The sequence below is a fragment of the Macaca nemestrina genome, chromosome 15 (genome assembly GCF_043159975.1).
Source record: "Macaca nemestrina isolate mMacNem1 chromosome 15, mMacNem.hap1, whole genome shotgun sequence".
Classification (NCBI taxonomy): domain Eukaryota; kingdom Metazoa; phylum Chordata; class Mammalia; order Primates; family Cercopithecidae; genus Macaca; species Macaca nemestrina.
The window spans coordinates 68,811,991-68,884,079 of NC_092139.1; the positions used below are offsets into that span (position 1 = coordinate 68,811,991).

The 72,089-nt window shown below is 41.1% G+C and overlaps 1 long non-coding RNA gene across 5 annotated transcripts; it reads left to right on the forward strand.

Annotated features, from left to right (window-relative positions):
* The first annotated feature begins 3,957 nt into the window (after window positions 1-3,957).
* Window positions 3,958-58,591, forward strand: LOC139358627 (uncharacterized). 5 transcript variants are annotated; one of them, XR_011613810.1, is made up of 5 exons: window positions 38,631-39,252; window positions 43,645-43,748; window positions 45,920-46,029; window positions 56,100-56,232; window positions 57,484-58,591. It is a non-coding gene; the product is annotated as an uncharacterized lncRNA (long non-coding RNA). The 5 variants fall into 5 exon arrangements; XR_011613813.1 differs by lacking the exon at window positions 38,631-39,252 and adding an exon at window positions 3,958-4,220 and having other exon boundaries at window positions 56,100-58,591; XR_011613811.1 differs by lacking the exon at window positions 38,631-39,252 and adding an exon at window positions 6,283-6,413 and having other exon boundaries at window positions 56,100-58,591.
* Window positions 58,592-72,089: the final 13,498 nt, after the last annotated feature.

Consider the following 72,089-nt stretch of genomic DNA (forward strand, 5'->3'; position numbering starts at 1 on the left):
AATTAATGAGCTGAAATCTAATAGAAAATAAAATCAAACATACTTAAATTAGACAAGTACGCATTTCTGCTTGCCTTAACCATCCATTTGTACCACAATAAATTTAATATTGTGAATATAAAGAAGGCCATAAAAACTCAACAAATAGACAAACAGGCAATTGGTTACTGTGTGAACACAATTAAGATTTTTTTAACCCTAAGTTATAAACCAAGATTTGCTTTTACTGTCATGCAATTACAAAACCTCTACGTAAGATTCAAAAGGAACCACAGGTAGTCATGAAAAAATACACTGGGAACAGATTACGTTCTATTTCATTTCTGATTACCCAATTGCACATTCATTTCTCAATTATTTTTTCTTGAAATACCTTGTTTGGTGCAGTAATACCTTGCCGTTTATTTACTGTACTTAATGAAATACAACTAGAGTAGATAAACTCAGAACCAAATGTAAAAATGAGTACTCAGATATGAAATAGAATATTGTCAAATATTGTTTTAGTAAGACTCATATACAACCATTTCAAAACTGATTATACCTAAAAATTTTAAATGAAATTGTTGAAGATAACTCTTGGTTGGTAGAGTCGATATGTTAATATTCTAGAGTGCAGATCACATCCTTAGTTTAATTATTGACACCAACTCACAGGAGATGCATTTTTATCTAATGAGGGTGTTATTCTTGTTGGATATATTTTATTTACAAAAAATTAAAATTTAATCTCACCATAATAGGATGTTTGCCTAGACATGCTAGGCTTGACAGAGATTATTTATGATTCTGAAAATGTAACTAAATTGCACAAAGCCCTTGAGGAACCTAAAAGCAGAATGTGTTAGAGAAATGAGGGATACATTGTGAAGCAAGAAAGCTCAAGAGCAGTTCCAGTTCTGTTCTTAATTAACAGTATGGTTTAAATAATAATAATAAAATAATCATAATCATAAGCCACATTGTAAAGCAGTTTTCATATCACATATTGTTGAATCCTCACAACAATGAGACAATAAGCGTTCCTTTACTATTAGTTTTGTAGCAACCACAAAACAGGTTCAGAGACACAAAATAACTTTGCCAAGTGCAAACAGCTAGTACATGCCACAGATGGAACGTTCAGCCAGACTACTGGGATTCGGCTTGCTCATTGAAAAACAATATTCTGTGAATCCTATTTAGGATTTTAGTTTCCTATTCAGGTGAATCATAATAGGTTTACTTTATTACAGAACCAATTAGTATTTTAAAATTACTTAATCTGTATTTGTTTTGTTAGGATTTAACATATATAAAAAATGATACATAAAAATATATGTGCCTGGAAAAAATAAGGTACAACAAAGAGCCATGGCTATAACTATAATCAGTATTCAAGAAGCCTCCACCAATTCATCTGTAAATATGAAACCTCTCTGCAGCTGACCTGGGTGTAAACTTTACACTAAAATTTATGATAATTATCTCCTTTTTTTTTTTTTTTTTTTTTTTTTTTTGAGACAGAGTCTCGCTCTGTTACCCAGGCTGGAGTGCAATGATGTGATCTCGGCTCACTGCAACATCTGTCTCCCAGGTTCAAGCAATTCTCCCTCAGCCTCCTGAGTAGCTGGAATTACAGGCGCCCACCACCACACCCGGCTAACTTTTTGTATTTTTTGTAGAGACAGGGCTTCACTATTCTGGCCAGGCTGGTCTCGAACTCCTGACCTCGTGATCCACCCACCTCAGCCTCCCAATATCGCCTTTTCAACAAACGTTATACACCTTTGTATTCATCCTTAAAGTTAATTTTGTTTTGTCTGTTATGCTTATTAATGGTAATATATGTTTTTATTTGACATCTTGTTTCAGTCAAAAGGTTTGTGAAAATTGTCTTAGATAATTTTAGATATTAGAGATGCCATTTATTTTTATTGCTCTATGGTAATTCATTGTATCAATAAGAAATATTTATTTTGTAATTGATAGACATAGGATTTTCTTCTAGTTTAAGTCTATTATGATAAAATCCAGTGGGATTTCTGTGTGACAAGTTATGTACATCTTCCAAATTAGTATACAATTATATCCTAATTACCAAAATGATTGTACCAACTTATTCTCTTATCCACACTTCACAATGAAATTTTTTGTTTCATTTTTTGCCACTCTCATGGTGGTTTTAATTTGTTTCGCTTTTATGCTTACAAGGTTGAACACACCTTTTCATAGAATTATAGAATACATAATCCACTTTTGTACTCATTTAAAAATACTATGCTATGTATTTCTCTTACCCATTTATAGCAATTCTAAACATATTTGGAATGCAGATTGTTTCCAAGCAAAGTAAAGAATAAAGCGTGTTCTGGGGAAAATAGAAACGAATATAGGCTGGGTGCAGTGGCTCACGCCTGTGATCACAGCACTTTGGGAGGCCGAGGCAGGTGGACCTCCTGAGGTCAGGAGTTCGAGACAGTCTGGTCAACATGGTGAAACCTTGTCTATACTAAAAATATAAAAATTAGCCTGGGGTGGTGGCGCATGCCTGTAATCCCAGCTACTCGGGAGACTGAGGCAGGCGAATCGCTTCAACCCTGGAGGCAGAGGTTGCAGTGACCCGAGATTGCGCCATTGCAATGTGGTCTGGGCGACGAGTGAAATTCCGCCCCAAAAATAAATAAATACATAAATACATAAATACATAAATAATGCAAGAAGCTAAGGGGCAAGGGAATGGGTACCGGAAAGATGGCAATTCACTGTAAGATGATCACCACGGCAATGACAAAGTATTTAGTAAAAACCTCACCATAATACATACACGCATGTATGTGTGTGCATGCAAGTATAATGCCAGGTTCATAAGGAACAACAGGTAGCAATGTAGGAACAGCTGGCAACAGGTTACATTCTATTTCATTCTGATTGCCCATGTCCACGTTCATATCTGAGTTATTTCTTCTTGAAATATCTTGTTTGATGTAGTAATAGCTTGCAGTTTACTGTACTTAATGAAATATCACTAAAGTAGATGAACTCAGAGACAAATGTACAAGTGAATAATCAGAAATGAAATAGAATATTGTCAAAAAGCTCAGAGACCTAAAAAATTTTCAACCACAATATAATATGAAATATTATTAAGATGTACTTTGATAACAAGGGAGGATCAAAGTCGACCTTTCTATAAGGATCAATTCAAGGGTATTAACAATCTTTCTATTGTTAATACTTTTGAATGGATTATGGTAGAGCTCAACAGATTTTTTCAATTGGAATAAAAATGATTCAGGAAATGATACGAAAGGTGCACATTGACCTCAAAGTCTGATAGTCTCATGGTTTCTGCAAGTAAGTTGAGAAAGAAAAAGAAGTTTTGGAGCACAAAAAAGTAGAGGAATGTTGCAAGACATTTGTTTTTAAACAAACAAAAAAACAAAAACTGAAATGAATGTTTATTGGCACATAAAACTAAGTAAAATAGAATAAAATAAACCTACCATGTATATAGAGAGGAAAGCTACCATTATAACCAGAACTCTGGATATAAATATCTCCATTTCTATAACATTGTTTGAGTTAACGGTCTACAAATAGGAGGTAAACAACAAACGCCTAAGCTCTTAAGGAGGGCACATTGTTCACTTCAGATATGACAAAGAAAGTAGTGGAAAAAGAAGATCCTTCCCTTCCCTCCTCTACTTTTCTCCCCTCTCTTCCCCTTGCCTCCCCTCCCCTCTCCTCTTCTCCCCTCTCATCCCCTCCCCTGCCTTCCCCTTCTTTCCCCTCCTCTTCCCTTATATAGAAATAAAGACCATAGAGAACAGTAGATTTAGGAATTTATCCCAGAGAGAAGATCTGGATCTCTAACAAAGAGTATGACCCAAACACTATCATAAAATAGGTCACCTTTAATTCCGACTAGAGTTACAGAATTGCTATTAACCATAAATTCTTTTATTCTCTCATTAATCTTCTTTTTGAAAGAGTATTTCAGTTTCATTGTCCGGATTCCTCCAATTCTACTTGGTGTATGTGGGGATAATTTCTTTCCCCATTCACTTCCATGTCTTTGGCTCTAGGGTTGGGACACTATCACTGGATAAAACATTTACAGTATATTTTGCCTGGATGAAGAATCCTAACCATAATATCTAGTGAACAGACAGACCAACTGTGATAAGGATCCAAGTTGTTCAACCAATCTTTCCAGTTTTATTCTTTGCAGAAACATGGTAGGCATTTTTGAAGTTTTCTTTATTAAGGAAGTTTTGTGATGTTTTCTGTCTCCATATGACTTGCTTTAGCCAATGTGGTATAATCGGGAGTGATATGGCTCACTTTGGGCCCAAATCATTAAAAGCCAGTTAATAATTCACCGCTTGCACTTCCCACAGTTCTGGTGATCACACATGCTCATGTCAACAAGCCTCCATTATCTCACATCCCTGAGTAACTCTTTGGGCAGATTGATCTAATAATCTACATAGGACATGTACTTGAAATGCAAACTTTCCATTTGTCAAACAAGCAAAATTTTGAAGTTGTTTTATACTGCAGAATTACTGACCCCACTGTGACTGTCAGAATAACAACATGTGTTTTCATTTGTTTCTGTAATAACTGTGCTACCCTATCTGATATCTTCTGAATAAAAGGATATCTAAACACCTGGACTCTGTCATCATCTTTCCTTCCAAATGTCATGTTATTGTTTCTGTATTTTAAATCTCTCTCTTTTAAATATACTGTTTTTAATAGTCAAGGCTTATTAACCATTACCCATCTGTCCCACTCTTATTTTTATTCTCTAATCTACCTCAGAACTTTTATTGGAAATTTCTTTCCACCTGCCCAAATATTGAATACTAAGTTTGGATTTGTAGGTGGTAGGTATGGCGTAGACTAGACTATCTTTACATAAAGTGAAATTAAGCCTGGATTAAGTTTTATGATATATTCAGGTTGCTTCTATTGAGCATCAAAAATAATTATTTGATTCTGTCACTAAAGAAAAGAAAAAATGTGTCCAAACATTTTGTCTTACCTCGTACAAACCAACAATTTATTAGTTTATTTATTCTTTCTAAAATTTGGTTTACAGAAAGATAAATACAGTTTCAGGAAAATATTTGAAAGGGTTAGAGAATAATTTTTACTTATTACTTTCACTAGGGATGTAAGACCACTTTGAATCAAGCAGGGACTTGCAAAATGTGTTCTGAAGGTTAGACCAATCCGGTTGAGAAGGACGTTTTGATTTATTAATCAAATATGAATCAAATAGCTGGCTGATTGTGGATTAATGATTTAAAGTAATACTTCTTTTAATTATGATCATAAATGACCTTAAAGAAGTTCTACGGGGCCAATTATTACCACATATTATGAGGAAGTAAACAAATTTGCCGCTAAATTTTTCTCCAGTGAAGTGAGTTGTACCGTAGTTTATCTTATTATTTGATATTTACAACCCAACTGTTGATGGTTACCAATGAACTTTTACTACTTCTGTGTTTTATGGTTACTGAAAGAAATACAATTTAATGATTGAATGAAATGTGTAGCCAGTAGTTAAATCACAGTCACACATTTAAATAGTTATTTATAAAGATACACATTTAGGATGCAAATGAATTCCAAAGTTTACTCATTTTCTAAAGAATTTATCTTTTTTTACTGGTTGCGGGTGAAGATTAGTGTATTAATAATTTTCTACCTATTTTTTTTCCTCTAGAAGTTACAATGTATCTTCAAAATTTTTCAAGTTTATCTTGCTTATATTCTCAGGATCAACTCTAAGTCACTTTTTCCTATCATCATTTCCAAAGTTTCCATTATGTTTTTAAAGTACATCATCTTTTCCTTATACTCTCTGGGATAATTTTGACTTTCCTAATTGATTCAAGTATAACATAATAACACATGTAAAACACTGGACTGTAATGTAAATGAAATAATGTATAGAAAGAAAATGAAAATTTCTGTTTTGAAATTCTCAATAGTTGACTTTTTTTTTTCCAGTGGATAAATTAAAATTTACTTATGAGGACGAATCACATTATCTTTTTATTAGAGGGTAAAACCTATTAAGCTCAAAAACTAGTAAAGGATTTCTGTGTTTATGCAAACATAAAATGGAAATCATAGACTAGAATATGAATGGAGAACTTCCATGAGAGGCCAAGCTGTCCAGATGAATAATGTGAGAATTGTCTGTTTGTGATGTTAGTTGCATTTTTACAGATTCTCTTAAATTTAACAAAAGTTGAACCTACAAGCAGAGATGAACAAATAAAATTCTTATTTTGTTCTCTTCTCTTTGGTCCAATGCCTGTCACTGGAAAGGCTGAATTCCAAATTAAGGGGAATAATCAATACAACTATCTCTGGAAGAAAACAGGTTGGCGGTTCTAACAAGGTAGCAGGTAAGGAAGTAAGCAAAGTTGCCCACATTAGAAGATCTCTGGTGGAGTGTCAATTAAGAATTTCCGGCCGGGCGCGGTGGCTCAAGCCTGTAATCCCAGCACTTTGGGAGGCCGAGATGGGCGGATCACGAGGTCAGGAGATCGAGACCATCCTGGCTAACACGGTGAAACCCCGTCTCTATTAAAAAATACAAAAAAACTAGCCGGGCGAGGTGGCGGCGCCTGTAGTCCCAGCTACTCGGGAGGCTGAGGCAGGAGAATGGCGGGAACCCGGGAGGCGGAGCTTGCAGTGAGCTGAGATCCGGCCACTGCACTCCAGCACGGGCGGCAGAGCGAGACTCCGTCTCAAAAAAAAAAAAAAAAAAAAGAATTTCCAGTATTGGCCGGGCGCGGTGGCTCACGCCTGTAATCCCAGCACTTTGGGAGGCCGAGACGGGCGGATCACGAGGTCAGGAGATCGAGACCATCCTGGCTAACACGGTGAAACCCCGTCTCTACTAAAAAATACAAAAAACTAGCCGGGCGAGGTGGCGGTTGCCTATAGTCCCAGCTACTCGGGAGGCTGAGGCAGGAGAATGGCGTGAACCCGGGAGGCGGAGCTTGCAGTGAGCTGAGATCCGGCCACCGCACTCCAGCCTGGGTGACAGAGCGAGACTCCGTCTCAAAAAAAAAAAAAAAAAGAATTTCCAGTATTATTTAATATGCCATATAAAAATTTCAGTGTCTGAATTGTGCTTTGCATATGTTGACCAGAGATCTTTATTACATTTTGTTAAACGCCATAACTTTAATTTTTGTGTACTTTAAGTTACCGAAATACACATTTGCTTCAAAATGGCATAGTTTACCATAGGAGAGGGAGAAACTAGTTAATAAATGACCAAGAGATATTTGCAGAAACTTAAAAATTATTTGGGATTTGTCAGAAATGTTGGCAAATTATACACATAATTAAAAGTCAAGATATTGTTGTGGGACATTACTTAGTGTCTTCTGAATGCTAGGAAATTTGGAAACACTTTATGTAATGAGTGATCTATTTTCAAACACTAATACCCTGACTAATTTGTAACATCTTAGGCAAACTCCTCCTTTGCTTACCATTCCCACTGATTTATTTATCATCCTTCACACGAAAACTTCTACAAACAGTTGTCCCCATGTACCCCGAACTTCCTCTTTGCCTCATTCCCTCATGGCCTACTTCAATCTGGCAGCATTTTACTAAATTTTTAAATCAACTCATTAATAACATCTGAGGCTGAAATTATTGGACACTTTCCTGCCTCATTCTATTTGAATACTCTTAACATTCACTCGTTACTATTCCTTTCCTCTCCACAAACTTCTCTCCATTTTCCTACCTATTTTCTACTCTGTTTTCATAAAAATTCAGAGCTGTGGGCCTCAATCTACTATGGAAAACTTTCCATTATCCAATTTTTACATAATGAATACCTCAGACTTTTTCTTCCTTTATCCTACTATATACTGTCTCCCTAGTTAATTTGATTTTATATCATTAGTTTGCCCTTATAATCATTGCATTCCCCTCCAATAACATATCTAATAATTCAATATTCCTGTTTTTACTACATACTAAATATTCCTGAAGTCTTTTCTTTATCTAAACAGCCACTTACTTAACTCAGCTTGAGTCCCTATAACTATCTATTCTTCCAGAAAGGAAGGCTTCCCACAATTACTCCACCTCCAGACCAATTGAATTTCTATGCACACCCAAAGTGTTCTTAAAAAGACTCAGATCATGTCACTTCTAAACTTGAAACCCTGCAGCAATTTTCTGTTTTAAGCCTCAAGTCTAAAATCATTAACCTGTTCTGTAAGGTGCTAACTGCCTCATGTCAACTTCTCAGCTTTTTCTGTTTCATTCTCAGAATTCTGAAAGAGGCTGCTGTCACAATGGTATATTTCTATCCCCTCAAATGTACCAGGCTCTTTTCTTTCTGCTTCAGGTCTTTCATGCTTGCTCTTTCCTTAGCCAGGGATACTTTTTGATTCTGAGTCCACTTTAAATATGTTATTTCAACCAATATATCCTGGGCCTATTTCCGTATTCTTTTCTAGAGAAAATGTCAGAATTATACCCAAATTTATCTAAATAATTTTATGTTGCTGTCAATCTTCTTCATTAAATTGAAAAGTCATAAAAGCAAGGATCATTTCTCACTTTTTCACCACGCTAACACCACACTTTGCAGATAGTTGACTTAAAATTCATATTTCATTAAGTGAATGAATTTATGAATAGTAGAACAAAAATCACAAATATAAGGCAGATAGTGAAGTACATTTTGAATGTTTAACATTTAGTTCATGCTAAGAAACATTCATGCTAAGAAAAATATTAATAATTTTAAAGGTAATAACGGCTTACATTGATTGTACAGTCATTAAGAGTCAGGCAATCTTCCGATAACACAGCATATTTTAAATCACTCAATTTATTGGTAACTTTCTAGCTCAATTCTCCAAAATTCACCACATTTTTCACCCTTATTTCCCTAACTACATTTTCACTTTCCTTTTACCTCTGTAAGGCATGACTGTGTTAATTTTCTCAGTAAGTGTCATCTAATACAAATAGATAAACAATGTATTAGAGCTCCATTTTCTCTGTCACATGAAAGAGTGTGATGGATATTTCTTTTAGTTAAAATCCGTAAGTGTTTGTAATAGTGCTGTGAATACAGTGGATGCTCAGTAAATAGCAGGCTGGTAAAAAGAATGAGGAGGTATTCCTCATTAAAATAACTAGAATTCAATCAGCATTGTTTAACATCCCCAACAATTTGTTTCTGGAAGCTTAAAATAAGAGTGTAACTGTGATTACAAAAACAAAAACTTATTTTAGTCAAGACATTATTCACTTTTGAGTAGTTTAAATTTGATATTAGAAATCAATGAAAATGGCTACTGAGAAAAAGATATGGGTCAGACTGTTACAGTAAAACATCTTGGTATATTAAAAATGTATGATGTCAGTAGGGCTTCTATTTCAAGGCTGTGGGAAAGCATTTACCAAATCTAAAAGTAAGAATGAAGGGGCCTTTTGGAAAGGCTTAAGAAAATAACAATGTATAGTCTGAAAACTGGATCTTCTAAGAAGATTCTCTGATGGAACAATAGAAAGCTAGAAAGAAGGTTTGCAAATCATTTCTTGGCTCCATGTCTCAGGCTATCTGTGACAAACTCAATGATCGCAGTCTGATTGTGTGGCAAGTGAACATTTGGTATGATTATAGAATGGTTTTAACGAAGGAAAACTAGTGTGTAAAGTGTGAAGAGGTTTAGCACTTCAGGTCCCTTTGGTCTAATAAAATATATAATGTAATTTAAAATGCATTGTTCCTAGAATTAATTGCACAGTAATACTTGGAGTCAAGAAACATGTAACATTCTTGGAAATATGACCTAGGTTATGACTCAATAAATAGTTTAGATGATTGTGCTCTCTGTTGCATGAATGAAGCCATAAAATCTCAACTTTAAATATAATTATGATAACAATCATTTTGTTAATATACTGTAGTTGATTACCTAGTGAATTACATTCATTGTAGATCAAAATACATGCTCAGCATAGGAATGTCTTCTAGCTGAAATAATGACATTTTAACAAAAAGACTTCAGAAATGGTCAACTGAAAGGCTTTATATATATATATATGTATGTAATATATAGATACACATATATTAAATATATAAAATGTATGTGTACATATACATATATATATTTGGGAGATGGTCTGGCTCTGTAGCCCAGGCTGGAGTGCAGTGGCATGATCTTGACTCACTACAACCTCTGCCTCCGGGGTTTGAGTCATCCTATCACCTCAGCCTCCAAAGTAGCGGGGACTACAGTTGTACATGTGCAGCTAGTTTTTGTATTTTTTGCACAGACAGGGATTCTCCATGTTGTCTAGGTTGTTCTCTAATTCCTGAGCTCAAAGTATTTGCCTGCCTTGGCCTCCCAAAGTGCTGCGACTATACGAGTGAGCCACTAGGCCCAGACAAAAGGCTTTATATGTTTTACATAAAGGCTGTCAGATTTAAAATACATCATTTCACACTATGCACACTTGGAAGCATTTGGAAGAATTCTCAAAATTGGTCTTCTTAGTTTTCCTGTTTCCTTAGATAATCTGTGTCGGACTATCTGAAAGGACTTACTTTAAAGACTCTTAAAAGTATTCCTTATTTGAATGAAAGTTAACAACAAATATTTGCCTATTTTATGCCATAGTAATAACAAATCTTTCCAACTTACATATATACCAATATCAGACAGGTTAAAATACATATGATTATTTAAAGTATTTATTTCAATATAATTTATTTTATTAAAGTGTGGTTTATTATGTATAATGGATAATAATTATATTTGAATACATAAGTTGGCTTAGAAAATTACCAAAATCCAAAACAGTCAAACTTTTTTTACATTGGGGTACCTGATTTAGGTAAAAACAAAACTAAAACAAAATCTGCTGTGCCATTTAAGGTAGTTAGAAAACATTCTGTGCCATTTAGGGCACAGCCAAAACTATATCCCCAAAGTCTTCAATCTCTGTTACACTGCCTATATTCAAACCAGGGAATTTAAAATTATCTTGGGTTCCACTAAGACGTATTCACTTTCTATTGTTTTGTAGCAAATTGCTGAAAATTAAGTGGCTTAAATAATTTTTGTAGGTTAGAAGTCCTTGTAGGCTCAACTAGGTTCTCTGTGAGAGTCTCACAAGAGCAAAATCAAGGTGTTGGCTCAGCTGAACTCTTAATGTTGAGACTCTGGGGGAAGAACTCACTTCCAGCTCATTTAGGTTGTCTGTATAATCTATTTCCTGCAGCTGGAAAACTTCAGTCTCTTTTGCTAGTTAACTATCTGCAGACATCTCTGTCAGCCTCTAATGCCATTCTCAAGTTTTCATATACCATAAAAGAAAAATTACATGACTAGTGAAAAATACAAGAGTGAATTTATTCAGGACTATTGGAACAGTGGAAAGAGATTATTAAACTATGCGAGAAGGATTGAATTTAACTCTACTGAAGCAAAAGGCAGGAAGATTTTTAAATGCTGGAGTGAGTTAATGGAAAACTACTGGAAGATGTTATTGGAGATGTTGGTTAATGTGATTAGGCAATCTGTGTTTGCCTATTGTCACTTACTGAAGTTGGGCTCCTACCCTCCCACAAGGACTTGGAGGAAAGGATGCTATCTCTTTCTCCTTATACGAGTAAATGTCAAAGGAATGACTTCCAGATCATTGATAAAGATACTCTTGTGTTATAGAAGATTCACATTTCAATAGAGCAGATAAATCTCTGTTACACACCCTATATTCAAATTTTCTAAAATAAATGCTTTAAGAAAATGGAAGTCAGGGGTCTATAGTCAGAAGGAAACTTTATATACGGTCAAGTTGAGGGGAACATTTTTAAGGTCTACGTTGCCCCCTCCACTTTCAAAGCCAGCAATTGTGCTTTGAATCATTCTCATGCTTTGAATATCTCTGCCACCATCTGGAGAAAACTCTACTCATGAAGGGCTCCTGTGATTAGGTTAACCCCACCTAGATAAGCTCTCTTTGCCACATAATGTACCACACTCACAGGAATGACATTCATATTTAGAGGGTCCACCTGCAATCGAAGGGGTTGAGAATCAAAGGTGAATTATCGGAATCATTTTGAGAATTCTTCCTACTAAATGAAGCATACAGTTTCTTCTTACATTATAATCTCTAGAAGCCAAGTTCAATTACTATTCAAAGTGTCACATTTTGAAGAAGAAAGTAAAAGAAGGGCTCTACTGTTCACAGGGCAGTTATTTCTTTATGAGTAGGGACATACAGTGGATTCAGTGTGCTCAGTGATGAGTAATTGTAAAGACATCCCAACTAGTTTCCTTTTTGTCTTTCCTTTTCATCTTTCTGTTTTCAGAGCCATGTGAAGAACAAGTGGGCTTGAAAACAGAGAGATGAGAAGAAAAGACAAAAAGGAATGTTTTATTTTTAAATCCTGAGTTATAATTTGTGCTACTCCAATAACTTTTTCTGGAATCACAAGCAATCTGACACTTCTTTTGGATACCAGGAATTATCAAAGAAGTCAGCCCATCTGCATAAATTCACAAAGATCCTATGACTGATAGTTACAATATTCTGTCTCTGATTACAAAAAAAGTAAAAGGTGCAGGGTGTATGATATGAATCAGCCTGTCCATTTCAAAATGTTTGACATCAAAAAAGAAAAATAAATAAACGCATATTCAGAATACATTATTCAATCTCTTCATTGGCATTTTTCAGAGTTTTCACTTGTTTGCCAAATGTGTTGCCATTGTAAATGGTATTCATTTTAAAGTCAAAGTCTTCAACAAGCACCTGTGTGCATGTCTAAGTAACATAACAGATATCTTGAGAAGCATTATTAGGTGTAAGTGAAAAGCAGAGAATATTTGGCAGGGCTGTTACTGTAGTGGTGCTCTTTAGGCAGAAGGCTGCAGTATTAGATCATGCTCAACACCTCCAGAGATTGCACTTAACTCCAGTGGATTAGTAACTAACTGAACATTTTACCACATACTTTTTTAAATTTTTATTAATTTTTTATTATACTTTAAGTTCTAGGGTACATGTGCACAACGTGCAGGTTTGTTACATATGTATACATGTGCCATGTTGGTGTGCTGCACCCATTAACTCATCATTTACATTAGGTATATCTCCTAATGCTATCCCTCTCCCCACCCCACCCCACGACAGGTCCGGTGTGTGATGTTCCCCTTCCTGTGTCCGAGTGATCTCATTGTTTAATTCCCACCTATGAGTGAGAACATGAGGTGTTTGGTTTTCTGTTCTTACAATAGTTTGCTGAGAATGATTACACACTCCAAGCATCTCAGTTGCTTTTGCTTTTGCTTTTTTGAAAAAAAAAAAAGGGGGGGATTGTTTCAAATATGTTCCAACATAAAAAGTAGTGAGAGCAATAGTTTGAGTCAGCTCACAGCACAGGAGAAAAAAAAGGAAAAAAAAATCTGATTATATATTAAACTTATGTTAGGAACTGGTAAAGTCCTCAATTCTCTGTGGTACCATTAAACAAATATATTCTCGTAAAACATAAGTTATTGAGAGATCAGTTCCCTGAGCGGTTAACAAACCTATAAGAAAGGATAGCACACAGCATTTCTCATAGTGGGATGTAGTATATATTTATCAATATAATCACTTTTGAGTCATATTCATACTTTCTTTAAATAAAAAAATCAGACAATAGCTTTATGTGGAAATTGCATAGTTTTATCTTGAAACTGTAGAATCACTATGTTACAGTACAGTTTTGTAAAAGATATATGTCGTGGTAATAATATTTATACAACATGTTCTCAACATTAACAAAGACAAATCTTTATTTTGGCCCTTCAATACGCACACCTGTGACTTTTGTAATTTCAGACTATCAGTGAATTAGACTTAAATCTCAGGCCATTCTTTCCCACCCTCCCTCCCTCCCTGCTTCTCTTTCCTTCCTTCCTTCCTTCCTTCCTTCCTTCCTTCCTTCCTTCCTTCCTTCCTTCCTTCCTCTCTTTCTTTTCCTTCCTTCCTTCCTTTCTTCCTTCCTTCCTCTTTTCCTTCCTTCCTACTTTCTTTTCTCTCCTTTCTTTCTTCCTTCATCTTTCTCTTTTTTCTTTCCTTCCTTCCTCCCTCCCTCCCTCCTTTCTTTCTTTCTCTTTCTTTCTTTCTTTCTTTCTTTGTTTTCTTTTCTTTTCCTTTCTTTTCTTTTCTTTTCTTCTTTCCTTCTTTCTCTTTCTTTCTTTCTGTTTCTTTCTTTCCCCTTCCTTTCTTGCTTTTTCTTTTTAGTATGTTTCTCACTAAAATGTAAACTGATAAAATTTTAGTTGAATTCCAGAAAAAATGTTTAATATCCATACAGTAAATTTTGTGTTTTATCTAACCCAGATATTTTAGGTGATTTGATGTTTTATAACCTGGTTTAGGGAGAAAGTAAACTACTCTGGATAGAAGAAATGAAAAAATATAAGCTAAATATTTTATCACAAATATCCAGGATAACCTATACTGTTATTTCAGGTAGTACTAAAGGAATTCTGACCAGAAAAATGAAAATAAAACAGGAATACCTGCAAGTATATATCATGTGGAGGTACTTTCAAACTCTTAATAAATGGCTTACTAATTAGGAGTATCATGGACAAAGGAAAAGGAAGCTGTACCAACCTCACGTTACTTCTGTCTCTTCATTCTAAGCATTATCTCTGATTCTGGGTCCCAAAGCAACTCTATTATCGCATCCAACTTCCTTCTTCTGTTAGATAGGGTTGGTGATATAGTCCATGGTGGTGAGTTTTTATGGATCACGTGCTCCCTACTTTACTTGCGTATGAAAAGAAAATCCAGGCAGTCAATAAAGATTCAAATTTTCCTCTGAGAATTGCTCCATAACCTCCCCTTATCCTCACTTATTACTGAGGACTCAATTCCAAGTAACATGATATTAAACTCAAACTAGCTTAAGTAGAAATATAAACTTATTGGTTAACAGAAAAAAAAAAAAAGAAGTCAATAGAAAAGTCAAACTTTAAAAGAGTTGGGTCAAAATACTTGAAAACCATCATCAGAAATCTCTTTTTCTTCAATTATTTTATTGCATTTTAGAGATATTCTTGCTATGTTGCCCAAGTTGAATTCAAACTAGGCTCAAGGCCTTCCTCCTCAGCCACCTGAGTAGCTAGCTGGGACTACAGAATTTTTATTCAACTCTTAATACCTGTTTTTTCTGAGTTTGCTTTATTTTCAGGCATTTTCTTTCCAAGTGGAGAGAAAGTTGCAACTAGCATGTTCAGGTTTTTGTTCTATCTTCAAGACTGCATCTAATAGATTCACTTGGAATTGACCCATCTTGAATCATTCATTTTTAGAAGGAGCCTCAATTTGGATTATGCCTATCCAGGGCGAAGGGATGCCTAATCTGATGTATGTAGACCTAGAGTGGGCAGAAATAGTTCCCCACAGATAAATCAATGTACTTTTAGTAAAACAACAAAAAATAGATGCTGGGAGGCACATTAAGTGATGATCTCAACACACAAGGGTCTCAGAAAGCACAGCTTACATACAAAAACCGAGAAGATTCATCCCTGCTGCTGCTGATGGTTTGTCTGCCCAGATGCTTCTCTCCTCCTGGGAGCCACACCACCTGTGTTTTGGGAATGGCTCTTCCCTAAATCAGGGGTGTTAATTTACTGGGTACAGTAATCAATGGTACGCTACACTTATGATCATAAAATACACTGAGTAAAGCCATTTCTAGGACTTGTTTTGAAAACTAGGAGGTTGGGGGGTGGATAATCAATCTATTATGGGTAAAAAACCTGGTATTTGTCAGTGGCTCTGTCAACATGGATGATTAGGAGTTTCTAAGAGTTAATTCATGTAATAAAAATAGAGATAAGATTTAGTAAGGAATCCTAAAAGTACTGGAGATATTTATTTCAGTACCTCTATGCTCTTCATAGGAATTCAATTATCAATTATACATCTCGTCTTTTTTATGTTTTCAAAGTAAGCATATAATATGCTTCTTAAATGGAAACTACACATGTTATATAAGTGTGATGGTTAATAATAGGTGTCAACTTGATTGGATTGAATGATGCCTAGGTAAAGTATTGTTTCTGGGTGGATCTGTAAGGGTGTTGCCAGAGGAGACTGACATTTGAGTCAGTGGACTGGAAGAGGAAGACCCATCAAATGGTCTGCCAGTGTGGCTAGAACAAAGCAGGTGGAAGAAGGTGGGATAAGCTCACTCACTATCTTCTGGTTTTCCCCTTTTTCCCATGCTGGATGCTTCTTTCCATTCCTTCTGCCCTTAGACATCAGACTCCAGGTTCTTCTGCCTTTGAACACTTGGGCTTACACCAGCGGTTGCCAGGGACTCTCAGGCCCTTGGTCACAGACTGAAGGCTGCACTTTCGGCTTCCCTACTTTTGAGGCTTTTGAACTTGGACTGAGTCACCACTAGTTTCTTCCTTCCTCAGCTTGCAGATGGCCTAATTGTGGGACTTTGCCTTATGATCATGTGAGCCAATCTCCCTAATAAACTCCCTTTCTTATACACATATATCTGATCAGTTCTGTCCCTCTGGAGAATTCTAATACAATAAAATACCATTCTCTTCACAGATCTTGTCAAAAGTAGTTACATTTCTCATATGTCTGCAGCATCAGAAATGAAGAGTTATTTATCAGTGTTTGTTTACTTCTAAAATATTACAGTAACTGGAAATTTGATTCTTATTGTTACTAATTATATCTTCTTATTAAAGCAGAGTTTACCAAAAAGGAAAATAAAACCTTCTTGAGGACAGCAGTTGCTGACAAGCATACAGATGGCACTTTTACAAGGCTGTTATAGTGATCCATAGAAACTATGGGTAGCCATTAAGCATGCTTATGTGGAAAAAACACATTTGCAGTAACTTATGATGTTATAAAATGGTGTGGGTTAGTAGCTGACCACACTGAATAGGGCAGAAGTAAAACATATTAATATTATATAGCCAACCCTTTCCTCCAGGTGTCTCCAGATCAGCTACTTCCATCTTTATACTTCTGCCTTCTTCCTCTTGCAATTTGTCTTTGTACTAGTCATGCAAAAGCTAACTTGTATGGGCACACTAAGTATCCATTTTCCTCAACACGGAGTTCAGTGCAAGCTGTGAGAATTAGCCATTTCTCCAATAGGTCCTTCTGTTGTTGGTGTCTCCAATCTTAACCATATTATTCTCACTTTTGTCATCCAAAGGGAAGAAATAGTAGAGAATACTGTGTTACAAAATGTAAAAGCTGAACCTGGAAAGTGATGTGCATTTCTTTCACCCATATTTCACTAGGCAGAACTCAGATGCTTGGCCCCAAATTAACTATTCAAGGTATAAGTTTATGTTTTCTCGTAATTAAAAAAAGCTAGGTTCCTAAGGGAAAAAAGGAGTAAATGACTGTGTCCAATACAGTTATGTTCCTCCTCAATTTTACAATATATGTTATTTTCATCCTTGGTTATACCTTTTACCAAGCAATGCTTTTGTAGTCTACACATTGTTATCCACAAAGGTATGAAAAACACCATAAATTATGAATGATTTCATATATGTTTGCCATGATATTGAACAAATTTAGCGAGAACTCAAAAAAAAGCAATCTTTTTAAGACTGTTTATAATGCCCCTACCATTATTACAATATTAAAACAAATAAATAAATATGTAGGTAAATGAATTAAGGCCTAATAAATGTAACTCTATTAGAGAAGGAAGGCAGAAACTTCAGATTAGAAACCAACCACCTGCACTTCATATAGTACATTGCTACTGAAATAAATATCCGTATGTAATTTTTTCAAAGTGTTCTAGAAGGAAGCACAGCAACCATAAAACCAATTGATTTAACTATATCGGAAGTGGCAGAAATTAATGAAAGTCTTGTTTTGGAAGAATTATTATTGTTTTTCATTCCTGAGCAGAAAGGGGAGCTGCAGTGGCAAGATTATGATCTATTTAAGAGAAATCATCTGCTTATATTGGAATGGGGCCAAATACTGATGTCAACTAGAATGCATCAATGTGGAATGATCAAATACCCTTCACTTGCCATGGTGCGTGCAAATTAGTTCTGATGACACGTGCCTATAAAGGAATGATAAGGGTGTAAAAAGAAGTTACAAAGTCTCAAACATCATTTTCCCAGATTTAAATAATTTTACCCAAATTAAGAAATCATCAAGGGTACCCTTTCTCATAATTCAACAGAAAGCCTAAACAACACCATACATAAAGACCAAAAAAAAAAAAAAAAAAAAAAAAGAAAAGAAAAGAAAAGAAAAAGGGGGAAAAAATGGTGAAAAAACCTACCAAGGTTGTTTTCTGAGTAATAGTAAACATTTTAGTGGCCCAAAATTTTGCACCTCTTTTTATGACATCAAACTGTTTGGTGATACTATGATACTGCAAACACAAATAAAATAAATGAGAGGATATTTTCCCTGTGCTAAAAAATGCTTGAATAAAACCTGATGACAGAAAGGTAGACTTCACAAGATTTTTAATTGTGATGGAATTCATGCTTCTTTTGAGTAGCTACCCTAAGGGACAGTCTCCAAAGAAAATGCATAAAACGTTGAATTTTCTACAAACGATGGACTGGGCTGATTCTGGGTGGAAATACCAGTGAATATTTAATATGCTGTATAATTACTACGATAGTCACAAGCTCAGCTGAAGCCCTGATTATGAGGCTGTCAAAGATTTAATTACTCTGCCATATCATTTTTCCTCCTATAACTTCTGATATTTTTAGTGCATGAATTGGCAGAATTCATGAGTTTGTGTTTTTCTAAATCAACACATATATTAGATCTCAGCAAAAATACTAGGCAGTATTTGAGGACTCCAAGATGATAACACATCTGGTTAAAAAAGATATGCTGTCAGTGGGAGAAGACATATGTCTATAGTAGCAGAGTCAGTAGAGGATAGAAGGGGGCTTGGATCTGGGTAATTGCAAAATATAAGCATACTTACTTAAAAATGGAAGTAAGATGCAAAAATAAACCCAAGAGGCAGACTGGAAATAAAGGAAGTCCATTCCAATTTAAAAAAAATGTATTACGAAGGCTTTGAATTGCCCTAAAACTTAATGATTTTAATTGAACAATCTGTTAAGAAACAAAGCAAAACAAATATCCAAAGGCAAGTAAGACTATGCAAAGCAACACACACAAAAGATAGTATGAAAATGTATTCCATGAGATATAAAGCCAATGAGACAAATGTTAGTAACTGATGAATCTAGGTGAAAGGTAGAAATTTATTAATTGACTGTTTTTGTAACTTTTCTATAGATTTTAGTTGGGGAAATTTAGTTAAATGATTTGTTAGACAGAAGCTAATGTAGAAATATCTACAAATAAAGATATCAGATACTGCCACAATTTAAGACTACAGTTGTTTGGTGAGTAATAACCAATATGCCTATTTATTTTAAGAGATGTTAGGCTCATAATAAACAGACCACAGAGAAGACAGAGTGAGAAACATTTATGTAAACAGGGGCATTATTGAGAAATCTACATATAGAAAAACAATTGTGCTAATCAGCCCCACATTCTTGTTTCTTCACTCTTAGAGCACAGATAAAAGGGGTGTTCCATTACCCAAAAAATGCATTCCCACTAGGTAAAATGAACTAGGAATTTAGGTGAAAGCTAAAACTTATTTAGAGGAAACTGACAGCTGGGGGAAAATTTTGTTTTAAGTTTGGCATTATGTCTTCTGCCTTCCAACCAGCTTTCTATAAACCTGATTTACATAGAGTCCTCAGAAAAAAATGCTCAGAAAAGAACTTGAATGAAATACCTAGTAGGAAAGTCAACGGATTCTTGAAATCATAAAGGTAATTCATATCTTATAGACAATCAAAGGTGTAAGTGAATCAAGAGAAAAAGCATAAAGTTGAGCAGCTGTTTAGAAAGTGTTGGGTCACAGAAAAAGACAAAAATATAGAATCACTGATATGGTTTGGCTGTGTGTCCCCACTGAAACTCATCTTAAATTGTAATTGCCATAATTCCCACATGTCAAGGGAGAGACCTGCTGGGAGGTGACTGGATCATGGGGACGGTTTCCCTCCTGCTGTTCTTGTGATAGTGACTTCTCATGAGATCTAATGGTTTTATAAGTGTTTGACAGTTCCTCCTTCACACTTGCTCTCCCTTGCCTGTTACCACGTAAGATGTGCCTGCTTCCCATTCTGCCATGATTGTAAGTTTCCTGAGGCCTCCGCAGTCATATGGAACTGTGAGTCAATTAAATCTCTTTCCTTTATAAATTACCCAGTCTTAGGAAAGTTCTTTATAGCAGTGTGAGAACAAACTAATACAGTCAGGCTCCCTTCAAGTACAAAATCCATTTAGATAGAAAATATTGAGCATTAAAGAGCTTTAGAAATGCAGAATCAGTGATCCCGCCCACAGAAAGGAACCATTAGAAAATAATACATCAACAAAATTATGAATTAGAAAAGGAAAAATTTGAATCAGTGAATCTGCATCATTTTATAATGGTGTAAGCATGCCATTATACATTTGTCAATACCCACAGCCCATACAAAACAAAGAGTAAACACTAATGTGAACTTCGATTAATAATATTTCAATACTGACTCATAAATTGTAACAAAGGTATCACATTCATTTCTTCTAATATTAGAAGTAACTGGTAAATGGGTTTGAAAGTGAAAGGGCATATGAGAACTCCACATTTTCCACTCAATTTGGTTGGTAGAGATTTGAATCCTAAAGGTGCTTCTGGTGAGGTCTCAGAAAGATATGAAGAACATGTCACTGGTCAATGGAGAAAAGATGACCCTTGTCATAAAGTGGAGAGAACTTGACTGAGTTACATTCTACCGTTGGGAGGAAAGTAGAATTTGTTAACAAAGAACTGATATTTCCAAGCACAGTGTGGAACAAACTCTCTGGTTTCTCCTTCTTACTTACAACAGTTTAATACAAGAGAAAATAGATAAAATGAGGAAGAAATCATTAAGCGAAAAGAAACCAACACTTGAGGATTTGGAAAATTCTCTGCTTAGCCAGGCAGCAGCAAAAAATGAGAAAAAAAAGATGTTCTGGAGAGAACATTAAAGCTATGGCTGGACAACCATGATTTAAGATTGCTAAAGAGATTAGACATGTGATTTATGGATTTCATCAAACATCTAATGAGAAACCAAGAATAAAATTTGGGCTATTCAGAAAGGATCTGGGGAGAACTTTTATGTCTAGTGGCTTAGAATCCCATGAATTGCATGGAAGACTGATAAGGCTTATGAGAACTTTATGTCAGCAGATACCATAAACTGGGACTGATAGGATTGGAGATAGCAAGAAATAAGGGAAAAATTATACTGAGGGAAGAGTCATAGTTGCAGAGGCCAGAAAGGACAGAGCAGTGGGCCCAGAGTTTGGGCAGCCCAATGGGGGCTCCAGAGCTCAGCGATGGGATCATTGCCTTGTAGGACCCAGGGAGTGAAGCATCAGGTCACAGAGAATTAGTATGTGGCCTTAAAACCTAATCGAATTTGCTTAAGTAGGTTTTGGGGTTGCTTGGGACCCAAGACCCATTTTATGTTTCCGATTTCTCCCTTTTAGAATGTGAGTGCTATCTTATTTCTGTCTTATCACACCATAAAGTGTTTTTTTGGTTTTTGGTTTTGTTTTGTTTTTGGTTTTGTTTTTTTTTTTAAGTTGAGTCATACGAAGTATGTTAATGGAGTAAAACACAACAAAATTAGAAATCAAACATGGGCAGAAAAAAAAAATTCAGAAATATGTGGAAATTTAAAAATGTACTGCTAAATAACTAATGGGTCAAAGAAGAAATCATAACAGTAATGACAAATCATTGGATTTCGTGGAAAATGAAAACAAAACATAAATTGAATGGAATACAGCTAAATCAATGCTCAGAGGAAAATTTATAGCTGCAATATGCTTTTATTAAAAATAGAAAGGTCTCATCCTGGCTAACACGGTGAAACCCCGTCTCTAGTAAAAAATACAAAAAAAAACTAGCCGGGCGAGGTGGCGGGCGCCTGTAGTCCCAGCTACCAGGGAGGCTGAGGCAGGAGAATGGCGTAAACCCGGGAGGCGGAGCTTGCAGTGAGCTGAGATCCGGCCACTGCACTCCAGGCTGGGTGACAGAGCGAGACTCCGTCTCAAAAAAAAAAAAAAAAAGAAAGGTCTCAAATAATGACCAAATCTTCTACCTTAAGAAATTAGAAAGAACATTAAGAACAAACTAAACCCAATAGAAGCAAGAAAAAGGAAATTTTAAAGATTAGAGAAAAATAAATAAAATGGAGAATAGAAAAAAGACAGAGAATATCAGTAACCAAAAACTGTGTATTTTAAAATAAGTGACAATATTATTCAACATTTTAGCTCCTTACAAGATTGTAAAAGTTATGCAATCAATGATTCCTGGTGCCTTCACTTTGTTAAATAGGGAAAAATGAATATATATTGAAGTATTGTGAGGATAAAATTAAATGGCAAGTGCTTAGTAAATATCCCCATGCCACGCCAGGTCCTTGGCATTTGAATGAAGTTTGGACCTTGTACATTTGAATATAGTTATGCATACATATATTTAAATGTGTGTATAAAGCACCTGTTTTTTTCTGTAATTTATATTCTGTAACAATACTTTTGATATCTACTGCTTAAAATTTTACTATAAATTTAGATATGATTCTGAATTCTATTTAAATCTTAAAGTTTAGATATTAAAGAAAATATTTATATATTTTGATTGTCTTTGATTTCTTACATTTTGGTCATTTATTGAGATAATTTGATATTTCAATTAAAAATTAAAAGTTAGACAATTTAATCACCATTTTATACTTTATTAAGTAACCATAGGTTGATTTATTTTACCATCACAATTTAGTTGAGGATAAAAAAGTGTGTATCACTCTCAAATAAATAACTATTTAAGGTTAATTAGTTGATGCCAATAATCGTTTTAAACTGAATAAAATTAGTTTATTGACAAAAATTATATTACAATTTTAATCAGTTAAGTAATCTTAGTTTATATCTGAAAATGTTGACAATTTTGAAGTCTAAAAATATCCATTTTAAAATATTAATTAAGAATCATTTGGCCGGGCGCGGTGGCTCAAGCCTGTAATCCCAGCACTTTGGGAGGCCGAGATGGGCGGATCACGAGGTCAGGAGATCGAGACCATCCTGGCTAACGCAGTGAAACCCCGTCTCTACCAAAAAATATTTTTAAAAAACTAGCCGGGCGAGGTGGCGGGCGCCTGTAGTCCCAGCTACTCGGGAGGCTGAGGCAGGAGAATGGCGTAAACTCGGGAGGCGGAGCTTGCAGTGAGCCGAGATCGCGCCACTGCACTCCAGCCTGGGCAACAGCGTGAGACTCCGTCTCAAAAAAAAAAAAAAAAAAAAAAAAAAGAATCATTTTATCTTGAATTTTTTAAAGTAATATTTATTAGTCCACAGTGAATCCTGTGAAAAGTAAGTGAAGCAGATTTATTTCCCAAGAGACAGTGGATCACACAGTGTTGGAGCCAACAAACACAAATAAACTGACAGTGTATTTACATTTGCCTCAGGGGAGGTGGTACTTCCGAATTTTATGACAAAGTCTAATACTTTGAGGGAAATTTGATCTTTCTGACAGTTCTACCAAGTTATCATCCCAAAAGCAGAAATAATTTTGTCACATTTAGAAAGTCAAGGCAATTTATTATTGGAAGATAAGAAAACATGATTTTTTTTTTGCACAATATTTAGTGCAATGTCTTTAACGCTAGAATTTTAAAGGCATTTAATTTGGGTAATATTGTTCCATATTAAACAGTCATATTTTTTCAGTTGTGCTATTTAGTTATTATTATCTGGCTTTTTTCCATGGTTGAGAGAAGAACAGAAAAAGGAAGGGAGAGAGAGAGAGAGGAGAGAGATCATCCATAATCACTTAAAATAATGGCAAAACAATTTATGTGATTAGGATATTTATCAATTAGAAAAAAATTTAACATCTATCATTTTTTATTTTCTTCTTAGGTTGTAAAATTTATAAATAAAATAATACTTATTTTGAATAGCATATTATCAAATATCAAAACTAAATGTAATTTCTGAAATGAAAAATTTTTAAAATACACAGTCACAGATACACACACACACTTTATTAGGTACTGATTATTTTATAAGTTTCTTGTTTGTCTGCTTTCAGCGTGTTGGAGAGTAAGAAGATTGTGTGGTTGAATTTCTTATGGAAAAAATAAATTTCAACGGTTAAGTCACAGGTTTTTCTAAATCCAAGATATGTAAGGGTTGGGACAGTGACTGAAGCCATGTTTCATGGGATTGTAAAACCAAATACAGGGCTGTGTAGAGCTTAAAGATGTGACAAATCAAGGCTGCAAAATATCACTCAAAATAAAATTAAAATTGGATTCTGGAATTATCCACAGGATATACTGAAATAAGGCAATCTATGTGTGACACCAGACTAAACAAATCTCTTGAAAAGATTGTTATCTGGAAAAAACAGAGTCTCACTAATAGAAAAGATTATATCATCAATAAGTTCCTTAAAAAAATTAGATGCTCCTTGCACACAACTTAATGATTATATGTCATAGTGTTTGCCAAGGAAGGAAGTGTAGAATAATGTCAAACATTTTATCCTTAGATGACCTTACTCAGATGATTTGTCCTTTTATTTATATATATATATATATTTATTTATTAGTTATTTTTACTTAGGTTTTATTGAAGTATGATTTTCATGTAATTTTATTAATGAGTTTTACACAAATAGCTTGATACATTTTTTAAATGTTTGCTCTTATTTAATCACTACCACAATTATGATATAGAACATTTTCATCACTCAAACAGTTTCCTCATGCCCCTTTGCAACCAGTCTCTTCCCCATATCCTCTGGCTATTGGCAATCAATAAACTGCTTCCTAACACTACATTAAGTAAAATTGTATAATTTGTAATCTTTGGGGACTGGCTTTCTTTATATACCTTTGAGAATTATCTGTGCTAATGTATATATCAGAAGTCAATTCATTTTTAGTATTCATTTGCATTCCATTGTATGAATACACAATTTATCAAATATTTAGATAGAACAAAGTTGCTATAAATGTCTGAGGTCTTGCCTTGGAGGTGCACATGTTTTAACTTATTTTGGTAGTTACACTGAAGTGAAATTGTTGATTCCATAATAATCATAGGCTTACCTTTCTAGGAAACTCAAATCGTTTTTGAGAGTGGCTAGCCCATTTGTCACTGAACTGCAGGGAAGTTCCTCACCAGTCTTTGGTAATGGCTATTCTTTTTAAATTCAATCATTTTGGTAGGGGTTTAAAGGCATCTTATTATGGTTTTAAATTGCATTTCCTAATAACTAATAACCCTGAGAACCTTGCTTTGTGCTTAATTATCATCCAATATTTTGTTTGGCGAAGTATATCTTCAAATATGCTGGCAATTTTTATCAAATTATTTTTATTAATACATTATAAGAAGTCTTTATATACACTGGATACAAATCCTTTATCAGAAATATGATTTTTCATATATTTGCCTTCATTTTTTCACTGTTTAGTATAATGTTAGCTACAGTTATTTTGTAGTATCCCTTTATTGGGATGAGAAGTTTCCTTTCTACTCCTGGTTTGCTGAGATGTTTATCATAAATCATCGTAGAATTTTATTAAATTCATGAGATTGTAGTAACATGAAAAAATTGGTTACTGGCAAAGAATAATGCCCTTATCACCTTACAATTGATAGTATTGGATAACCAAATAGTAGATAAGGGAAAGCATCTCTTTATAAAATTATTCCAATCAATAAATTAAAATAAATGACATAATTAGAATATCACAATTTTGCAAGCCCTAATGAATTAAAAAGAAAAATAAAATATTTTATTTTTTACTTCATTTACTCTTTCTCTAAGACTTCTTTTTTTAATATACATCAGAGTTTCTGAGCTGTATCTTTTTCCTTCTCTCTGAAGACCTTACTTTGACATTTCTTGCAAGGCAGGTCTCTTGGTGATAAATTCCCTCTCAATTTTTAGTTTTCTGAAAGAGTCTACTTCTTCACTTTTGAAGGATAATTTCACTGCTTACTGAAGTCTAGGTTGGTGATTTTTGTTTTCTTTCAACATTTTGTGTATTTTACTTCACTCTCTTCTTGCTTGCACAGTTTCTGAGGAACAGTGTGGTTTAATTCATATCCATGTTCTTCTGTGGGATTTTTTTGTTCATTTGTTTTTTTTGTATTCCTCTTTATGTCCCCTTAATATTTTAACTCACAAACTACTCCACACCGACCCTCCGGCAATCCATCAATTACAGATTAAAGTGCTTCTACCAACAGTGTTTCCAGCTTCTGGCTTCTGCTCCTGGGACTTTTTTACCTGGACTTCTTTACCCACAAACTTGTGAGTCTCTGTATCTCTCTGTCCATCTCCCACCATTTTCAGGGCAAAAGTTTTTTTCTATTACTCATTTATTTCTTGGACCTAAATGTTGTTGATTGTCAGTTAGTCAAGCTTTGTTCTTGTTGTGATGATTAAAGTGAGAATCTCCAATATCTTTGCATGTCAGATCAGAAACACACACAAAACTCAAAACTATAAAACTTCTAGAAGAAAACAAGGGAAATATAGGTGATTATGAGTTTCCCAATGAAATGTTACATACAACATCAAAAATATGATTCATGAGAAAAAACAAATTTTATATTAAACTATATTAAAAGCAAAAATTTCTGCTCTATGAAAAACACTATTAAGAAAATGAAAACACAGACCACCGACTGGAACCACATATTTATAAAAGACAAACCTGATAAAGGAGGTGTATCTGGAATATACAAATAAGTCTTAAGACTCCACAATAAGAAAACAAATAATCCAATTAGAAAATAGACAAAAGATCTGAACAGACACTTCAGCAAAGATACATGAATGCCAAATAAGCATATGCAAATATGCTTATCATAAGACATTAGGGAATTGTAGATTAAGACAACAAAATACCATTACATACCTGTTAGAGTGGCTAAAATTCAAAACCATGACAACATCAGATTGTGAGGCAGTCAAGCAAAAGTGCTTTAATTTGTTGCTGATCTAAATTTAAAATGGTAGAATGACTTTGAAAGATGGTTTGGAAGTTTCTTACAAAGCTACATATAGTCTTACATATAATATGACAATTGAAATCCTATTTACCAAAAATAGTTGTAAACATGTCACAAAGCATGCACATAAAAGTTTATAGCAGTTTTATTCATAATTCCCCAAACTGGAAACAACCAAGATATTCCTCAATAAGTATATTTACAAATGAAATGTGTTATATTCATACAATGGAATACTTTTCAGCAGTACAAAGAAATGTGCTATCAAGCTATGAAAAGACATGGAGACATCTTAACTGTATGTTACTAAGTTAAATCAGGCAATCTGAAAGACTACACACTGTATCATTCCAATTATATGACATTCTGGAAAAGGCAAAACGAAAGGTTGTGGAAAGATTAGTTTTTTCCAGGGGTTGATGGGAGGGAAGGAAGGCTAAGAAGATGGAGCACAGAGAATGTTTAGGGTAGTGAAACTATTCTGTATGAAAATGTAATGGTGGATACATGACATGAGGCAATTGACAAAACCAATATAATTTTTTATAACAGAGAGTGACTTTAATGTAAACTATGAGCTTCAGTTATTAATAGTATGCCAATATCAATTGCAATAAATGTAACTATGCTAATTCAAAATATTAATAATAAATTAAACATAGTGGGAGTAGCATAGGTGAGCTCTATTTGAATTCAATTTCTCCATAAATCTAAAACTGCTCTAAGAAATAAAGTATATTAATTACATGGAAAAGAGAAGTCCTGGGACTACCTATATTGAGGAAATACTTCTCATCATGTTGCTTTATCTTGGATCTATTGACCAGAGAGGTGTACCATGGAAAGGTTTTAGGGTACTGAGAAACTCCTCAATCTGTGTGAAAACTTCCTATCCTTGTATTTTACAGTTTGTATGAAATTCTTGTTGTAGACGTTGATCTGAAAGCTTTAAAACCCACATTGAAGTGTTAATATTAATCCTGAAGTCTATTGCTATTTTTGCAAATCTTAATACATATTTCTTAAGCAACTTAACTCAGATAAAATATTTTTCACAGATAATTCTTTTTTCCAAATCTTGACACTGTAATTTAGTTATGGAAAATTTCCTGAAACATTAAGTAACCAATATATTAAAAACTTTTATCCAAAATTGTATGTGCTCATTCATTTAGCTTTGTTCCTGTCTTTTTAAACACCATTGTCAGTTTACATGGCACTTTTGGCTTCTCCAGTACACAGATTTTTGTTATTATTTTTCAGAGCTCAGAAAGAATGACCAGTCCCATGTGATTTTTGGTAGACGATATATTTCTATCTAAATCTTAGTGTCCATGTCTTGAAGAAGCCTGGCAGCAGCAGCATTTTGATTAAACTGATAACTAAGGTTTCATGCCAGTTGGATGCACAGAAGTCTTGACTTCACATTTGTTGTGACTGCACTGCAATGAAGATAAATAGTTCAAATTATTCTGATTAAAAGTTCTGATCACAGTTGCATAATGGTTTGGCCACTCTGAATATGAAATAGGCTAAATGAATTATAGCACATGAACTTAATCAACTTCATCTTGTTTATATCGAGGCTCCTCTCCAACTCATCAAGGTCATTTTGAATTTTAATACAGCTTTTAAATGTGCTAATTGTCCTACCAAATTGGTGTCATCAGCAAATTTACTAAAGATACACTCTGGTTTATCACCCCAATCATTAATTTTTAAAATGTTTAATAGTAGCATACTAAGTATGACCCCAACAAAAAATATAGTTAGCACTTAAAATTTCAAAGGATGATACTTTATCAATTGCCTGACAACTCAATATTTTCCATCGGTTAAAAAAATAGATTTGTTTATTTTATTAAAGTACGAAGTTGTGTTTATCTGTGTGCAAATGCTAGTGTCAGGCATTTTGATCTTAGAACTAGAAAGTAGGGAATATGTCTATGTTATTCCTTGGTGATATTTTGATACACTATCACTTTTATTTGATTTGCCTGCCATTAAAATATCCCACCTGTCATCCCTTCTTCTTTCTGTCTTATGTGACCTCACTTTTACAGCAACCAATACTTGAAATATTTGGGGCCTGTACTTCACCACTGTGCCTGGTTCAATCACCTTAACATCCCATTACCCTGACCTTCCAAAGCCCTATACACATTTTTACTCCATTCTTCCTTAGGCAGAAACACATGCTCATACCTCAGAACTTGTCACAAAGATATGACATTTCAAAAATGTGGATGTCAAGCATCCTTCCACAACCATCCTCAGTTGTTGTTCCACCTTTATTTTAATATCCTTCTCTAATAATAATTTTACCTAATTTCAACACAGAATTTGTCAGCCCTATCACATTTCAAGATTCACATTTTCCTTCATATGCTGTTTCTTCTTTGCTCAGACAAGAAAATCTATGGAATAGTATTATTATTCTTCAGCAAACCCAGCTTCGTACTCTTTGGCCTCTTGCCTATGTGCTTGACTTATTATACTAATTTCCTAGGGCTGCCATAAAACATACTACAAACTTGGTGGCTTAAAGCAACAAAGATATATTCTGTCACATTTCTGGATAATTTAAGTCTGAAATCAAGGTGTTGGCAGGGCCGTGTTCTCTCTGAAGGCTCTAGGGAAGAAGCTTCCCTTGCCTCTTCCTCATTTATTTTGGTTGATGGCAATCCTTAGCATTTCTTGAATTCACTACAATTCTGCCTCACTATAATTTCTGTACTTATCTTCACATGACCTTATTCCCTTGAGGTGGGTCTTTCTATCCAAATCTCCCTCTCCTTATAAGAATACCAGTCATTATTATTAGAGCCCCCCCTATCCACATAAATTTATCTTAATTTGATAACCTCCGCAAAGATTCTATTTCAAAATGAAGTCACATTCTGAGGTTCTGGGTGGACATAAATTTTGAGGGGATATTATTCACATAGTACATGACAAGCTGTAATCCTTGTTAGACTCACAAAATTTCTATTGGATTTTTCAAACTGGATTTCATAGTATATCTGCAGAAAATAACATGTGAACTGGCCACTTAGAAATCATGACAACAAATCAGTAATACCCCTTACTATCCAAAATTCTTCCTATTCCTTAGAAATGAAAGTCCACCTTCTTAGGGGGTTATTTTACTTTTTCTTTAATTATCTAAAAAGTACATTTTAAGAAAGGAGATGACAACTCACATAACTAGCCACTGCCAATTTACTATAACCAGGACTGATATTCGGGGTCAATATTTATCCCATCGCCTTCCACTTACTGGAGAATTAGACCCCCAAAAGAGTTGCCCATTTTTTTCTCACTGTACTATTTTTTCTATTTTCACTTTTTTTTTTTTTTTTCCAGATGGAGACTCACTGTCACCCAGGCTGGAGTGCAGTGGCGCAATGTCGGCTCACTGCAACCTCTGCCTCCCAGGTTCAAGTGATTCTCCTGCCTCAGCCTCCTGAGTAGCTGGGATTACAGGTGCCTGCCCCTATGCCCAGCTAATATTTGTTTTTTTTTGTTTTTTTTTGTTTTTGAGACAGAGTCTCGCTCTGTCGCCCAGGCTGGAGTGCAGTGGCAGGATCTCAGCTCACTGCAAGCTCCGCCTCCCGGGTTTACGCCATTCTCCTGCCTCAGCCTCCCGAGTACTTGGGACTACAGGTGCCCGCCACCTCGCCCGGCTAGTTTTTTGTATTTTTTTTTAGTAGAGGCGGGGTTTCACCGTGTTAGCCAGGATGGTCTCGATCTCCTGACCTCGTAGTCCGCCCGTCTCGGCCTCCCAACGTGCTGGGATTACAGGCATGAGCCACCGTGCCTGGCCTATTTTCACTATTTTCATTACCATGCAACTACTGACTCATGTTCTGGTTGTTAGAAAACAACCTCCACTTATTCTATACTCATTTCTATTTCATCCTGCTATTTTTGGGAGTACTCTAGCCAACACTTCACTAAAATTATTTTATTTATATTTAATAATTCTATTTTGCCAAATTAAGTTTTCTATCTGTTTTTACCTTATGAGAAATTGTATCGCTATTCACCCCAGCTGACCACATTTTATATTTCTTAATATTTTTTGTTAGTTGCATGACAACAGTACTCTCCAGACTCCTTCTGTATTGCTTCAGTCATCAGAAGATGCAAATTTAATTTGTCTCTTCCTAATTTAACTACCTGCTCAGTGCTGGAGGGCTTTAGAACAACCATTTCAACCTTCTTTTCAGTATACTTCTGATTTCTAAATAGACTCCTAAAGGATGATTTCATCCCACAGCCTTGAGGTCTCTGATGTGTGTGTGTGTGTGTGTGTGTGTGTGTGTGTGTGTGTGTGTGTGTGTGTGTGTATAGCCTTAGTTTCTATCCAGTGATCCACCATTTAGGTGCTCAGAACAGAAACCTATATGCCACATTCTATTCTGGTCTTACCTCTGGTGTGATACACTTACTCTAGATTTCAAAACAAAATAAAACAACAACAGCAACAACAACAAACATGTAGACAGAGAATCAGAACAGATAAATAGTAGGGACCAAGAATGTTATCTCCAGGGAGAGTGTGGTGGGTAGAGGCAGCATAAAGTGTGAAGGTGTATACAGACTAAAGGGTAAATTATATTCAAGAGAAATAAAAAGATTCACGTACTAAGTTCAAGGAAAGAATATCAGGATACGAGGAGGGAGACTGTGAATGAGTCCAGATCATGTACATCATTCTAAATGTTAAAGAAGAAGACATTTATGCAGCCAACACACATGAAAAAAAGCTCATCATCACTGGTCATTAGAAAAATGTAAATCAAAACCACAATGAGATACTATCTCACACCAGTTAGAATGGCAGTCATTAAAAAGTCAGAAAACAACAGATGCTGGAGAAGATGTGGAGAAATAGGAACACTTTTTACACTGTTGGTGGGAGTGTAAATTACTTCAACCATTGTGGAAGACAGTGTGGTGATTCCTCAAGGATCTAGAACTAGAAATACCTTTTGACCCAGCAATCCCATTTCTGGGTATATACACAAAGAATTATAAATCATTCTACTATAAAGACACATGCACAAGTATGTTTATTGTGGTACCATTCACAATAGCAAAGACTTGGAACCAACTCAAATGTCCATCACTGATAGACTGGATAAAAATAATGTCACACATATACACCACGGAATACTATGCAGCCATGAAAAAGGATGAGTTAATGTCCTTTGCAGGGACATGGATGAAGCTGGAAACCATCATTCTCAGCAAACTAACACAAGAACAGAAAACGAAACACTGCATGTTCTCACTCATGAGAACACATGGACACAGGGAGGGGAACAACACACACTGGGGCCTGTCAGGGTTTGGGAGGCTAGGGAAGGGATAGCATTAGGAGAAATACCTAATGTAAATGACGGGTTAATGGGTGCAGCAAACCACCATGGCACGTGTATACCTATGTAAAAAACCTGCACATTCTGCACATGTACCCCAGAACTTAAAGTATAATAATAATAATAATAATAATAAAGATAAGATGTCTTTGAAGAAAAATATGATAATACTTTATTCTTAAATTGAACTTGAATTAATTGACATGGTATGTATAATAATAAATAACGATGAAAAACATCCTTATAAATAACAAGTCACCACTGATGTGTTTTGGTATATTTAAAGTGATACTAATGGTTTTATTACAGTAAGGGAGACTCTTTTTTTGGTAAGTAATTAATAGTCATAATTTTAGTGGACAAATGTAAAAGTTGTGAATAATGAAGAAAAATAATGAAGAGTCTTCAGGACTTGTGTGTAAAGGGCAACAACAAAGTATTAGATACATAAATTTAAAATGCATTTGTAATGAATTAATACAATTTTGCAAAAATAAAGAAATTTTAACAGCATTTTAACAGTGTGAAAAATCATTAAAATTCTTAGTGAACATTAGAAATATTATAAGAAATAAATAAATCTTAGCAAAATAACATTTTAATAGTGTAACAACCATTCTTAATGTTCTTAAAGACCACAACAGTTTGACCCAAAATTAAGAGCATACAAAAAATTACAATTAGGAAATAATTTTAAAGAATTGAAATTAAGAAATAATATAAGAAATGGAGAGGATATAAAATCTGTGGAACTAGTCATGTGACCTTATAATATGGTTTCAGTCTCAACTAAGAATATTTTGTCTAAACTTGTGACTCACCAGGAAAACATATCGGTTGAGAATCTATTGATAAGGTCTGCCATTTAAATATTCTAACATTCCTTTCAGATAACTTCAAAATATATGCATGCATACAAACACACACACATACACAGTTGTATATCTGTGTAATATGATATACAGAGATATGTTTTAAATACTTATAAAAATCTTTTGTCAAAACAATATACATTATTAAAGCATAAAAGAACATTAAACATGTCTCAACATGCACAGCATTTTTTTCCCAAAGAATGTGTGTATTGCTTAGTAAAATATAATTTTTCAATTTTTTACAGCATACCATATAAGAAGTTAGATGTGTTTGGTGAAGCATTATAACTTATTCCCATAATAGAGTAATAAATACTTATTCTTAGAAGACAAATATAAACATTTCAAAAATGTCTCTTTATTGCTGCTTCGTTTTGAAAAGGGTTAATGACTTAAAATATTCTGGAAATGTATTTCCTTTTTAAGAAATACTTAAAACATATTTTTCAAAGAGCTACATAATTATAGATACAGTATATACTATTAATAAAACACAAACACATCTATAAATTTGCTAATGAATTTTAAAATCCACACATCTAAAAACAGAAGGTATTAAAACTGACTCAAGAAGAAATAATCTATTTATATACGTTTAATTATTGACGTTGAATCAGTTGTTAAAAGCTTTCTACCATCCAAGAAAAGAGAAAAAATAAATACAAACGAAACACATACAAAAAGTAAACCGGATGATTTTACAGGTATACTCTTTGAAGTCTTCAAGGAAGACATAAATAAAATCTTACGAAAACTTTTTCCCATAGGAGAACAAAATACCTCCTTTAATAACGGGGGGATATTAACAGCCATGAACCATATCTAATGCTAAACATGAGGGATGAGAAGATGGAGCAATTGTCAGAATCCAGAGACAGAGAGAATAATGTGGAGGGAGCTCTCTCTCTTTTGATTGTTCAAGGGTCCATTGAACGCCCACTCTACAACCAAACTGCTCTGTCATAGTTCATACACGGCAGTTCTGTTCAGCTCACAGAACATGGTCAAAATAAGATCTAGAAGGATTCACAAGAGATACATTCCACTGCTGAAAAACCTTATTTTGCAAAATTAAATATGCACACACACACAGATATACTCTTGGATAACAGAAACTTATGAATGCTTTATTAATTGTGTGTGTGCATGTGTATATTCTCATGAGTACATAAGAGGATGTTAACATTCAACAAGATCTTCTATAGAATTTTATTTCTCTTTGTTTTACTTTTCATTTTGTTGTGCTGAATTACAAAGATTGAAGCTATTCTAGGGAGTGAGCATATTTCTCCTCATACTTTCCCTACCATGCAGCTTAGTATGTATTTAAAATATTTCCCCACATCAATTGTGTATTCGAAGACTGAATTCTCCCCACGCAGTCATTATAAAGAATGAGGAAAAGTTATCTGAGGCTGGAAACCAATGGAATTCCATAGTAAATGACACACAGTGAAAAACAGTAGTGTCAGAGTTGATGACAGAAAGGAAAACATCAAGATTACACATTGCTTTTTAGAAATGATTCTGGACTTACTCTGAATATGACAGAAGCCATTGGATGAATCTGATCTGAGGGGTGACCACATCTGACATATTTAAAAACGACCCTTCTGGGAAATAGAAACTAGACTTGTGAGGCAGCACAAATATGAAAGCAAGGGAATTAGGTGATGATTATATCAATATTCTAAGAAAGAGATGATAGATAACTGCTTGAACCAGAGTGTCTGCAGGGGATATAGTAAACAGTGGTCAGATTTGTTCATGGATAGTAAGGAGTTGGGAACATTAAAACATTTAGTGATGGATATACAGTTGACTCCTGAACAACCCTGGAGTTAGGGGCTGAGACCTCAGTATTTTTAAATTCATGTATAACTTTTGATGACAAACTTTTAACTACAAATAGCGTACTGCTGACCAGAGCCTTACTGATGATAACATAAACAGTTGATAGTTGACTAGCACACATTTTCTATATTATATGTATTATATACCATATTTTTTTGAGACAGGGTCTGGCTCTGTTGCCCAGGCTGGAGTGCAAATGGAGTGATCACAGCTCACTGCAGCCTCCACCTCCCAGGCTCAAGCAATCCTCCTGCCTCAGCCTCCCAAGTAGCTGGGACTACAACCCCACCAAGCCTCACTAAATTTTGTATTTTTGGATTTTTTGTTTGTTTGTTTGTTTTTGTAGAGAAGGGGTCTCCCTATGTTGTCCAGGCTGGTCTTGAACTCCTGGGCTCAAATGAACCTCCTGCATTGGCCCCTTAAAGTGCTGGGATTAGAGGCATGAGCCACTGAGCCTAGCCTTATATACTGTCTTCTGACAACACAGATGCTAGAGGGAAGAAAAAGTTATTAAGAGAATCATAAGAGGTGTTCCATCAGACAGAGGTACAGAGAAGAGTACCCTGGCAGAGCAGGACAAACATTAAGAGAGGATTGCACAGGATAGCTGCAGCAATGTGGAGGTGATCCTCAATGTGCGGGTTCAGGAGCCCATGAGAGTGAGAGGCTTAGGCAAGGTGGACATCACCCTGCCTACTGGGTGGCACAGATACTGGGCATGAAAGCAGAAGGCTTGGATTGGCTTCTGTCCTGCTGCACCATCTGGTTTCCTGCGGGGCGACTGGGACCATGGCCTTTGGAGGGGTGGTCCCGTGTATGCCACAGTATAAAGATTTTGGGAGGACCCAGAATGCTAATGGCTTCTCTACCTATGCATGTCTGGTGCTACTGGTGGCCAATACACTGCTGGTTTGGAAGGCATTCTGTGCTGTCTTTCCCATGGCAGAGCACACTCATGATCTTGACCTCTTTGCTGATGTTGGAACTCCATACTATGTCGGCCTGGCAAAGGAACCAAATATAAAACGCCCGCCTTTGCAGACTCCCATTCTCAGCACATCTGGCACTGGGGCAGTTTCATGAGCTACCTACACTGTGTCTTGGTCTTCACGAAGGTGACAGGCAGCCACACTTACCTGTTCATCCACTCTGCCTGCGGAAACCCTGGATTTCCTGGCCAAGGCCACACAGAGAGTGCAGGAGTCCTACCAGCAAGCCCGGCCACCTGTGCACACAGGGCACGAGCATCAAAATGGTGCTCGTGAGGACAAGCAGCGACACCTTCAAGACTGACCTTGCAGTTCTCCGTCTGTTGCAGGTGTTGGTGGACCTGGCCGTCCTGGGGCAGGGGTACGCCCTCGCCCACCACCTCCAGAATGTTGCGCTCATTGCAACGCCCCCGGCCAGAGCCACGTCCTCAGAGGCAGCCAGAGAGGACTAGGAAGTGAGGCACCCGCGCAGGCGCTGACTGGGACGCTGTGTTTCCCCGGATGCCGGAGGTCGGGCACTGTGTCCCTCTACAGGCTGACAGGGGTTCTGTGGGAAGAGATGGCGTCTGAGCGTCAAGTTCTGGATTAGGACCCTGTGGAGGTCTCAGGGCGGGCGGTGGGGACCACTGTATTCTCCAAGGCAAGAACGCGGAGAATGGATTTTCTCACTCCGAGGGGTGGAGAGGTCAGGTATTTGTTTGGTTTGTTTTGTTTTGTTTTGTTTTGTTTTGAGGCGGAGCTTTGCTCTTGTTGCCCAGGCTGCTGGAGTGCAGTGGCACGATCTAGGCTCACTGCAACCTCTGCCTCCCGAATTCAAGGGATTCTCCCGCTTCGGCCTCCCAAGTAGCTGAGATTACAGGCGTGCACCACCACACCCGGCTAATTCTGTACATTTAGTAAAGACAGTGTTTCACCATGTTGGTCAGGCTGGTCTCGAACTCCTGACCCCAGGTGATCCACCAGCCTTCGCCTCCCAAAGTGCTGGGATTACTGGCGTGAGCCACCGCCCAGCTTAGGCGTTTTTAAGGTGATAGTAAAAGCGTCTTTTCCCACTTCCTCTGAAACACGCACTCGTACACACACACACACACACACACACACACCTGGCCTGAACCTGAGCAGGGAAACTTCAGGCCCTGAAGGACAGCGGAAGCTCAGGAACCTTCCCTGATCTTGGTGGGTCTTAGCCCCAGCTTCCAGGATCCCACCCAGCCGCATCTCTGGCCTCCTGGTGGGTTAAGGGACTGCGGACCCGGAGTGCGGACGCAGAAGCGAGAAGCAGACATGGCGTCAGGAGTCCCCCATGTCGCTCGATCTCTAGAGCCTTAGGCCTCAGCGCGCCCCTGACTGGATACCCTGGTTGGACTGGCTTGGCCTCTGAGCCCCAACGCGTTGGGCACCCACAGCAGTACGTGGGTGTTCTCTGCCCCCGGTTCTCGTGGAAAGGAGGCCGCAAGGACGCAGTGGTCCCCGTGCTCTCGATTTTCTGGCCAGATTCGGCCTTCAGAGCGGCCACCTCCGGGGACTTAGCCCTGCCACCCTAGTGCGCACCCTGACGCCTCGCTGCCTTACTGGCCGTTTCCGGGAGAAACTAGGGTGGACACCCCGGGGAAAGCGGGCCAGCCCGGGACCCAACCTGGCTGGGGATGAGCCAGACTGCGCCCAGGAGTGTTCCAGTCAGTCTCCAGTTCTGAGTCCCAGCGACCCCCGGACAGACCCGGAGGCCCCCGGGGAGGAGGAGGAGGCCTGGAATGGGCTGCGCCGACACAGCCCCAGCCACCTCCCTGCGGAGAGGGCGGGTGAGTCTCCCCTTGCGGAAAACCCCTTTACTCTAGGTTTCCTCCACACCGCCGGACACAGCTTTGCAGCCCATCTTCCAGGACAGAGAGAAGACGTCGAATCAGGGGAGGGGATGCCGGCAAGGCGCCCTAAGGATCTGCAGGGCCCGGCTGCTGGGACGCCTTGTCGCACCCTCTGCTGCCCTGGGCTCTGGGCCTGAAGCGCCCTCCAGGGGGGTGGGCGGCAGGGCGGTGGGCGGCAGCGCAGGTGCCCCTGCTGTCCTCTGCCCGCTGCCCACCCGGCCGTCTTGGGTCCCAGAGTTCAGGAGAGTCCACTGCTTCTGGCGGCAATGGGAGCAGCTATTCTGATTTGTCACACCGTATTCTGCCCGCCTCCCCGTTTCCAGTTTAACACGAGATCATACCGTTCTCACCAGTCCTGCGCTGCCTCCAGACTGCCCCCTAGGCCCCAGGGTTCTAGGTGCTTCCCTGCGGCTCCCATAGGGGTCTACTTTCCTTCTGGAGGGTGGAGGGGCAGCTTCCGTGTAGAAGTTAACGCTGTCAGCGCCAAAACGCTAGGACTTCAGTGTTATTTGCTGCGGCTGGCGGGAAAATGTTCAAAGTTGTTTCTTCCTCCTAAGTTGTTCTCAGAAAACAAAACAAACAAAAGAACTCTTGAGTGCTTGAGTGAGGATCTTGCTTAGCTCTTTGGCCTGCAAGATGCTTTGAACATTTCAATTTTTATTTCTAATGAAGGGTAATGTTTGTAGAGGTAATTGCCTGCAAATTAAAATGTCACCAATTTGAGTCGTGGTGATGGGGAACGAATGTGCCCCCATGTGGCGAGTTTGAATAAATAAACCCTTTGTGGATCCAGGAAGAAAAAAAAATCATCAGGATGTAGGAAACTGTGCCTGAATTTTCTGCTTGAAGCTACAAATCTGTCAGTTTCCAGGGCACATTAAAAGGAAGTCAGTGAGAACTTTGGTAGGGAATAGGGGAGCAAGTACTGTGTCCACGGAATCAACAACATTCAACGGTTGGGAAAATTAACAGAATCTAGCAAAGAGTTCTGACGAGTATCTACCAGGGAAGTAAGTTAAAAATCTGAAAAGGAAATGTCCCCCAAATCAAGGAAAAGGCACTTTTTCAAGAAGGATAAAGTGATCACCTGTTTCAAGTACTGGCAGCAGGTTATCCTGAGGACTTAGAATTGATCTTTTATTTTTTTGCATTATGAATTTTAGGGGTGATTTTGTTAGGAGTTCAAATTCATGAAAACTACTAAGTGCTACCCTTTTAGAGATTACATATTCATGCTTACATTTTTTGAGTCAGATTAGTAATATAAGTACAATTTTTCTTAAGGAATCGTCCCATTGTTTTCTTTGGGATTGAGAAAACCTAACTTCATATTCACACACTTTTTAAAAATACGTGCTTAATTTTTTCTTGAACCCTAGCTGGTAACATGCTTATTGATATAGACAATAAATAAATTTATTATTTAACTGCAAACAAATTAATATTAAAATGTTATTATGTTACATATAAAACATAATTTCATGTAATGTGATTATTCAATTGAATTTTAGTTGATTCATAACAAAAGTCTTATTGGAAAGAACTGAGAAAATAACAAGAAGATAGATGATAGATAGACCCAAAGTGAAAATTACAGATATTAAATCTTTTTTTTTTTTTTTTTTTTTGAGACGGAGTCTCACGCTGTTGCCCAGGCTGGAGTGCAGTGGCGCGATCTCGGCTCACTGCAAGTTCCGCCTCCTGGGTTCACGCCATTCTCCTGCCTCAGCCTCCTGAGTAGCTAGGACTACAGGCGCCCGCCACCGCGCCCGGCTAATTTTTTGTATTTTTAGTAGAGACGGGGTTTCACTGTGGTCTCGATCTCCTGACCTTGTGATCCGCCCGCCTCGGCCTCCCAAAGTGCTGGGATTACAGGCTTGAGACACCGCGCCCGGCCAGATATTAAATCTTAATACAGTTAATGGGGCTATTATCTAATCCTTAACCCTCTTGGTACTTCATGGTATAGAAATTTTTTTTATAATGATGGTTTAATGCATTTATAATCATATTTTTATAAAGAACCATTGGAATTAAGTAAAACCAAGATCATTTGATGATAATTTGTCTCATTTCTGTTAATTTTTTCACATGGAAAACAACAGACAAACTCAAATTTTGAAAATACATTAAATTTGAATTTCGTATACTAACATTCATTTAGCATAGTGCTAAGACTGTTTGCTTTTCGAACTTAATATGTGACGATTACAGGTTTATTTTTCCATTAATTTTCAGCTAGGAATACAGAAGATATATTTTGTCCCACATAATCTGCTAACTCTGTATGAGATTGGTGGGAAATATGCATGCTATTTACTGTGTCATTTCTGAAAGACACAGCTTTCATTATTTTCCTAACCGGTTTTTATTTATCAGCTGCCACTTTGGCCACATATATGTATGTACAACTGACTTCTTTTACATTTAATTGTAGTCATGGGAGTCTATTAGTGACTTTAACTTTAATAAGAAATTTCTAATCCAGAGTGTTTTTTTTTTTCTGTTTTGTTTGCTTCATTAATCATATTCGGCCCGGGCGCGGTGGCTCACGCCTGTAATCCCAGCACTTTGGGAGGCCGAGACGGGCGGATCACGAGGTCAGGAGATCGAGACCATCCTGGCTAACACGGTGAAACCCTGTCTCTACTAAAAAATACAAAAAACTAGCCGGGCGAGGTGGCGGGCGCCTGTAGTCCCAGCTACTCGGGAGGCTGAGGCAGGAGAATGGCGTAAACCTGGGAGGCGGAGCTTGCAGTGAGCTGAGATCTGGCCACTGCACTCCAGCCTGGGCGACAGAGCAAGACTCCGTCTCAAAAAAAAAAAAAAAAAAAAAAATCATATTCAGTATATATAAGCTAATTAAATAAACAAAATTTCTATACAGTGGTTCTAAAGCTTACTATTGTGAAGGAAGTCATTTTGGATTATAGCAATACATACTTTTACGCATACATACAGAAACATATACACCAACCTCTACAACAGATATTAGTAATGTTTTTTAAACTGAGATATCCAGTTGTACAAATTCTACCTGTGTTTATTTTTTCTTTATGATTTATATATATATATATGGAAGTATATTTCATTACCAGCATGATGATGTCAGTGCAATCTAGGAAAAACTAACATACACACACACACACACACACACACACTCACACATACACACAAGATTGATTTCAAATATTTTTTTTGCCATGGTCTCTTTTATTGGCCAACAAGTTACTCTCTATATATGTACATACACACACACACACACAAATCTTGAAGGAATCATGTAGGTCTACAAAATTTGCTTTTCTAAATTCGTAATATATGTTCTACCAGTGAAAAAGTTTTCCTCATGATAAAATAAAATGTAAAAGACTAAAAATAATTACATTATATTACACAAATATAATTTTGTATGAGACAATAGTAAATAGTCTCAAAATATGATGTTACAAAATGATATATGTGGTACACAAAAAGTAACATTTTGAAAACCTACATTGATGAAATGGGGAAAAGTGTACTCAGAAATTTGGAAATTTATTTTTTTATGGTAACTCATAACACTAAAACATTTTTTTCAAGTCTTTAAGTTTTTCAAAAATATTTTCAAGAGATAAAAATAAAAGTTAAAGTTATAAGGTACACACACACACGTGCTTAATTTATATATATATATTAACTTATTAATATATATATGTGTGTGTGTATATAGTGTGTGTATATATACTATTGATTACCCCAAGAGAGATGGAGACAGAGAATTGATTAGGAATGGCATAATTCAAATTCCCAGTAGAAATTGCATCATTGCATTGTTCTCTTCTGAGGAGAGGGATTGTGATAATATTAATGAAGAAGAAGAAACTTGGCAAAAGGCCCAAGCTCAATCCAAAGAGAGCTAAAATTATGTCACATTATCTCTAGGAGAAATGGTAGGTGATGAGTAGACATAGCTTTCTATGATGCATGAGGGAATTGTCTTTTGGTGAGGAAATTAACAATTATCACATTATTAAATAAACACTAAATCTGAAGCCATAACTAAACAAGTCTATTGAGGAAGAAAATAATTATGCTAATATTTCTGATTTTAAATTTTGTGTATAATAAGCATACAACTGAAGAAAATAAAATGTTGCATTCAAATGAGCTGTTTTTAATATGGAGAAAATTCAAGCTCATCTAAATAGAAATATTGGTGGGATGAAAAAAATAAGTATGTTGGAGGCTGAAAACTGTTCTCCATACAGGAGAACACATCTCCTATATGGAGTGAGAGAGAGAAAAAAAAATTTCAATTACATATCAGATTAAAAGCAAGAATGAGAAATTTTCCAAATTCAATAAATGCATGGGGGTCAGATGCAAGCATACAGAAAACTGCTGGACATAATTCATCACTAGGGAACCACAGATCAAAAGGACACTGAACTACCACCTCACACCTATTAGGACAGCTACTCTCAAAAAAAAAAAAAAGTGGGCCGGGTACGGTGACTCACACCTGTAATCCCAGCACTTTGGGCGGCTGAGGCAGACAGATCACAAGGTTAAGAGTTCAAGACAAGCCTGGCCAATATGGTGAAACCCTGTCTCTACTAAAAATACAAAAATCTAGCCAGGCATGGTGTCGCACACCTGTAGTCCCAAGTACTCAGGAGGCTGACGCAGGAAAATCGCTTAAACTTGGGAGGTGGAGGTTGCAATGAGCTGAGATTTCAGCACTGCACTCCAGTCTGGGCAACAGAGGGAGATTCTTTCTCAAAAAAAAAAGAAAAAAAAAAGTGTTGATGAAGATGTGAAGGAATTGGAAACTTTGTGCACTTTTGCCCAAAATATAAACTGGTACAGCTACTATAAAAACTGGTCTTCAAAACATTAAAAAATGAAGAACAAAATGTTGCAGCAATTCTACTTCTGGTTACATACGCAACATAATTGAAAATAAGATCTCAAAGTGATATTTACACATCAGTGTTCAGAGCAGCAATATTCACGGTAACAGAAATACAAAATCCACCCAAGATCCATCGATGTATTAATGAATAAAATGTGATATACACATACAATGGAATATTACTCAGGCTTAAAAGGACATTCTAACACATTTGACAACATAGATGAACCTTGAGGACACTATTCTAAGTGAGGTAAACCAGTTGCAGAAAGACAAATAGTGTGTGAGTCCACATATAGGAGGCATCTGCGTAGTCAAATTTATAGGAACAGAAAGCAGAACAGTAGTTGACAAAGGCTGAGGGGAGAGACAAATGGGGAATTGTCTAATGGATATAGAATTTCAGTTTTATAAGATGAAAGAGTTCTTGAGATTCCTTGCAACAACAATGTGAATATACTTAACACTACTGAACTCTACACTTGAAAATGACTGAGAAGGTACATTTTATGTTAAATGTAATTTACCACTTTTTTTTTTTTTTTTTTAAAGAAACAAGTTCCTGGAAAGCTGAACATATTGAATAAAACCAATTCTGTTGATCTTAGCATTTAAAATCCTGGATGGGATATGAAGTATATCTCAGGACATTTTGGGTATGTAATACTCTGCTCCCTGTATACATAGTGTATTCCTGAAAGATTGATATTTTTTAAAGTAAATTATAGTCATTCATAAGCACAAATTTTCATGTGAAATTTTGTATATACACAATATTGTGTGCGTTCTTTTTATGACTTTTACAAAATATTATTACAACATGTAACATTGTAATTTTACATTCCAAGTCTCAAATTTTGAAAATGTTCATATAATGCATAGGTTTGTCCTTTATATGGGAAAATGTTCCATTAAAGTGCTGAGTTTTATACGAACATTAGCGGTTGCCATACCTTTATCTTTTAAAAATCTAACAGATAGGAAATCCAACTACATTTATGTTATTCTCTATTATATACCATTGAGATAATCTACTTAGATGTTAGAAAAAAAATGATACTGAAAAGGATTTTTAGTACAGACAATTTTTTGAGTTGGAACATGAAATGCTTCCATTGCTGCTGGTCCATTATTTTTCACTTTATGAAACTATATATGCTCTCAGAACGCTTATAAAAATAACAGAAAATAAAGTATTGGAATATTTATAAATTTAATAAATAATTCTGATTATGAAAGAACCATAAAAATAAAGAGTCCTCCTGGTAAAGCGAATTATTCACATTTGTAATTTGATGCATGTGGTGTGTGACTGTTTTAGAAAATCTACGTAAATATAATTCAAGCTTTGGAAGTTTATTTCTACTTTACACCTAACCATATCAAAGTGGTAAGAAAATCAGTAAAATAAGAAACTGATTCCTCTAATCTGAAGTATTTTTATTTTTTATTTTTTGCCAAATATCCCAAAGTAAGATAATTAGAACTAAACTGAAAATGTTGCAGGTCATGTTTTCACAAAATGTGACATTTCATGTCATTGTTATGCAAACAGTGGCATCAAATTCAGTCTGCACCAATCATATTTTTATTTTAATATTTTAAGCAACATGGTTCTAATCCATTTAAATGAGTGCATTTAATTTAGTAAGTCATAAAATATTTCTTAGTCATAAAAACACACCAAATTTTTTTGGCTAAGTCTTACTAAAACTTATAATATCTAACCTCTTTAAAATATATATACCTTTGGTTTCTGTTTTAAAAATTTTCTCTTAGCTTCAAGTAACTTTATAGTAACTTTATAGTACTTTTTTCTTCCTAGCTAATTCTACTGTTCTTGGAAATAATAGAAGAAAAAGAATTTACCTTTTGAGTACAAGAGCGGTGAAGCAGGACTGGTAGTTTGGATAGGGAACATTGTACAAAATCTAGTTTAAAAATTCTAAAGAGTCTGAAGCATTGTCTGCTGGTTATCACATCTGGTACCTATGCAAATTTCCTTGAGCAGATGTTAGAAAATTCTTGAAATTCTATTCAATAGGATCACTCAGAAGTTCAGTCTGGTCTTCGTAAATAAAACCCAGCATAAATGATGCATAGAGCTCCTAGCTGTGCTCATTATGTGCTGCAGTCAGATCCAACACCCCCTGGGACAAGACATCTGGAACTATATGCCATTGTATTTGACTAATCTTTCTCCTGAATACCAGCTTAAAATTGCCCATTATTACAAGAAATTCAGAGAAGCACAAATAGACACAAAGAGCTAAAATAAGACATATTTTGTATAGTAATATATATATATATACATAAAATGAAATAATGGCACATATTTGTATATTTGAGTATGACACTAAGTCTCTGTTTTTATTTCCTGCTGGAAATGTATTCATAAAAATACTTATTGCAGAAATCTAGTATATGATATATACTAGCAAATGTTTGGACTATGTTGAAAAATCAATAAACCTCATAATTCATTCACTAAATAACCAGAATTTTTACAGGTCTGATTTTTTAAAATTATTTTTATTTGAGTTTTGCAAAGCTTTATCTGTCAATCAGAAACATTAACCAAATATGTCTTAACATAGAGATATTTTGGTAGACATTACTTGTGAGCACTGATGTTTCTTTTTTCAACCCGGGGATATAAATGTCTATACTTTTCAGCACTCTTTTAGTTAGCAGGACCATAACTAGCAATACTGATATTCTATCGACAAAAGTTTTGTATCATGTCTAGCCTTAAATATTGGCTTACTTAGTAGGAGATAAGCAGCAAGGAAAATGAGCATTGAGGCTGTAAAAATGTTTGTTTTAGTGCAATACCGTGACACAATGAAGTGGCCGTGTTGTCTGAGGTGAATATCTGAAGTTTGTCCAAGGAAATCGTGAACACAGACATGCAAGGAATGAGCTAAAGTATAATAGGTGAGTGACCAGAAGTTTAATAGGCGAAAGAAAGAGGAACGCTCTCTTGTGCAGAAGAAGAGAACTGGTTCTTTGGTTTATGGCGAGATGCCAATGGTTTTATAGATGAGCTTGAGGAGTTGGTGTCTGATTTACATAAGACAAAAGATTGGTTGGACCAGGTGTGTCATTTACATAGTGCTCAAAGAAGCTGGCCATCCTACCATAATCTTTTACTATGTAGATGTGTTTTCTACCTGGCAGAGCCATGTCTGTTCCTTATTGCACACATGGTGACAAAGAAAAGGGAAGATGGAGCTTCAGTATTGGATATGCCTGGCTGCTAGGTAGCCCTTTTCTATTGGCACAGCTCCTGGCATTCACTTGTGCAAGTTTCCAGTTTGCTTATTTATGTCTGCAGCTTGATTTTTTAGGCTGGTTTTGTTAGAAAAGAAATGATTTGGGAGCTGCTTTTTATTAAAAGGGATACCTTGTCGAAGACTCTCTTACCCTCACTAACTGCCTAAATAATTTCTTTTTAGCTCTGTATCAAAAATATATAGTATTTTTGTTTTCAGATAAATTTGCAAGTATCGTATATGTCCACTGAATCTAAAACTTTTGGGATAAATGTTGGAAATCAAATTTTATGGACTGTGTTGGTTACTACTGGCTGCATTTGACAAAATATCATCAGCAAGAGATAAGCTGGGGGGTGAGGAGGAAGGCCAGATTTCACACAGGAATGAGAGAGTAAAGATAGGCTAAACACGTAGAGACTTGTTGCATTAGAGTACCTGACTGCTTTTAATCCCCAGAAGGTAAAAAAAATGGAGTATAAGAACTTAAATAACCTTTGAATAAAAAATATTTCAGTCTAATATAGTGCTCAAATGCAAGAATTAGTCCAAGGGATGGAAGCATTAAAATTGCTTGACCAGGTGAGGTGGCTCACATCTGTAATATCGGCACTTTGGGAGACCAAGGCGGACGGATAACCTGAGGTCAGGAGTTTGAGACAAGCCTGACCAAAATGGCGAAATCCCATCTCTACTAAAAATCCAAAAAAAATAGCTAGGCATAGTGGCAGATGCCTGTAATCTCACCTACTCAGGAGGCTGAGGCAGGAGAATCATTGAACCTGGAAGGCGGACATTGCAGTGAGCCAAGATCGCACCACTGCACTCCGGCCTGGGCGACAGAACGAGACTCCATCTCAAATAAATAAATAAACAACAACAAAAAACTTAAAACCTGTTAAGGACGCCTTAGGATAATGCCTAACAAATAGTAAGATTTTGATCAAAGTTGGACATTCTTGCCATAGCATATTTATAAGTTGTACCTATATCTATGTCTACACATTTAAAATTAAAGATGGGATAAGTTGTGCAACAAACATACTTGACATGTAAGAGGCTTATCATACTAACGCTGCTTTTTCACAAAATAATGTCTGCTTCCTGGCAACCAGCACTGTAAGGTCACATCTGTGGTACGTATTGGGACAATGCTATCCTTGGGAAATACACTCTTTTCTCAGTCAACTTGGAATCTTGGGTGTCTAAATCCCTAACACTAAAAAGGCCTGTGGTTTTTATGGCAATACATGTGTATTATTTAGTTACTGCTCTGTATGAAACCCACTGGTTTCTATGAGTTAAAATAACAATGAGCTTACTCAGGATTCTGTAGGTTGGTAGTTTAATCGAGGATTAGTTGGAGATCATTGTTCTGGTGTTGAGTGATTTCAGGTAAGTGTCCTCTTGCATTAACAGTCTGTTAGAAGTGTTGACTTGAGACCAACTGATGTAGGCTGGTATTAGCTGCAATTCCTCATCTCTGCTCCATAAAGCTCTACGATGTTTACCTAAGTTTCTTTTTATGCCAAAGACAGAGTTCCACCACATTTCTGTTAGTCAAACAATACTCACCGTATAGGGAAGTAGACATCACCACTTGATAGGAAAAAACTAGAAAGCTGCATTGTAAGAACTTATCACAGAATTTAACTAGGAACAAATATAGACCTCTCTTGAGACAAAAATAAATCAGGAGAAATTAGAACTTCCAACCTAGCTAATAGAATTTCCTGAACTAAGACCTTTTAGAATTAAAAAATCATATTTGTTTAAAGTCTTTTTATACATCTAGCCCTAATATTTATACAAACTTCTTGTTCTTAAATACAGAGTCATTTTTGTATTTAACAATATCACCAAAGTGGCATTTGATGGCATTTTTAAATACTAAATATACTTTAACAAATTAACACCAAAGTAAAGACTTAAAAACAACAAAAATTTATTCATCTTACACTTCTGTAGGTCCTAACTCCTAAAATCTAGGTATTGGCATTGGTGTGTTCCTTCTGGATGCTTTAGGGAACATTCTGCTTTGGCTTTTCCAGAAGGGGCCACCTACATTCCTTGTCTTATGACCTTTCCTCTGTGACCTCTATTTCTTACATCACATCTCTTTCTCTGACTCTAAACCACCTGGCCACTTCTTTTAAGAACTTTGTGATTACACTGGGGCACCCAGATAATCCAGGATAAACTTCACATCTCAAAGTCTTAATTTAATCACATTCACAATGTCTCTTTAGCCCTGTAAGGGAACATGTTCCCAAGTTTCAGAGATTCATATGTGACCAGAAGTGCAGGAGGCATGAGAGGGATAGAATTATGCCTACTAAAAATATCTCATTAGAACTGAGCTTTTAGAAGAGCAACTTGTGGTATAGATGTTTCCTAAGTATCAGAGCATCTTATGTTTATGGTACATAATACTGCTGCTGTTTTGCGTTATGGTATCTTTCTATACACATAGTAATTGAAAGAAGCCCCATATAGGAATTTATTTTTAATGGTAACATTCATCACTGGCTTTCACCTTAAACATTCTCAGTTATTTTTCTGAGAATGACAATTTTAACCATGTTAATATTTAAAATAAAAATGATAGATGGTAAAAATTCTAACAATGTAATATAAAGATCAAAATAAGAAATTTTAAATATTGAATGTGACATTTTCTTAACTCCAACTTAAAAGAAAACCCCATTCACAGAAAAAAAAAAAATGTTGCTAAGTTGCAGTATCCTTCAAAACTGCTATTGTCATTTAAATAAAACTCCTAGAAATGAACCCTTTAAATTTGCCTTTGCTCTTCCAGTCTTGATTATAAAACATAAGGTTGTGCAATCAATAATTTCTGGAGTTAAGAAGATTTATTTTTTCGTAACTTTTGATAACTTTTCCTTCATGTAAAACCTCTGAGGCATTTAGGAATAAAACATGAAATTTCAATAAGTCCCTTTCACATAAGCATTATATGCTTCGCACTACCTGATTAGACAATACTATTGGATTTTGGTAGCTTTTGTTTCTCTCGTTCTTGTCTGACTAATAGTTATCAGTATTACAGTGTAATTAATCCAAGACAAAACTGAACTAAATTGTTTGTGATGTGTTAGTAAGAGTTATGCCAAAACTTGAACTGAGCAAGCTAAAAAAGGTTTATCTATTTGGTGGTAGGAAAGAAAGTCAAAGCTTTTCCTTCTTTGGTATTACAACTCAAAACTGTGTTTTACATAAAGCAACATATGAAAGCACAAAGGCAAATAAAGTTGTTACGTGATATGGTTTGGATTTGTATCCCTGCCCAAATCTCATATAGAATTGTTACCCCCAATGTTTGAGGAGGGGTCTGGTGGGAGGTGATTGTATCATGGGGACAGATTTCCCCCTTGCTGTTCTCATGATAGTGAGTGAGTTCTCAGGAGATCTGTTTGTTTAAAACTGTGTAGCACCTCCCCTTTCACCTCTTCCTCCTTCTCCAGCCATGTAGGATGTGCCTGCTTCCCCCTTCTACCATGACTGTATCTTGAGTCCTCCCCAGCCATGCTTGCAGTAAAGCCCACATAACCATAATCCAAATAAACCTATTTTCTTTATAAATTAACCAGTCTCAGGTAGTTCTTTATAGCCATTTGGGAATGGATTAATATAGAAAATTGGTACTGAGAAGTGGAGCACTGCTATATAAAGATACCTGAAAACATGGAAGCGACTTTGGTACTAGATAATGGGCAGAGGTTGGAACAGTTTGGAGGGATCAGAAGAAGGCAGAAAGAAAAGGGAAAGTTTGGAATGTCCTAGAGACTTTTTAAGCTGTAGTAACCAAGTTGTTGATAGTAATATGGATAATGAAATCCAGGCTTGAGGTGGTCTCAGTTGGAAATGAGGAATTTGAAGTGAATGAGAGAAAAGGTAACTTTTGTTATGCTTTAGTAAAGAAGTTGAAGGCATTGTGGCCCTGCCCTAGGGATCTGTGGAACTTTGATTTTGAAAGAGATGATTTAGGGTATCTGGCAGAAGAAATTTTTAAGCAGCAAAGAGTTCAAGATATGTCCTGATATGTTCTTACAGTGTAAGATATGTTCTTACCGTGTATGCTCATATGCCTGAACAAAGAGATGATCTGAAACTGGAATATATATTTAAAAGGGAAACAGAGGATAAAAGTTTGGAAAATTTGCAGCCTGACCATGAGTTAGCAAACAAAAACCCACTTTCTGGAGAGGAATTCTAGCTGACTGCCAAAATTTGCAAAAGTAAAGAGGAGCCCCACATGTTAATAGCCAAGACAATGGGGAAAATGCCTTGAAGGCATTTCAGAGACCTTCAGCATAGCCCCTCCCATCACAGGCCTGGAGGCTTAGGAGGGAAGAATGGTTTCAAGGGCCGGGCCCAAGGCCCTGCTGCACTGCACAGCATAGGGACACTTCTCCCTGCATGCCAGCCACTCCAGCTTCATCCTTGACTAAGGCCCCAGATACATTTCGGACTGCTGCTGCAGAGTGTGAAAGCCCTACACTTTGGCAACTTCCATTTGATATTAAGCTTGTGTATGCACTGAGGGCAAGAGTTGAGCCTTGAAAGCCTCCACCTAGATTTCAAAGGATGTATGGGAATGCCTAGATGTCCAGGCAGAAGTCTGCTGAAGGAGTAGAACCTTCATGGAGAACCTCAACTGGGACAGTGCAGAGGGGATATGTGGGGTGTGAGTCCCCACACAGAGTCCCCACTGGGGCATCATCTGTTGGAGCCATAAGAATAGAGCCACCATCTTCCAGATCCCAGAATGGTAGATCCATTGAAAGCTTTCATTGTGCACCTGGAAAAACCACATACACTGAATGCAAGCCCATAAAAATAGCTGAAGGGGCTGTACCCTGCAGAGCCACAGGGATAGAGATACCCCAGATATTGAGAGCCCATTGCTTACATCATTGAGGCCTGAATGTAAGACATGGATTCAAAAGATATTACTTTGGATCTTCAAGGTTTAATGACTGCCTTGCTGGGTTTTAGACTTGCATGGGGCCTGTAGTCCCTTGGTTTTGGCAGATTTCTCACTTTGGAAATGGGTATATTTACCCAATGCCTGTACCCCCATTGTGCTCTTGGAAGTAACTAACTTGTTTTTGATGTTATAGGCTCCTAGGCAGAAAGGACTTGCCATGTCTCAGATGAGAATTTGGACAGTGGAATTTTGAGTTACTGTTGAAATGAGTTAAAATTTGGGAGACTGTTTAGAAGGGAAGTTTGTATTTCGCAATGTGAGAAAGACATGAGATCTGGGAGGGGCCAGGGGCAGAATAATATGGTTTGAATTTGTGTCCCCATGCAAATCTCATGTCAAATTGTAAACCCCAATGTTTAACATTAGATCATGGGAGTGAGTCCCCTGTCACTTTCTTCTGGCAGTGAGTGAGTTCTCATGAGATACTGTTGTGTAAATGTGTGCTTCTTCCTCCTGCCCCAGTCATGTAGGATGAACCTGCTTCCCCTTCATCTCCTACCATGATTTTAAGTTTTCTGAATCCTCCCCAGCCATGCTTTCTGTACTCCCTGTGGAACTGGGTGCCAATTAACTGCCCCCCTCTTTTTTATAAATTAGCCAGTCTCAGGTAGTTCTTTATAGCAATGTGAGAACAGACTTGTACAGTATGCTTTATAAATATAAGGATTGTTTTATGAATGTCATTTTATTTATGTGTATCAAGGACTACTTAAAATAATAGACTAAAAATTTTAACCAATGAATTATTTCAGATTATTTCTTATCGTTCTTTCTCTTGAATGAAGGCAAATAACTCTACCCTACTCTTATAGGGCCTATTATATAACACACAGGACATTGTTCATTGTCTATATTTCTTTAGATATCACTTTTCCTCAAAAACAAGTTATGTATGTGGAAATTTTAGCATACAAAGAATATTAAAATATACTACCAAGAAAATCATACTCTTACCTGTAGTAAGAAAAATCTTTTACATATTAAACATTTGATCTGGTAAAATTTAGGTGATGATTTGCATGTAAATGTCCTATTTATCATAGGGATGATGGAGAATATGTAAAATATCCTGGGGGCACAATATAGGATACTATAAAGCAGTTTGAAGCAATATATCAGATATACACAGAACAATATGAATGAAATATATATATATATGTGTGTGCGTGTGTGTGTGTGTATGTGTATACTCATATATGGTACTGAGGAAAAAGCAAATAATATAATAAGATATACAAAATAGTAAACATGAAAATTAATTTTGTAGACATACAAGAGTATTAAATTTATTGTTAAAATATATAAAATAAATGAACATATATAAAACATCTAGGAATAGTGGTCTTTAGGTTGTAGGGAATTGGGAATAACAATAAACAAACTAAAATAAAAAGAAAATAGATAATAAATAAATGAATATAAATAAATCACTAAAATAACAGAAGTGTCTTGCATAGACCAGTGCAGATTAAACACAATTTGTCCCCTTAAAGACCATCCATGACCCTTAGTCAAATATCAGTGCAATAATAATATGTAACTAGCAATTTATAAAATCTCAATGGCTTACAGAAGTAACCAATCATTTGGCCTGTGGTTTTGCAAGTGAGATAGAGCAGCTTAAATTCAAGGTATTGTTAAACTTCATCTGTCTTCCCATTCTCATGGTCCAAAAATGACCCAAGGTGTGGTTTTTTTATAGCAAATAATAGAAGCACAAGTGTGCAGACAAGATCTCCAAGCACATTTAAAGGCTTTGTTCCCATTTATTCACTACTATTTGATTTGTCAAATCATGTCACATGGCCTAGCTCAATGTGTCAGCCTGAGTCTGTCAGTAACATATATTTTACATCTACTGGGGCAGTGTTATGTTACATGGTGAAGATTATATGTATGATATATAGAGCCCACATATACACCCACACATATGTGTGTCACTGTTTCCCAGAATCAGTGTATATGTGTATTACTGTTCCTCAGAGTTGAGGAGTGGAAAACTGAGAACAATAATTTTATTTTTCATAGGATGCATATACCCTGATACCACAACTGAAAACAAACACATCTATACAAAGTTATAAAAAAAAAAAAAGAAGAAATAATAATATTCAAAGACTTTCAAAAATAAATAAGACAAAATATACTTTTAAATGAGGCTTCTTCTGTTTGAAACCCTTTTCTGATGTTTGTTGACTTTTTTGGTAAAGCAATTGCATCTTTCATTTGATCATTTTTCTTTCTCTTTAAGCAAGTACTATAGTTTCTCTCTTTTAAATTCTTTTTTTAGGTTGCACACATTACCAAAAGGGCTTCCCAAATTATGGACCTCTTTCCTGTGTTATAATCTGAGACTTCCCATCCTTCAGTGCCTCTGTATGTCGTTTATAAGGAATAACAACAAAATCTATTTTACAAGGCACAAGAGCTCACATAATGTGTTAGTGTGTATTAGTGTGTGTGTATTTAGAAAAGCAAATATGCAACATATAGTAACAACTGGTTATTCACTTAAGGCAACATAAATATGATAACATTTTCCACTATTATACACTTTTTAGAGATCTCCAAGTACTTATGATCTGTCCAGTGATATTGTGATTCTTTAAGGCATTAGAGAATGTACTACAATTGATAGTTTTACCTAAGTTCATGCGAAATATTTTATTTCTAGCTTCTTGCAGTTTCTTCTGTGAACATTCCTACCCATTTATGGAAAGGCTACTTTCCTAATTTTGCCATGTTTTCCATTATTTCCTTAAAAATACTTTTAGTATTTTTCATTTGAATTATGTTCTTGGTTTTTCTTATAAGTCCTTTAAGATGACTTTTTAAAGTTCATAAATTCTGCACTATATTATTTGACTCCTTATAAATTATATCTTGTGCAACAAACCTCCACACACAGACACACATGTATTCATATACATTTACAGACAGATGGATATTTTAAAACAGTAATATATTTCATTACATAGTCATAACTTGGTTCTGCTTGTCTACTTTCTTTATTCAGTCCTCTGTTGAAGGTCACTTAAGTTGATTCTATGACTTTACTGTTATAAATAGTGCTGCCATAAAGTACAAGTACAGGTTTCTTTTTGATAAAATGATTTTTTTTCCTTTCATAGATACACAGGATTCAAATTGCTATGTTGAATGATAATTCTATTTTTAGTTCTCTGAGAAATGTCCATACAGTTCTCCAAAGAGATTGTACAAATTTATGTTATGACCAATAGTATATGACTGTTCCCTTTTCTCTGTATCCTCACCAACACTTGTAATTTTTTGACAAATAATAGCTATTATGACTGGCGTAAGATGGTATATCACTGTGGCTTCAATCTGCATTTCTCTGATGATTAGTTATGTTGAGCTTTTTTTGTGTGTTTCTTGGCTGCTTGTTTGTCTTCCTTTGAGAAATCTCTGTTCATGTCCTTTGCTCAATTTTTAATGAGGTTATTTGTTTTTTTCTTGTTGAATTGTTTGAGTTCCTTATAGAGTCTGGCTATTCGATCTTGGTTGGATTCATAATCTGCAAATTCTCCCATTCTGTAAATTGCTTATTTACTTTATTTATTTATTTATTTTGCTTTGCAGAAACTCTTTAGTTTAAGTCCAATTTGTCCATTTTTGTTTTTGTTACATTTGCTTTTGAAGTCCTAGTCATAAATTATGTGCCTTGGCCAATATCCAGAACAGTTATTCTTAGATGTTCTTCTATTATAGTTTTAGGTCTTACATGTAAGTCTTTAATATGTCTTGAGTGAATTTTTATCTATGGTGAGAGATAGGGGTCCACTTTCAAATGCCTGTGGTCTTGGCTACTTGGAGACTGATGTGGGAGGATCACTTGAGCCCAACAGGTTGAGGCTGCAGTGAGCCGAGATGACACCACTGCCCTCGAGCCTGGGCGACACAGTGAGACCTTGTCTCAAAAAAAAAAAAAAAATTGTAATCATTATATTGATGTAGAATATGGCATTTGATAACATTTACTATACCCATGATTTAAAGATTTAAAGATTTTTAAAAGCAGAGAATAAGAACGAGAGGGCATTTTCCTATGACTATCTTTCTCACACCCGTGGCCGGCATCACAAGGAGACTGCCCCTGACCTCCCTCTAAGGTTAGGAGGCACTGGGTGGCTGCTCTTAGTTACTCTTCCATATCACCCTGGAAGTCCTGGCCAATGCAACAAGACAGGAAAAAGAAATCAGGCTTCGAGGAGCAATACCAAGGGAAGCAAAGTCATATTACTATGTCTTTCATGATAACATGGTTGTTTAATGTTGAATTTCCCAAATAACCAACAGTTAACTGTTAGCACTAATCAGAGGTCAACAAGGGGGCCCAATATAAAGAAGTCAATAGCGTTCTTTAAAGCCAGTAAAAATAAACAAACAAATAAATAAATAATAACACGGAAGAGCTTATTTTCCGAAAGAACAAAAATTATAAAATATTCAAGAATTAACCTTGAAATCCACCTATCTTTTATGGGGACCAAAAACAAACAAACAAAACAAAACAAAAACAAAAGTTGTTCAAGAGCAAGTGGTTTAGTTTTTGCATACTAGTGCATTTCAAGAGCTCACCTTTGATTTGATTTTTTACTTTATGACCCTTTGGTCCCAGAAGATACTTGATATAAATTTGATTTTTTAATGTATTGAAAACAAAAAATAAAACCAAGCAACCTGAAATCTCTTTCTAGGCCATGTCAGAAGACTGGGCGAGAGGGTGCCATTCAGCCCCATGTGGAGAGGCCTGGCGGGAGGTGCCCACTGTTGCTGTGGCTGTGCTTGCCAGGTTCCAGTGCCCACATTCCTGCAGGTTGGATCTTGCAGGTACTAGGGAGCTATGGCGTGCTTTAGAGCACAGGAGGGGAATGTCAGATGTGTGTATGAGATGCTGTCTTGGCAGCCAGGATGGAGACGAGGTGAGTTGGGGAGCTGGGAATAGGACAGGTGAGGAGGGGTCAGCACTGGAGTAGGGCCCGGCAGTGCTCAGAGTAGATAGAGGTTTAGGAGGTTGAACTGATCAGGCAGGGAGTGAAAGAGGTGGCTCCCAAGCCTGAACTGCCAGGGGAGGGGTGCCTCTGAGAGATGGAGGTCTCAGGCCACTGGAGACCCGCATCACACTTTGGAGAAGAGCCAGGGCTGGAGACAGAGGCATGTACAAGGTGGCATCACCGCCCTGCTCCCGGGATGGGGAGACCAAGGCTGGGGAAGGGGCTTAGGGATTGGCAGGATCTCTAGCACAGAGAAGGTGACCAAGCTGTGGGCATGATGAGTGTCCAGGAGGAAAGATCAGATCCCAGGTGAGGGAAGAGGGCTCAGGGAGAGGGTGAATTGTGGGCAGAGAAGAAAGAAAGACCTCCCTGGGGCACCCGTGGGGCAGGAGCCAGGTGGGGTGTGGCCCTGGGGATGGGGGTGGTGTACGCACCCTCACAGGATTGGCCTGGTGGGCCAGGGCCAGGTTGCATGGGCTGAGAGAAGCTGACAGCCCTGTCTGTGACCTCTGGGACCCCTGGGTCTGCCTCTGTGGGCCCCTAATCCTGGGCTCACAGACCCACCAGCCTCCATGGGTGCTGGCCTATGCCTGGTGGGCACGGTTGGTGCAGGCTCCAAGGGGGCCTGGCAAAGCCTGGAGCTGGCTCAGGGGAAGCCACTCCTGGCCAGGGAGTCTCCTGACCCCCACCTTGGAGGGATGTATCAGCCCCGGTGAGGCTTCTCAGACTCATTCTGGAGTTTCTCAAGGGTGTGAGATCAGTTTGGCCGAGAAGGGCGCCCTGAATGTGAGACTGCTTGTCAGGAAGCGCTGCCAGGCCCAGTGAGATGTGGAGATTCAGCAGGGAACACCCGGCCTGAGTGGGCTGTCCTGGAGGAAGACAAATTACACCCTTCCCCTGATTCCTCAAGGACTAGGCATGGTCCTGCTATGAGGGAGGTGCCTTTCTGTGCAGCTGAGGCTATAAAATCTGGAAGGGCCTAGCCCAAAGTCACGAAGTTACTGCAGATCAGGGCCAGGGGCCGAGCCTGCACCTTCCTTCCACCCCAATGCTAGGTGAAGTGTTCAATGTCTGTTTAAATCTATAGAAAAGGGTGAACTGGAGAGCTGAAGATTTACCGAACTTCTGGCAGTTAAGTCCCTGGGAAACAGCACCAAAAGAGATAATAAAGGAACCAAAAGAAGAAACCACACAGGAGCAGATGGAGGCACCAACTGCACAAAGAATGGTGACTGCATGCAGGCAAGATGCACACAGCAGGTGGGAAACTTCTGTAACAAGTATGTCCACGGGCAGATCACCTTTACCTGTGAGGAGTTTGCGTGCATGAGGGCAACCTCGCAGCAGCGACACCCACCACAGAATGCTGATGGCTCAAACCTGGCGGAAGTTTATTTAGGGCACGGAAAGCCAGAAACAAGGGCTTGACTGGCGGCAGCTCTGCAGCAGGGGGAGATTTGGACAGCGAGGGCTGTCCTGGAGGAAGTCCCAAGGTCCTCACTTCGCTCTGTAGGCCACCCTTGGTGTGGACAACAGCTGCAGACAGGAGACACGGAGGGGGCACACAGAGGTCTTAGAGTCTGGCCTCAGGTGATGTCCATCACACCTCTTTCTGTTGGTGAGAGCTAGTTACTCGGGCCCCCAGGGTGCAAGGCCGAGATGGCATGGCATGCAGACCACCTAGTAGGATCTTCTTGCCAGCTCAGGGGACAATGCACACATGGAGAAGTGCAGTTGGCTACTAGGCATCTGGGAAAATGCACATACTCTCCCTTTTTCAAAGAAATTCAGGTTCAAAAACCAAACACCATTAGAAAATAGACACCCTTCAACACAATCAAGATTAGAAGGTCTATGGTGAGACCACTGATGGAGCATGAAGCTGGCCAAACTCTGGAGAGTGGTTGATGTTACGTATCAAGAATCCAAAATCCGGCAAGGCGTAGTGGCTCACGCCTGTAATCCCAGTACTTTGGGAGGCCAAGGCGGGTGGATCACATGAGGCCAGGAGTTCGAGACCAGCCTGGCCAACATGGCGAAACCCTGCCTCTACTAAAAATACAAAAATTAGCCAGGTGTGGTGGTGTACACCCGTAGTCCTAGCTACTCAGGAGGCTGAGGCATGAGAATCTCTTGGTCTTGAGTGACTGCAGTGAGCAGAGATTGCACCACTGCACTACAGCCGGGGTGACAGAGTGAAGTGAGTCTCTAAATAAATAAATAAATAAATCTGAAATTCTAGAAATCTGTTTAATGACTCAAGATGTTATCTTTCCAAAACTCGAATCTGGCCCTGTCACTCCTCTGCTCAAACATCTCCAATGGCTCCCCACTGCTATCCTGGCCATGTTACAGCCCAGGCCCCTCCCTCCAGCCTCATCTTCTATGCTGAGGAGCACTGTCCTGACCAGTGCCCAACCTGGGCCTGGGGCACAGAGGGGTCGGCACATGTAGGCTGAGCTGAGCTTTGGGAAATGAGGAGGCCAGGCGCTGGGAGTGGTGGCCTTGCTCCAGGCTGAGCTGAAACAGCTGGCAGCTCAGCCTGCCCTCCACCTGACCTCCGGGCCCAGCCTTCCCTAGTGGGCCACGACCTTCCCACCAGGGCCCTCGGCCCTGCTCCTGCTGGCCCCTGCAGACCTCAGCTGAGTCCAAGCTCCTGGAGTGCAGGGAGAGTGAGCGTCTCCTGTGTCCCCAGCGCACAGCTGCGCCAGCTCCCGGTAGGGGTTTGTTACAGGAATGAATGGGGTGGGGGTTGGAGGAAAGTGTGGAGGAGATGGAGGCAGGCCGTGACGCTGGCTCTGGCGCACCCTCCAGGCCCTCTCGATCGCGGCTCCGCGGCTCCGGCTCTGGCCCCACCCCAGCCTCCCCCGCCCTGCCGGGAACCTGGGGCCTCAACGACCATGCAAGCCGCCCACACCTCCGCGGCTCCGCGCTCTCCTCTCGCTCCCCTACCCTAGCCTGGACCCTCCGCTCTCCAGGGCTCAGCAGCGACCCCGATCGGTCACTCGCTATGGCCACCGCCGCGGCAGCCACCTGTCCCGGGACGCCCAACCAACCCCTCGGGGGACCAAGCCCGGGGACTTCGTCCTCAACCCCAGGCCAGCTAAGCCACCCCACAGGGGCCCTGCCTGTCCCATCTGCAGCCTGCTGGGGTGTCCATGCTTGCGGTGATCAGGCGGGTGGCACGGCCCTCGGGTTACAGCCGGCGGAGGGGCTTCCCAAAAGAGTCCTCAGCCTCTCCCGCCTGCGGCGGCGCAGCCCAGGCGGGGCTCGGCTCTCAGAATCCCCTCGCGGCCTCGCCAGGTATGCGCGCGGGGCCCGGGGCGCGGGCCGAGGGCGGGTGCTGGAGCCGGGCCGGTGCCAGGCCCGCTACCACACGGTCGGGGACGCGGCGCACAAAGGCGCCTTCTGCCGCCCCCCGACCCCGCCCCGCACTGCCCCCGTCCAGCCTGGCGGCCCGCCCCTCCCGCCCCGGCAGGCGGTGAGAGGGGGTCAGGGTCCCCGCCTCCCGGGCCCGCCACCCTCCTCGCGGGCGACGTGCCCTGTCCGGGCGGCGCCCAGGCGCGGGCTTGTCCCACCGAGCAGGAATCCGCCGCCGCCGCGCGCGTTTCTGGCCCCATCCCCGCCCGCGGTGCAGGGGAGCCGGTGCGCAGCCGCGTGTTGGGCCTCCGACCCCGGTGGCCCCCGTCATACTCTCTTTCTCCACCCGCAGAGGCTTTGCTCAGGAATCTACTCTTGCAGCCAGGGAGCTTCCGGGCCCCCTCCTCCAGGAAGCGTCCCTGGTTGCTCCGGTGAGCACGTGTCTCCTCATCCCCCTGTCTGGGCACCTTGAGAATCCAGCCTGGCCACTCCCCTCTCCTATGTCTGCATAGGAAGACACCCCATTGGAAACGGACCCTCCTCCCGCCGCCAGACCCTGGCAATCCCATGTCCAGGCTGGGGTTGGGAGTAAGGACCCACCACGAAGGAGGGTGCCCACCGGGTCAAGTGGGCAGTAGAACAGGGCTGCGTCCCAGGGATCCCCACAAGCCCGGTGGCTCCGTGGCTCTGCCCGGCAGAGGCCGGGCCGCCCTGCAGCTGGAGCCCACCTTTAGCGCCTTCTCCCTGAGCCCATATGTGGCAGAGGGGGTGGGGCCAGTCCCAGGCCCACTGGGCACCACGGGCCTCTGGGAGGGGACACTAATGACTGTAATTTCCACTTAGCAGATCAGGACGGCTGGCAGAGTGGAACTGTCCTCCTACCTCTCAGGTGCCCAGGCGAGACCCTTCCGTGGGCCCCTCTATCTGGACACCTGGCCCTGGGCCCCTCCCACGTGGGATTTTTGAGGCTACTCTCCCCTCCCCCAGGCTCAGAGGGTGGCCCTGTTTCCTGTGGGACCCCTTGTCGCCTTGTCCACTGGTTGGGGTGCTCAGTGGTGCTTGAACAGGGGTCGGGGACGCTTGAAGGTGTACTGAGTGGGTAGCTGTCAGCCGGCTCCAGAGGCTGGGGGAGCAGGAAACAAGCACGTTATAGGGTTGAGGGTTCTGAGCCGCGTGCCAGGCTGCAGCCTGTGCTGGCTCCTTTGTGGTCAGAAGCCCAGGGCATTCTGGGGTCTGTCTTGATGCTGAGCAGGCCAGTGTCCTGAACAACATCAGGCACCCAGGAGTCTCTGGGTGGGGCAGTTGTGGCTGCCGAATGGGGGGTGCTAGGGCAGGAGGGTGAGCATGTGAGGCCAGGCTGGCAGAGAGGAGCTGAGACTCTGTGCCCTGGGGCAGATTGGGGAGGTGAGGGAAGGGGCTGCTGTGGCCATCACAGGTTGAAGGTGAGGACTGGGCCATTGCCCAGTGCTGGTCTTCTCTGCCTGATTAGTCTGGGCACCAGGCCCTGTGCCCAGCTGGCAAGAGGCTAGGCAGGAGTTTCTGGGGCACCTGGGGAGCAGGCCCAGGCCCTGGGAGCTGGGGTTCCTGTGCTGAGGGAGTCAGCTCTGTCTCGCCTGGGCCTGCCTCCTGGCCTCCCCTGTGGCCTGGCTGGCAGGGCCTGGGTGTGGCCTGGCTCCCTGGAGCTGGCAAGGATCAAAGGGTTGAAAGCTGTCCTCCACCCTCGCCCACTGAGACAGGAATCCGTGGCCCCAGGGGGCGGAATCCACAGCCACATTCCCAGTGCCCTGGTCCCCGCAAGGCAAGGGTGGGGCAGGGCTGGGGTGCCAAGATTGGCACCATAAAGCGTGGGAACGTGGTGCTGCTGGCACCCAGCCCACTGCCTGAGCAGAGTGGGCAGCACCCTCCTCTCGGCCCAGTTGTGGCCTTTGCCCCTTCTGACCTGCCCTGATGGCCTCAGGCACCAGGGCCTCAGTTGCCAAATGGGTTTCCACCTTGCCAGGAGGTGGGGGTTTCATCCTGGTGGCCCAGGAGGCCTGGGGGTCCTGAGGAGGTTGGAGCCTGGGTCTCTGTGGCTCAAAGCAGTGAGCACTCCCGACCTCCAGGGCACTCTGGGCTGGGGGGCCTCCATCTGGGGTCAGTGGGGGCCACAGGAGGGAGAGGGTGTTGATAGCTGGAGCATCCCTACCAGGGGTCACCCTGAGCCCAGGCCCCTGGCACACACAGATGTGCTCACACACGCACGCAGCAGAAAGCAGAAAGGCAGCCTCTCAAAGGCAGCCTAGCCTCTTCTGGCCACAGCCCAAAAGGTCCCCAGGAGGGATTGTCCACAGCTGGCTGATGCAGGACTGAGTTGGCCCTGTGGACCCCCACCCATGGGTACAGGGTCACCTGCTGGCGGAGACAGCAGCCTTTAGGCGCCTGTGCTGGGTGTGGTGAGTCCCTGCTCCCGGGGGCTGGAGACCAGCCTGCTGGAGCCGGGCCCCAAGCTCTGTCCTGTAGTCCCATGCTCAGCCCCAGCAGTGATGCCTTCCCACGCCCACTGTACAGGTGGTAAGATGGAGGCCCAGAGAGGCCAGAGGACTTTCCCAAAGCCACCCAGCAAGTTGGTGGGCTTGGAGAAATCCTGGAGACCCAGACCTCCCACTCCCAAGAGCCAGGGCCGGTGGCATCCCCCTCTCTGGCCTGTTTCCTCACCTGGAGAGTGGGCCCACAGTGACCACCTGGCCAAGTTGTCCTGAAGCCCGGAAGGTACCAGCCAGGGGTCAGTTAGCCTCTTCTGTCCCCAGCCGCTGGGCTCCCAGATAAGCAGCACTGCTGTGTCCTGAGCCCGCATCTGAGGCAGGGTGCCCCCTGGTGGTTCGACAGTGCCTTTCTGTGCCCTTGGGTGATAGGACCTGAAGGAGGAGAAGGTAAGGGAGAGGACAAGCCTGGAGCAGGCGCTGGGAGGGCTGCAGGCCAGGGCAGAGGGGCTGCTGGCTTGGAGCAATGCCCCAGGGGGCTGGTCCATGCATGAAGGGCCTGGGGAGGACATTGGTCCTACCAGGAGGCTGCAAGTCAGGACCTTGGAAGGGTTCCCGTGGGCAGTTGAAGGCCATTAGGGCCCAAGGACACCGTCCCCTGGAGGATGGCAGTAGGGGAAGCAGGACTGGCGCACCACACACTGCCCACTGCTGGGGGTCAGGAGTGTGGGCAGCCAGGCTTGGGGGAGCGAAGGCCAGTCCCAAGGTGTCCGTGTGTTGGCCAGCAAGCCCATCCTCCTTCAGACCTACACCCTGGGTGCCTCTAGAGGCCTTTCCATGATGCTCAAAGGCCCACACTACTTGACCCTGATCATCCCAGTGGCAGCCATCCAGGCATCAGGCCAGGTCTGGCACTGGACAGCCATGGGGCTTGTTTGCTGGGGATGTGAATGAATGAATGAATGAATGAATGAGGAGCCTCTCGGGACTGCTGTCCATCCTGGCCCCCAGCTTGCCTCCCACAGCATGGGGTCCTTGTCAGTCAGCAGGCTGTGATGGGCAGGTGCTGAGGAACCTGGGGGAGGAGCGACAAGACTAGGGGTGGGTGGGGGCCCTGGCTCACCCATCCCAGCCCCTGACACCAGGGGAGGGAGCATCCCTAGCCTTCGGTGAAGGGGTGGCCTGCCCCTCCACACCTGTGGGAGTTTCTCGTTAGGTGGAAAAAGAGACTTGAGAAAAGAAATGAGACACAGAGACAAAGTATAGAGAAAGAAAAAGTGGGCCCAGGGGACCGGCACTCAGCTTACAGAGGACCCATGCTGGCACAGGTCACCTGTTCCCTTAGTATTTATTGATAATTATCTTTACTTAAAGATAAGGGAGTGACAGGACAATAGGATCATTGTAGGGAGGAAATCAGCAGTAAGACATATGAACAAAAATCTCTGTGACATGAGTAAGTTTAAAGGAAAACGCTGTGCCTTGAGATGCATATGCAAACATCTCCATAAACCTTTTAGCAGCATTGTTTCAGCCTATCACATGGGGAGAAACCTTGGACAATACCTAGCTTTCCTAAGCAGAGGTCCCTGCGACCTTTGGCCATGTATGTGTCTCTGGGTAGTTGAAATAGAGAATGGTGATGACTTTTAACCAGCAAGCTGCCTTCAGGCACTTGTTTAACAAAGACACATCCTGCATAGCCCAAAATCCATTAAACCTTGAGTCACCACAGCACATGTCTCTTGCAAGGACAAGGTTGGGGGTAGGGTCACAGATTAACAGCGTCTCAAATACAGAACAAAATGGAGTCTCTTATGTCTACTTCTTTCTATATAGACACAGTAACAGGCTGATCTCTCTTTCTTTTCCCCACATTTGGAAGTCGTGCAGGGCGGAGGACATACAGGGATGTGGTGGGGTGGGCCAGCCCATGGGACCCCTCTGGGCTATGGGTCTGGGTGGGAAGCGGTCTGCCTGGTCTCTGGGCACAGAGTGAAGGGACAGGTCTCAGTTCATAAGTTTGTGGTCCCCTGGTCCCTCTCCTACCCTGCTGTGAGGGCAGTGGGTTCAGGGGGGATCTGGGAAGCAGGCTTGAGCCTGCTCAGGGAGGGGCAGCTGGGCCCCCACCCACCCAGGAGCTTGCCAGCAACCTGGGCAGGGAGGCTCCCGCCCTGGAACTCCTGGTTCTGCAGCAAGAGTCCCTGCAGACCTGGCCCCCTAATGTGTCTGCACAGCAGGACCCCAGCTCCCTGGACTGTCAGTCCTTAGGGCTTCTTCAGAGTGCCCCAGCCTGAGTGCCCGGCACTGTCAGCTGACGTGGCTGGCCCCCCTTCCTGGGCTCTCCTGTCACTTGAGCTGGGGGACTTCTTGGCCTGGAGGGTGAGCCGGGGACCATCTGCTCTCAGGGCACAGGCCTGCCCTTGCGGGGCGCTGAGCCGGCCACACTCCCTCTAGCCCCCAGATGGCAAAGCACTCCCTGGCAAGGGCTGATGAGGGGACAAGCTGGGCCAGCCAAACCTCGGGGCGGGGGCCCAATGTCCCCAGGGGCTGGCATCTGCGACCTCCACTGTTTACACAACACCACACCCGAGGAGTGGATTGCCCAGAGTATGCGCGCACACACAATGCTGCCAGCACACACGATGCACACTTGCATGAGCACAGGGTATACACACATGTTCACACCAGCACTCACACACAAGCACACACCTTCGCACATGGAGGGGCACACAGCACACTGCCGTGCATGACATGCACGCCCATTCATACCAGTGTGTACGTGTGAGCGTCCCTGAGTTCCCAGCTGGGCGCCCTCTGCACCTCCAAAACCCAGAGCATGATGATGGAGGACACTGTGCCGGGAGTGGTGGGGGCGGGGTGAGGGGAGTGGGGGTTGGGGGGTAGATGTGCCTCTGTGGTGTTGGAGCCTCTGGGCCTCAGTTTACCTTCCATGCAATTGTAACAACCATTTACAAGGCACTTTGAATCTCAAGGAACCATTCTGAGATAGCCGTTAGCGCCGTTTGCAGAGATGGGGAAACTGAGGCACGGAGCATTTGGTAATGTGCTTAAGGCCCTGGGGCAGGAGCTGGGCAGGGTCTGCCCTGGGCTGTCTCTGGTGGTTGTGGGGTGAGGGGACTTCACATCTGCCTGGGTCGCGAGCACAGAGGGTGCTTGATGCAAGCTGCCTGGGACGGGGAGGGACAGGGACAGGGCGGGCTCCAGCAGGAGGAACGAGGTGGGTGTGCGCCCCACCCCCGTCGAGGGAGCCTGTCCTCCCCTCGGCCCCCCTGGTTGGGGCCAGCCAAGAGCGGAAGGGGTCACGGGCCTTGGCCGGCTCTCCTGGGAATTGCAGGCGCGTGTGTCAGCGCGCTGGGCTTGGTCCCCGCCCCCAGCCCTCTGCCCGGGCTGGCGGTTTGGCGAAGAAAGCCAGATTCCCGAGGGGGCGGGGGTGGCGGCTCCCAGGGTCTGGGATGGGGACCCAGGAACCCCTCTCCTCCGCCCACTCTTCCACTCCCAGAAGAGAGGCCCTGGCGGGAGCGGGTCCCCTCTCCACCTCCTTCCAGAGGCCTCGCCATTTCTCCAGTGAGGGGACTGAGGGAGGGCTTCATGGCCCCGAGTGCCAACACGTGCACCCGAATTCTCAGCACCTCCCTGCCCTGCCTGCAGACAGGCTCGGTGAGGTCCCCAAGGTCAGGAATGACGCTTGTTTCTGCGCAAACCTCTGCCGGAGAACGCGAGGCGTCTGCAACCTGGATACGAATTCCAGTGTGACTCCACTTTCGAATCTGAAAAGTGGGAACAATAGCAACACCCACCTCGGGGTGATTGTGCAAATAAGAGAGACAAGAGGCGAGGCCAAGGGCGATCTGCCTGGGAAGCGGGCCGGCGCCCCACTAAGAGGCGCGTGCGTGCTGGAACCCAGGAAACCCAGCGTGGGGCCAGCTCTCCGGCCCCCGTCAGCTCGCCCCGCGCCAGCGCACCAGCCTGCCTGGGCTCGCTCCAGCCTCTGCGGAGGCTCCTCTGGGCCGCGCAGACGTAGCCTCCCCGCCCGCCCCAGGCCCGTCCCGCCTCTGCTCCGCCAGCGGCCTCGACAGGCCCAGGCGCGCTCCAGCCCGCGGCGGCATGAGGGTGGGCACGGATGCCACCGCCGCGAGGCTGCCCGCCTGCCCGGAGCCCGCCCCGCCGGGCGAGAAGGGCCAGGGAGGCTCTTGGCCAGGGGGCGGAGATTGAAGGGTATGGTGCAGGCAGGAATGCTCCGGGTGGTTCCGGGCCTGGGGGGAGGGGACAGGGAACTCGGGACCGAGGGGTGGGGAGCAATGAGGCTCGGGTTCTAGACCAGGGAGGGAACTGGGGAAGAGAATCCTGGGAATCGCTAGGGGAGAGGGGTTTTTCCGGACCGCGGAGGCCACGCGAATCATCCAGGCCCCAAGGGCCAGCTCCCCATTCCTCCCTGCCCCCGTGGGCGCAGCACGCCCATTTCCCTGCCTGGGAAACAGAGGCGCCAGGTCTGCAGTGCATCTGATGGTGGGGAGGAGATTGGCCGAGAGAGCCGTGTCCGAGGACCGCGTGCTGAGGGTCCCCGCGCAGAGCCGACTGCAGCCGGGAGAGAAGCGGCCCCAAGCGCTGGAGCCGAGGTTGCGGGTAACAACACCTCCTGGCTGCGGTCTCGACCTCTGCTGCTCATGGCGCACTCTCGGGCGCGGGCGGGGGAACTAGAGGTCAGATGCCCTGGAGCGCAGGCCTGGCGGGCGCAGCGCACCCGCAGCCACCAGGCGGCAGGGCAGCTCCGGGACCGGCGGGGCTGGGGACGTGGTTGGGGGAGCTGGGAAACACGTCTCAGTTTCTTAGGTCCGCCAGTCTCCTGGCCTCCACAGCCAGTCCCAGGAGCAGCCGAGTGAGGTCATAAGTGGCACCTAGGCCCTTGCCTGACACCCTCACCTTATCCTGGAGAGACTGTGGCAGGAGAGGGACAGGGAGGCCTCTGTCTCAGAGATACCAGGTGGAAGAAGTGTCTGGTCCGTGTGCCTCACCCTGCACCCTGCCTCTGATGGGCTGTGTGACCTGAAGCAACTTTCTCAGGCTCCTTGTGTCTCAATTGCTTCTAAGAAAATGGGAGGTGGAGGTGGGCGCGGTGGTTAACGCCTGTAATCCCAGCACTTTGGGATGCCGAGGCGGGCAGATCACCTGAGGTCAGGAGTTCAAGACTGGCCTGGCCAACATGGTGAAACGCGGTCTCTACAAAAATACGAAAATTAGCCGGGGATGATGGCAGGTCCCTGTAGTCCCAGCTACTTGGGAGGCTGAGGCAGGAGGATCACTTGAACCCAGGAGGCGGAGGTTGCAGTGAGCCGAGATCAGGCCATTGTACCCCAGCCTGGGTGACAGAGTAAAAGAAAGAAAGAGAGGGAGAGACAGAGAAAGAAAGATGAGAGGTGGGACGGTGAGAATTCCCAAGCTGCAGGGAATTGTCCCCTAGAGAAACAGGCTGTGGGAAGCTGGGTCTCTCCGGAGGAGAAGAGGAACTGACCACCAGCCTGTTAGAGCAGGTGGGGCTGGTAAGCCTGGGGCCCTGCAGGTCAGGGCCCAGCCCTCGGGTTTGGAACTGGGCAGTGGGAGTGTACCTCCTCCACCAGGGCCTGGCCACCCCCCCAGAGTCCATTTTAGGTCTTGGGGTGCCATTGAGCATTGCCCAGACACCCTCAACAGCAGCTCCTACCAGCATGGCCTGGCTGGCTGGCTGGGTTGTCCTCCTGCCCCAGGCACTGGAGCTTGGCAGTAATGGGAAATGGGAGATGACATGGCGGGGACTGGGGATGGAGAAGGCCCAGGACACAGTTGCTGAGGGTCTGTACCTCACTGCATAAACCTGATGGGGGCCAGGTCTAGTGAGAGCAGGGGAGGTCACAGGCCTCTGGGTGCCTTGCCCACAAGGGAAACTGAGGCAGGGAGCCATGACCAGCCCCTAGAAGCCCAGGACTCCCCCACATCACTCCCTGTTGTGTGGTTGTGGTTGGGGGTACTTCAGTCACTGTGACCAGGGGACCAAGAGATTTTCCGGCTGAGGGTGACGGGGATTTCTCTGAATCAAGAAAATTTCCAATGAGTGGCTGAGCCTGGGTCATTAGCTATTCACTGTCTGAGGAACTGAATGGGCCCCTGCGCCATGCCCAGTATGCTGTTTCCCAAGGCTGGGCTGCAGGCACAGAGTCTGAGGGGCTGCTGCCTCCCGTGCAGTGGACACTGCCAGCTGCCTGCCCTCCCAGAGCCAGCTCCATGGAGGGAGGAGCAGGGCTGGCTGGACCCCCTCTCCCCAGCTGTGGTAGTGCCTGGAGTTTCACCATCATGCAGGAAGAACACAAGGTTGTCTCTAGGGTCTGAGACTTCCCTCGCTGGGTTCAGGCTGGTTTCAGGCTGTGCCAGGTCGCTGGAGGGAAGGGCCATGGGTGAGGGCTCTTTGAGTGCCTCGATGCTGGACACTCCCCTGTTCTTCCTGTCAGTGTTCATAGGGGGCTGTTCAGGGTCCCAGGTGTGGAAGGGTGAGGCCCAGAGCATGATGGGCTTGGGTGGCTGTGGGAAGTGAAGGCAGAGGGCAGGCCTGTGTCCCAGGGGAGTACCCAGCTACCTCCTGACCCCCTCCCTGGGCCCTGCTTGCCAGAGGAGGGGTGGTGTGAGAGCACAGACCTTGTTTGACCTCATACCTCAGGCCAGAACACCGGGACCCCGAGACCACAAGGTATGGCTGCCCCAAGGTTGTGGTGACTTAGAAAGTGATTAGTGGACAAAGCGGCCCCACTCTCCCGTCCAAGCCCAGCCCTAGGACTGGCCACTGGGCATCGCGTCACTAGACAGGTGGGATGCCGTAGCATCCTCCCTGTTCTGAGACGCACCATCACTTGATGGCAGAAAAAACTGTCACAGACCTCTGGGCAGACTAAACGACTTCTATTACAGGGTAACTTAGACATAGCCAAACCCAAAATATACGCTTTGACAAAAGGATGTCCAAGGCCTGCCCTCACTCCCCTCTGGTTCCAGCTATCCAGGGCTCAGCTTCTCCAAGCTCTCCCTCCACTCACCCTGCAAAGCTGGGCTTTGACATCTGCCTCTGTGAGCCCTCTCTGAATCTGCGTGGAAAAGGATCACTCAGCAGGCCTGGGAGTGCACACTCTGCACAGTCCAAAGAAAGGCCTGGCCCCTGCTGGCTCCTGGAAGGAGCCCTGTGCCCATGGAGAGGATGACATCCCTGTCCTCAGCCTGTGGTGGATGGATGTGGGGGTGGGCTGCACCAGTGATCTGTGGCAGCCCTTAGGTCTGGCCGTCAGGCCTTGCTCTGCTGGTCTCCAATTCACTAAGGCATGGGGTTTGGAAGCAGCACCCCCAGTTGGAGTCAGCCCCCCAGGATGTGGGGCTTGTAGGGAAAAGGAAGTGGGGAGAGGTGGGTGGATAGAGAGGTGAGTGGATGGATACAGGGATGGATATATGGATGTATGAAAAGATGGACAAATAGCTAGAGGAATGGATGGAAAGAGCTGGACGTATGGAGGGGTGGATGGATGGAGGGGTGGATGGATGGAGGGGTGAATAGAGGAGTGGAAGGGTGGATAGAGGGATGGGTGGGTGGATGGGTGGAAGGATGGGTGGATGGATGGGGGGTGGATAGACGGATGGATGGGTAGATGCAGAGATGTGTGAAGGAGCAAGTACAGTAAATTGTTAGCTAGCATTTAAGTGGTGAGTGTTTGGGGTTACGCTGTGATTCTTTTCATGTTGCTATATGTTTGAAAATATTACACAATGTTGGGGAAATTCTTTATAGACAAGCCTTGTGACACACACACACACACACACACACACGTACATACACTGCTAAATAACATAAGCTGAAGAAGAGATTATAATAGAAACCTTAAAAACCCAGAACTGTGCTGGGTGTGGTGGCTCACGCCTGTAATCCCAGAACTTTGGGAGGCCGAGGTGGGTGGATCACGAGGTCAGGAGTTTGAGACCAGCCTGGCCACATGGTGAAACCCCATCTCTACTAAAAATACAAAAAATTAACCGGGGATGGTGGCGCACGCCTGTAACCCCAGCTACTCGGGAGGCTGAGACAGGAGAATCGCTTGAACCCAGGAGGCAGAGGTTGCAGTGAGCCAAGATAGTGCCATTGCACTCTAGCCTGGGCAACAGAGTGAGACTTCATCTAAAGAAAGAAAGAAAGAGAGAGAGAGAGAGGGGAGAGAGAGAGAGAGGGAGGGAGGGAGGGAGGGAGGGAGGGAGGGAGGGAGGGAGGAAGGAAGGAAGGAAGGAAGGAAGGAAGGAAGGAAGGAAGGAAGGAAGGAAGGAAGGAAGGAAAGAGAGAGAAAGAAAGAAAGAAGGAAAGAAAGAAAGAAAGAGAGAGAAAGAAAAGAAAGGAAAGAAAGAAAGAAAGAAAGAGAAAGAAAAGAAAGAAAGAAAGAAAGAAAGAAAGAAAGAAAGAAAGAAAGAAAGAAAGAAAGAAAGAAAGAAAGAAAGAAAGAAAGAAAAAGACTGGATGATCATGAAAACATTGCACACCCAGCTTGTGGGGGCCACAGAAGCAGGGCTTCCAGGAACATTGCAACAGATGCTTACTGTGAAAAGAAGAAACCTTAAGGTTTGTAAGCTGTCTCCATCTCAGAAAGTTAGGGGGCAGGATTGACTGTGAAGAGGCATGAGGGAACCTTTTGGGAGATGGCAAGTTTTTTTTGTTTTGTTTTGTTTTGTTTTTTCTTTTGAGACAGAGTCTCACTCTATCACCCAGGCTGGACTGCAGTGGCGAAATTTCGATTCTCCTGCCTCAGCCTCCAAGTAGCTGGGACTACAGCCATGTGTCACCATGGATGGCTAATTTTTGTATTTTTAGTAGAAAGGGGGTTTCACCATGTTGACCAGGCTGTTCTCAAACTCCTGACCTCTGGTGATCCGCCCACCTCGGCCTCCCAAAGTGCTGGGACTACAGGTGTGAGCCACCGCGCCTGGCCAGGAGATGGAAATGTTTTATAGCTCAGTTGTGCTGGTGGTTACACAACTAAATGCATGTGTCAAGTCAGAACTGCATACCAGAGGTGTGAATTAACACTGTATGTAAATTATACCTTAAGTTTTAAAAAACAAATTTTAAAAAGAGAAAGTTGGGAGGTAAACAAAAACAAAAACAGTGTAAGCCCAGAAAGTTGAGAAAATGGAGATAAAAATAAGATCAGAAATCAATGAAATAGCAAAGATACAATAGAGAAGAACAATGAAGACAAAAATTGGTTCTTCGAAAAAAAATAACCAACAAAATGGATCAACAGTTCTGGGAAGAAGGAACAAAGAAAGGAAAGACACAAATAATATGAACAAAAAAGAGGCCAAGTTGCAGATTTAAAAGATAATAATTACTACAGACTGGTGGAAAATTTTGCAGATCATTTATCAGATAAAGGATTTCCATTCAGAATATATAAAGAATTCAGAACTGAACAATAAAAAAAAAACCCCCCAAAAAAACCCAGTTTAAAAATGGACTAATGCTGGGCACGGTGACTCACCTCTCACTTTGGGAGGCTGAGGTGGGCGGATCACTTGAGGTCAGGAGTTCGAGACCAGCCTGACCAACATGATGAAACCCCGTCTCTACTAAAAAAATACAAAATTAGCCAGGCATGGTGGCGCATACCTGTAATTCCAGCTACTTGGGAGGCTGAGACACGAGAATCGCTTGAACCCGGGAGGGGAAGGTTGCAGTGAGCCAAGATCGTGTCATTGCACGCCAGCCTGGTCAACAAGAGTAAAACTCTGCCAAAAAAAAAAAGGGGGGGCTAACAGCTGGGTATGGTGGCTCATGTCTGTAATCCCAGCATTTTGG